We start from the raw sequence: 72,089 nt of genomic DNA, 5'->3' as shown, positions 1-72,089 counted from the left end.
ATTTTTAGGGTTTCGAAAATTGATTCGTAACACTAACACTGGTACCCATACGAACATAACCCGACCCGAGGAAATTAAGAACAAAAAGGTCGTATTTTTCGACACAAAGCATTTTTGCTACGTGAAAATTTTCACAAAGTTTTTTGGATCAATAAATTTTATATCTTCATAGAGAAACAATTTAGAGAAAAAAAATTAACAGGCAACATAGTTGCAACGAAAACTTCTTTAATAAAAAGAGAAAAAAAACAACATTAGACACAACCAATACTTCAGCAAAGTTGTCTGCGAACAATAGTTCAACTGTGGACGATAAGAAAATAGCTCAACTAAACAGAAGCAATTTTGTCAACAATATACCTGGTTATTAACTCATCTTACTTAATAAGATTCTTATGAGTAATTTTTTAACCCTTGTGATTAATTAGCACTAGTATGAGCCCTATGCTCATTAGGTGAAATGTGTTTACGGTTGAGTCTCTTTTTCCTTTCAAATCTAGGAAAAAATCTCTTTTGAAGTGAAAAATTATCATAAAACTTATTGTCGTCAAAATACGAGACATAGTTTGGGTTCTTACCAGAAGAGTTTTGACTAGAGGAAGTTGACAGTCTATTGACGATTTCCTTATAACCTTCAATTATCACCTTTAGGTTATTTTTCATATTATCATTAATGCTTCATTCTCCTGAAACTTTGTTTACATCAAAATTAACATTATCTCCCTTTTTGACAGAGGAAAACAACTGATCCCTTCTTAGACAATTTTTGTTGAGACATATGTTATGCTTCTGAGCATTTGAGGAACTCATAGAACTGACTTTCCTGGTAGAATACACAGGGTGAGTATTGAACCAATTGGTTTAGACATACGAATGTCAGATATACCTTTGAGGATTAAATCTGAGGTGTGTTGAAGTCGAACAATGGAATTGTTATTCAACCTAGAGTTTTTCTTTTGCTTAACAGGCCCTTTTGAATCACAAAAGAGACATACTTTCTGATCATGAGGGTGATTAGAAAGTTTCGTCTTAACATAATCGTTTGAAGATTTCTTCCTCCCATGTGATGTGCAACATCTTTGATTAGTGGAGTTTACAAGCACATCTTTTCCAATTGGAAGGGATTCCGGTTTTACTTCTGAAACTGGAACTCTCTCAGTTGCAATAGAAATAGATGGTATAGAGGACTTTTTGGAACATCCTTGAATCGAGAGTTTATTCAATCGATGTTCAATTTCCAAAGCATCCTTTTTGAGGCTTGCCTCAAGTAAGATACGTGAAGACTGAACTTCAACGTTTTTGGAATCACAGTCTCTTACTACACCGAGACTTAGAATTGTATCACAACTTCGACAACAATACTATGGTGATATGTATCACTCCCCCTTAGTCAATACTCCATCTCACATGGAAACCACTCCCTCTTACATAATGATCCGAAAACCATATGTATTTGTAGTGTGAACTACACATTTTTTCTCCCCCTTTTTGTCAATAAAATTGGCAAAGGTACAAGAACGGGATCCTAATGAAAATTTCCATAGAGACATTTCATGACCAAAAGAAAGCACATATCAACTTATTTAGATGCAATCATATAGCCGAAGCTAAATGCTTTCATCAAGGAGTTTATAAAGATACAAGATAACTCCTATAATATTCCACAGTCGCACTCCCCACAAAGATTTGGAAATTAAGCACAAGTTCAATTAAGAATTCCCCCATAAAATATCATTCCAGAAAGAACAACAAGAGCGACCCTAATTTCATGAGAAAAGAAGGATTTCTTTGGACATAATAAATCACATACGGATATGAATTTGAATCCAAATAATACTCAATTAAATTAACCACAAGAGAACCCATGATTAATTCAATCGGAATACACAACTAAATTACCACAAGAGTGTGATGAATTTAATTTGTCATGCTCAACATAAGAGAACTTACGGAGCCGCACAGTATATACATAAAAAATGGATCAGGGAAGATCGGCACTGCGGAATAGACAAGGATTCATTTTATTTTCCATCACCATTTACACAATGACATACAATAGATATAATCATAAAAAAAAGTTCATCCTATCTTCCATCAATAATGACATAATAGGCTTCAAACTTTTGTGATGTCAAAAGCTCATTCATTCTTTTATCAATACATGCATATCTGTAGATGGGGGAAAACGGTTTGCTGGTTTTTCAGGGAATTGAAGAGACGAGCGTGTTGTCGAGACTCCTCAACCGAGCAAACTGCTCAACCTCACACAGATGCACTGCAAAGGGAGTGCTTAGATTCGAGATATCAATCTGTAGGACTCCGGCCTAAACCAAGTCAATGGCCGTTCTAGAGTCAAATCGGTCGCAAAGAGGGAGATGGGTTGATCTGTAGGAGGGAAGCTGAGAATTGTATGAGATCAATGATGATCGAGGATTGTGGATGTGTTGAAGGTTTCTGCAATAATGGTGAACTGCTAGAGTTTTGAACAAAAACTGATGGATTGATGAATTTATGAAAGTAATTACTCGAGAAATTTTATGTAGACGAATGTTGTTTTCTTCAATCGTGGATTCAGAGACTTATTTATATTGTCAGAATAGTGAACACATTGATCCCAGTAAGTGTGACGGTTTCTGGAATGAAAGAGTGGGAAAGTGAGAGATCGTGGTAAAGTCAGTTCCAAGTCGTGTGGAGAATTGACTGATCGTGCACCCACTACTTTGATAACTCCTTCAACCGCTTGCACGACTTACTCACATTTCTCACTGTGGATAAATCCACGTGCCGTAGGCCGTCAGACCAAAACCCTAATTGATATCACCCCATGTGACGTGATTGATGTCTCATGATTTGTAAAGTCTGCAAGACAGATGTGTATTAATTAGTCGGTTGTTGACTGATAGACAATGAGTCTAGGTTCTGCTGAATTGATCATGATTGATGAATACTTAGTGATTCGTGGATCAAACATGTCTATTGAGACGTATAGTTCTTTAAATGATGTTGACATTGCACGTATTAGCAAAGATTCTAAATTCGACGACTAAGCATCGATTCGATGAATTACTGAATATTGATAGTTGGATCAATATTCAAGCAGCTGAGAAAGTATTGCTCAATTCGACAAATCACTGAATATTGATAGTCAGATCAATATTCGAGCGACTGAGCAAGTATTGCTCAATTTGACAGATTACGGATAAATTACTGAATATTGATAGTTGGATCAATATTCGAGCAACTGAGCAAGTATTGCTCAATTCGACGAATTACTGATAAATTGCTGAATATTGATATTTGGATCAATATTCGAGCAACTGAGCAAGTATTACTCAATTCGACGAATTATTTATTGGTAACGTGACTCAATAAAATATTAATTAAAATATTGGTAGACTACCAAATATTATATGATTAATCCAGATGTTGATTGATGAATCAACATAAATTCATTAGTGTTTGAATCTTGCTCAGAATGATGATTTGTGGAGCGTTTATTCGAAACCCTAATTTTTAATCAATTGTCAATTGATGAATCGCTAAAAATAGGTCATGAGTGACATAGGGACCGACCACATGGGATGATGGACGTCCATGTGTCTCCCATGTGCTCGATTGAGCGTGCACCAGGGTCCTTAATTGGCCAATTGGTGAAAGAATAATGATTAAATGCTGGTTTCATCATTTATTGAAATACTGCTCGATTGAGCATTAGGTGATAAAACCTAATTATTGAAAAGTAAGGGACCGACCAAGAGGGAATGAGACCGGCCCTTGGTGGTCGTGGGACTAGCTAATGGTCGTTTGTGCAAACTCCAGGTAGGTTGAAAATAGTTTGGACCCAGTATGAGCGATTGCGCAAATTAGGTCAAAATTATGAAAACGTGTGGGACCGGATTGTTGCAAGCCTTAGAGACGCCCTTGGTCGGTCAAGAGAGCACGCCCGTGTGACCACAATGACCGTATCTCAATCCTGAGAGTTTCAGTATTTTCTGGTGTGCGCTTGAGCAACATGTTGGATTTTCAGAAGAGTTTGATCTTGACTGAAATTCTTGATTTTGCTGGAATGAGCATGTATGCTCAATTGATCAATATTTTGTAAATATTAAAATAAGAGTATTTTAACATTTAATATTGTCGTGAGAGGTTAGCCGGTCGTGTGACCATGTTGGCTTTTGGTTTTTTCATTATTTGAGCAATATTTGAGAAAATATGAAGAAACCATGATTTTTGCTCAAATTGAGGAGTTTCATGAGATGAGGGAAATAATATTTATGAAAGAATAGGGATTGCAAGGTGTGGGACCGGCCACGGCTAGGGCATGGCCGTCCGGGCAAATTTTCCGGTCCCACGATACCTTTTCCTATTTTATAATATTTTTTTCATGAAACCGTGAAACTATGGAGAAACCGTGAGTTTTGTTGAAACGGAGGAGTTTCATGAGATTAAGAACTAATAATTATAGAAGACTAGGGATTGCAAGGTGTGGGACCGACCATGGTTTGGGCATGGTCGGACGGTTAGGTTGCCCGGTCCCGCAACACCTTTCCCTATTGTATATTATTATTTCTCATGAAACCATGAAAATATGAAGAAACCGTGAGTTTGTCTCAAACAAGGAAAGTTTCCAGAATGAAGGAGTTTTCATGAGTTCATGAAAATAACAAAATAAGAGAAAATAATGGGAGAGGCATGGTGTAGCGCCCCCAAAGCTATCAGCTGACTAATCCAAGTGATTAACTAAATAAAGAGGCACTAAGAGTCTAAATCATTTACTTAAACATTCAATTAAGAAATCTTCTACAAAACTTAACCCAAAACTAACCCCGCTCAGAAATATATATACAAGAACTCCTCTCAAATGATACATATATAATAGTCATTTGGTTTGCAAATAAAATTTACAATATAATAAACATAGCAATATTTAACTAATTAACGGAGTCAACTCCTCGAAGCTTTCGCTGCGCAACTGATAGACGCATTTATGTGTCTAATTTGTCCTCAATGTTTCGTATTGTTAGTACTTGTTTTCGTCCTTATTATGGTGTTTTGTGTGTTTGTAGGTATTTTTGGAAAATAATTATTGTTGGAAAATTCGGCTCGAAAAGTTGCACGGAGCACCCCTGATGAGTGCCAAATATTGTATATATTTATCCCTTTTTGTTGGCATTTAACTCATCCTTTGTGCATTAATTCTACATTTTATCCCATATTCTGTATTTTCATTGTTTTCAAGAATAAATATTTTTCTTACTTAATTTTATATTTTTAGGTAATAAATAAAGTCTGGATGACTTGCGGAGCGGAAAAGAGCTGAAGAGTGGTGAAAAGCCGGAAGAAATTACGCAAGGAAGCCGCAAAGAATGGTGCGCACAAGACCAAAAAGTTAGGAATGGGCTCAAGAAGGAAGAATTGTTCTTAAAGAAGATATTGACTTGGCATACCCAAGGCCCAAAACCCTTACCCAAACCCATTTTCTATATCCATACCCGCCTCCATCTTCAGCCGTCAGATTAGATTACATCTGAATCCGATGGTCGCTTCACTATAGTGCATCAAAATCTGAAGTTCTTGTCAAAAATCATAGTGCCTAAATTCTAAGCCTTCAGATTAGATTGCATTTGAATCCTACGGTCGCTTCTTTGACTATGCATCAAATCTCAATACTTCCTCTTAACACCACAGTACCTAACTCCATCTTGCGCCGTCGATTTCGTTGTATCTATGCATCCGACGGTAGCTACAAGCTCCACTCCATCTCGTCGTCAGATTGTTCTATCAACTCCACATCCCACGGCCTAGCTTCGAAGATCATCCAACTTGATATCCCCGATCAACACTCTAACACCAAACCCTATACTACCCAAACAAACAGCCCCTCCCCTTCTTTCCATCGACCTCATCCCTCTCTGCAACTCCACCACCTTCACCTGCCGCACCACCATCATCACCACCACCTTCTTCACCTGCTACAACCACCATGCAACCACCCTACCATCATCACAACCACCTATATTACCTAAACCACCTAATACCCCTCTCTCTAGCCCTCTATTTCACTGATTTCTCACCATTCTTTTCTCTGAAACCCTAGGTGAGAAATCAGTCAAATAGGTGAGTCTAGAGTAGCAGTTGGCGCATGGGAATGGAGCAGTAAGAGATTACAAGGCATGGGTCGACGTTAATTGGGATTGATTTCAGCGAATTAGGTGAGAATACCAAACCCTAATTTCAACTGTTTTGGGAATTTTTGAGGGAATTGTGTAAAACCCTAAATTGGGGGAATTGGGTATAAATAGAGGCTTTGGGGTGTTGTATTGGGCATATCTGGACTAGCCAGTGTATCCCCATGAGGGCTGGACTAGCCAGTTCCTCTTGGGTAGATTTTTCTTCCCTGTTTTGTATTTGTAGATTTAATTTTAATTTTCAATTTTAATTCCAAATTCAGTTTTAGTTTGTCTTGTTTCAATTCATGTTTTGCTATCCATGTTTTGCTATCCATGTTTTTTTCCATGTTCTGTGTATTGTTCAGTTTCTCCATTTGATGTAATGCTCTGTACTGTTTCTGTTATGTATGTTCTGAATCCCAAATGCTAGGACTAGATGAAATTATGAACCAGCTGAGATAGTCTTCATCATGTGCAGCTCATGTTCAGTGTTGCTAAGCCCTTAGACTAGTTGTGCTTTAATCAGACAATTAGCACTTTGGTAATTATTTTAGCTGTGATTAGAATATCCCTTAGGTTAATGGTGGATTCAACGTCCTAGTGATCATCCTCTTGTCTTCATTGTTTTCTTATTTCTACTTCACTGTTTTCTTCACATCACTGCCCTTGGCTTAGGCCTTGGTTTATTACACTGTCATTTTATTGTCTTTGCTTCACTGTTTATCTCCATTGTTGTTTGTTGTTTTGTGCCTTTCTTATCACTTGTTGTTCACTGTTAGTAGTGGAAGTTTAGGTTAGAATTCATGTAAATTGAGCTGATTGAGAAATGGAGGAAATTAGTGCTCAACTGTGCTTGTGATTGATTGTGCTGTCAAAAGACAGTCAATGCTAGGAGTAAACAGTTGAGCAAGCTTTTTATCTTTCCATTCCATTTATGTATGCCCTGGAACATAGGCAGGCTTGAACCTTCACCTAGCTCCATTAGGGACAGGGATTTAACATAGAATTACACTATCTGGCTAGGTCACAAGGTGGATTCATAACCTAGTTGTGTTGTTTCTCTGTTTTGTATCTGTAATTTTGCTCCCCTGCCATTTCCCTTGGCTTAGGCCTTGGTTTATCTTTTTGTCATTCTTTATGCCATTGTCACCTTCACCATCATCATTGTTGTTTGCTGTTTGCTTTTGCCATTGTAAATATCCATGTTTTACCTTGGCCTAGTGCCACTGCTACATTTAGTTTGCTCCACCTCCCCTACCATCTTCTTATTTCCCTGGCCTTGCTGCCAGTTCTGCTCAGTTGCCCTGCAACCCTGCCTGCTTACCTTCCTCCCCTGCTGCTGCTGCTTCTTCTCCAGCCCAGCCTTGTCTGCTGCTGCTGTGCACTGCTTCTGCTGCTGCTGAAGCCACCACTGCTGCTGCTCCAGGTCCAGTTCAATTCTGGGCTACAAGTCCAGTCATTACAAAAGCCCACTGTATCTGTTAAGGCCTAAGGCCCAGTTCAGTTCAGTTCATTTCAAAGACTACTGAAGCCCAGATTCATTACAAAGCCCAGTTCAGTCTTGGGTTAATCTAGAAGCCCATTGACACTCAAAGCCCAGTGCACTTCAAAGGCCAAGCCTAGTGCACTTCAAGACCAACTGAGCCCAAGCTCAGTTCACTTCATTGTCAAACAAGCCTATAATCCAAAGGTACCCTAAGCCCAAAGCCCAAAAGGCTTCATAGTTAACCAACAACAATTTAAGAGCCCAAAATAGCTAGAAAACTCCAAAACACTCCCAGTCTCTGTGGATCGACCCGTACTTGCACGAGATACAACTGACGAGCGTGCACTTGCGGTATTACTGTAGGCCCGTTTCATTTCGCTTCAATTTTCACACGCCTCCGGGCCCACCAAGTTTTTGGCGCCGTTGCCGGGGACTTGGTGTCGTGTAGTTGGAGTTTTTGCATTTAGTGTAATCATCTTAGTGTAAGAATTTTGCATTTAGTGTATTCCTTTCATCTTACTCTTTTTTTTTTTCTGTTGTTCAGTGCTCCCAGCTTGGGTTGTGCTTATCTTTTTTTTCTTTGCTTTTCTTCCTTGCTGTCTGCTGCTGCTGCTGCCAAGGCAAGTGCTGGTGAAGCTGCTGCTGTGCCTGAGAGCCTCTTGCTGCTGAGGCTGCCCCTGAGTTGCTGCTGAACTGCCCCTCCAGAGACCTGCTAGCCTGAACTGCTGCTGTGGAGCTGGTGCTGCACTATTGTTGCTAGAACTTGTGCTCCTGCTGGTGCTCCTGCTGGTGCCAGGCCAAGTCTGCTGCAACCCCTGCTGCCTGGTGCTAAATTGAGCCATCAAAGCCCAACTGGGCTGATTCCAAGCAGCTGAAAAAGAACAAAGCCCAACTGGGCTTTGCAACTGAAATATCCAACTGGGCTTCAACAAAATCTTAGGATGATCCAAAGCCCAACTGGGCTTTTGCAACCTAACTGAGCAGCTGGGCTGTGCTTAAGCAAGTAATCCTAAACCCATTAAGAGAACCCAACCTGTGGGCTTCCATTTTTAATTTGTGGGCTTGTAATAATTTTTTCCATTTTTCTGTTAGGTTTGTAATTAAATTTCTTGTGGGCTTGTTTGTTTAATTGCTTGTGGACTTGTGGTGTTAGACTGATTTGGGCCTGTAGTTTTAAATTAGAAAAACTGAACTTTTGAAAGCCCAACTGGGCCTCAGACCAAACAAGCAACAATTAGGCTATTTCAAAAGCTACATTGGGCTTCAGTTTGCATACACATTGTAGGCTTAGTTCACCTTCCCTTGACAAAGCAATTTCTCCCACCAATGTGGGCTTGCTCCTAATTTCAAAAACCAAAATTGCTCCCAAATTAAACCAAATTTTTATCATCTCCCTTGGGCCTTACTTTTTTGTGATTTGTGTGATTATTTCATAAAACAAAGACATGTCTGGATTTTGGTCTGCCTCTGGGAATAAATCTATTAGAGATGCTTACGGGCAAGATTCACCTTATGAGCCTCCCACAGACCATGATGTCAGTAGTTATAGGGATTATAATTATGGACCTTTTCAAGGTCATGAGCCTCAATATGCAAACCCGTATAACTATTCACCCATGTATCAACCTAGCCAACCTAATATGCATGTTTGTACCTTTTGTGGTGGTTTAGACCACCCTGATGAATATTGCTATGTTTTGCATGAATTTAGGAAATCTAGGGGATACCATGAAAATCCAAATTATGAAATGCCCACAAATTGTGAGGCTGGTAGTCATTGGGACCATAATCAACCTTTCAAAGGTTGTGAGCAATATTTTGTAAACCCTAATGACCATGCACACATGTACCATTCACCACAATTTGAACATGAAGAATTTTGTACTCCCATGAATTTAGACTCCACCGTAGAAGCTCTCAGACTCGGTGAGCAAAATTCTGATAGAACTATGTCACGCATTCAGGCGAAGTTAGATCAGATTTTGTTTCAACTACAAAAGGAGGAAATTCATGAGGAAATGCATGTTGTCCCTAATGAAGTGTCCAGTCCCATTCATCTAAATGATATTGAATATGAACCTGATTTAGAGGAACATGAATCGACTAAGGACACCACCACTTTTAATGAGGATCAATATGCATGTTACCATGATGATGATTATGATGATAATGATATGTTAGAAGAACATGTTTTTGCTGAAAATATTGTGGAACCTTTTGGTTCAATAACATATGGCTTCTCAGCCTCAACCTTCATGAATGTTGTTTCTTCTGATACTCATTGTAATTCATATGATTTTGATTCTAATATGGGGCTTGTACAATTCTTTTGTGAAGATGAACATGACATAGGAATAGTTGAATCTTCTGTAGACACTAATTTTATTATGCATAAGGACGAATTTGATGTGTCTGATTCCTTGCCTAAGTCACAAAATGTTATTTCTTCCGGTGATGATTTGAGTACTTCGAACAATCATGATACTGATTTAGGTCTTGATGTTTTGTTCGATGAATGTGAGCATGTTTTACCTGTTTCTGATTTAGGAAAAGTATGTGTTGGTACTATTGATCGTACCCATGAAAATAATTTAGATGTACCCACTTTCTTACCTAAATCTCCAATCGAGATTATTCCACCCAACCTAGATTTGGTTTGCAACAAAAATTTTAAACCAACTTTTCTGAAAATTCCCAATCTAGGATTGGAACTGTGTGCCTCCCAAGTCCTCTTGGACTATTTTGCTTCAAAATATAACACTTTTAAAGAGCCACAGTTGGAATGCATTTCTTTGCCCATCCCGAAAACAGTCCATTATGAGTTAGACCTTTTGAATCCTGAACCCCTAAAATTAAAAGATTTTGTACTTAAAAGTAAATCTGTTGAACAATTTAGGTTTAGGGGTGATTCATTCGGTTTTTCACTCTCACTCCCATTTAAGTCCAATTTTAGTGTTTTGAAACTTTCTATGTTTCAACACTTTGTCTTTTGGGTTGATCCTCAACTCTTTAGACTTTATGTATATAGTGAATTTTTTGTACATAATCCGGTAGGTAGTTTTTAGTTTCTTTTTCTTTATATCTTACTACCCCATGGCGATCGCGGCTGAAATACGTTGGATTCTAACCATGAATAATGGAGTTCGTTTATTTCTTTCGTCAAATCGGGTATTCTCCTTCCTTTCTCTCAAAACTCAACATGTTTTTCCGATATGTCCAAGTTATGAATATGTTTATCTTTAGAAACATTGAGGACAATGTTTACTTTAGGTTTAGGGGTGAAAAGTAGGTACCACGATATCATGCTATAATCGAAAAATTGAACTCTTCCTTTTTGGAAAAAAAAAAAAAAAAAAAATTAAAAAAACATAAAAATGGAGCTCATTTACCTTGAAATGTTGACTCTTGTGCAAATATGTATTTTTATTAGGAGTCTTAGTCTAGATATTTAGGCACCCTGATTCTAGCACAATTCACATAGTGATAAGAAACTTGCACGCGCACGATCTACCAATACATGTATAGCCTCATCCTTGAGGTGTTCTATCGGAAGTTTTAGTTGCCAATCACTTTAGAATACTGAACGAAACTTGACTAGCTTGTTCTTTGGTTGGTTGGGATAGAAGGTGGAGGTTACATTAAGAAAGACAACCATCGAATTTAACTGGGTGCATCAAAAGGGCTACCTCTTGCTAAGTGTCATGTAATTTTTATTCCTTTCTCTATGTATCAAAAGAGTTACCATGTTGTAAATTCCATTCACAAAAAAAAAAAAAGAGTTTATATTCAGAAAAAATATAAAAAAAAAAATCAAAAAAAATCAAAAAAAAAAAAATCAAGTATTTATCAATTCCATCCTCTCTTGTTCCAAAAATAAAAGAGTAGTCAATGTAAATAAGAGTCATGTAAAGAGTCATTTTGTTGTTTCATTGTAATAAGCAAGGAGGGTGTATGCCATTGATGTACAGCGCGAGTAATTGTGAAATACCTCCAACTCATTCACAATTCTCGTAAAGTCCGGACAGCTAGCTAGATTTCGACCTTGGTTCTTAGCCTGAGAAACTATCTCTTGGTGATTAGTAGTCATAACATCCGATCTTTCTTTACACATGTGTAGATACACTTTACACTCTTATCACATGTCTTTATTTGTTATCAGTGCTAGGATTGTGCCTTTGATAGCTAGATTGACATCTCCATTTTGCTGTGAGCTTCTACTGTCTTGCACATGTCACATTTGATGGAATCTGAGCTTATATTTTGGCCTAGAACTTTGTAGGTACGTTCTAAGCAAACCTTCACGAGACTTCACTCGTCCACTAGGGACACTTAGTGGTTCAAAAGGCTTAGTGCATACGCTAAATGCATTCGAGAGACCAGCGACAGTGGTATAGGTAGGATTTCCTTAGTTTTGTTTTACTTGAGGACAAGTAAAATTCAGGTTTGGGGGTATTTGATGAGTGCTAAAAAGTGCATATTTCTATATATTTTTCTTGGCATTTAACTCATCTTTTGTGCATTAATTCTACATTTTATCCCATATTCTGTATTTTCTTTGTTTTCAAGAATAAATATTTTTATTAATTAATTTTGCATTTTTAGGTACTAAATAAAGTTTGGATGGAATTACGGAGCGAAAAAAGCAGAAAAGTGGTGGAAGCCGAGAAGAATTACGCAAGGAAGCCGAGAAGAACGTTGTGCACAAAACCAAGAGGCTAGGAATGGTCTTGAAGAAGAAGAATTGTCCTTAAAGAAGATATGGGCTTGGCATACCCAAGGCCCAAAACCCTTACTCAAACTCATTTCCACTATCCAAGCCCGTCTCGGATTTCAGCCATCAGTTCGAAGCATTTCAGCATCCTACGGTCGCTCCATCATCGCACATCAAACTCCGAAGCCCCTGCTTTACATCGCAACGCCCATCTCCATCTTGGGTCGTCCGTTTTGCTACATCCCTTCATCCGACGGTCGCTCCACGCTTACCTCCGTATCGCCGCTGGATCCACCTACCATCTTCCCATCCATCGCTCCTTGTCGCAGATCATCAGACCTCGCTGAACCCGCCTAACACCCAAGTATCGAACACCCTATACCCCTAGACAAACACTCCCCTCCTTCTTTCCATCGACTCCATCTTCTCCATTCCTCTACAGACGCCATACCACCACCTTTTCCACCACCTGCTCCGCCACCAACTCTCTGCCACTACCACAACCACCACTAACTCCACTTACCACCAACCCTAAGTCCATCATCACCTCTATGTCTCTCAACTATCCTTTTCAATTTCACATCGCCTCAAACCCTAGCCGTTTGTGTGTGAAATTGGAGAGAATAGTTGGTAGGCATCAATGGACAAATTGAAGGCATGGGAAGACATAGAAGACACAATAGAAGAATGGGTCGACGTTATTGAGTGTTTTCAGAAAGTAGGTATGATTTAATTTTGATTTCTTTGAAACCCTAATTCTGATATTTTGGGGATTCTAGGGTTAGACGTGTGAAACTATAAATAGAAGGTGTTGGGTGTGAAATTGGGGCATACCTGGACTAGCCAGTGTGTCATTAGGTTTAGGCTTAGTCTTTCTTTGTTTTCCAATTTCAATTTTTGCTTCACTGTTTAGTTCTTAGGTTTTGTTTAAATTTTAATATCTTTAATTCAATATCAGTTCATGTGAATGTATTTTTCAAATTCTGTCAATGTTAATCACCATGTTTGTTATGTTCTAATCCATGTTATGTTTGTGTTAAGCTCTATGTATGTAATGTTTCTTCACATGATCATGTAATTTCCCTGTTTAAACCTTAGAGAAGACCATTGAACCATGATGGTTAGCCATTAGGATAGTTTTTGTTGAACTCAAAATAGCTTAGGCTAGTTAGATTCCTAAAAGCCCAACTGACTTGTGATTAGTGGTGCTGTAAGAAGACCACTAATGCTAGGGGTCAGTGGTGGCTCTAACGGGTTAATCAGCTACATTAGTTAGTAATCCACTGCCTAGTTGACCTGTGATTGCCTGTGCCTTAAACAGACAGCCAATACTAGGGGTTAGCTAAGGCTGTAAGGTTAGTTAACTAGCCATATGACAAAAACCTGACCTAGGCAAACTAGCTAGGTGAAAGAGAATTCTCATCCATCTCCATACACTTCATTCCCATCCACAATTTCTCTCCCATGTTCTGTTTTGGTTAAGTTTTTCTTATTCATTGCCACTGATTTTTCTTTGTTCCTTTGCCACTGTCACTCACTGCTTCTTTGGCTCATTGCCACTGTCACTAGCTCAGAATTAGCTAGGAAACTTCAACTCACACACACCTTGTCTCTGTGGATCGACCCGTACTTGCACATTTGCCACTTTCGACACCGTGCACTTGCGGTTATAATTTGTAGGACCTTTTAGAAGCCTACCAGTAACTTAGATTGCAAGCCTTGATTTGGAGACTATATAAAAGAGAACTCTAGCAACTGGGAAACCTAATCCTCACACCTCCTGTGTGTACTAGTTGTATAAGCTAGAATCGGTTCTCCTTTAATCTTAGGTTTTAACCTAGACTCTGTAGGTTAACGACGTGAAGACTTCATTGGGATTGTGAAGCCAGAACCAACTATTTTCTCTGTAGTTGCGTGATCTGATCTTGTTGTTTCTACCGTATTGAGTATAATTGTAAAATTGGCTCGAGATTAATTTCTCCGATAGGCAAGATAGAAAAGTAGTCACCAACATATTCGTCTCATCGTTTGTGATTCCACAATATCTTGTTTCGCTAGTCGATTAAGATTATTGTGAGGTGATTGATATTTCTAGGTTGTTCTTCGGGAATATAAGTCTGGTATATCAATTGGTTCCTGTTCACCTTGATTTATCAAAGACGGAACAAAACTCGTAGGTATTTCCGTGGGAGACATATTTATCTATTCCTGTAGACTTTTCTGTGTGATACAGATTTGTTTATTCAAGTCTTCGACTTTGGGTCGTAGCAACTCTTAGTTGTGGGTGAGATCAGCTAAGGGAATCAAGTGTGTAGTATCCTGCTGGGATCAGAGACGTAAGGAGCGCAACTGTACCTTGGATCAATGTGAGATTGATTGGGGTTCAACTACAGTCCAGACCGAAGTTAGTTTGCAGTAGGATAGTGTCTGTAGCGGCTTAATATAGTGTGGTGTTCAAATCTGGACTAGGTCCCAGGGTTTTTATGCATTTGCGGTTTCCTCGTTAACAAAACTTCCGATGCTTGTGTTATTTCTTCTCCGCATTATATTTTATCATATAATTGAAATGTCACAGATTGTGCGTTGAATCGATCAATAGGTAAGTCCAACCTTTGGTTGTTGATTGAAATTGATCGATCCTTGAACTTTGGTTTTTGGTACCGTTCAAGTTAATTTCTCTTGTATTCAATTAGACTCGCATATTGCTATTTTATTGAGTAAGTATTGAATCGAGAAATTGAGATATAACTCTTTGATATACTTTTCTCAAGATTGAGTCTGACTGTCTAGTTGATTCTCTTGAAAGTATATTGAAGTTAGTCCATACAGATTTCTAAGAGAAATATTTGGTGAGGTTGATGTACCCCCACTTTTTCACGTGAGAGACAGATTTATCTATTCGATAGACTTTTCTATGTGAGACAGATTGGTTTATCAAGTCTTCAACTTTGGGTCGTAGCAACTCTTAGTTGTGGGTGAGATCAGCTAAGGGAATCAAGTGCGCAGAATCCGGCATGGTTCTAGAGGCGTAAAGAACGCGACTGTACCTTGATTAGTGTGAGATTGGTTAGGGATCAACTACATTCCAGTCCGAAGTTAACTTGGAGTAAGCTAGTGTCTGTAGAGGCTTAATACATTGTGGTGTTGAAATCTAGACTAGGTCCCGGGGTTTTTCTGCATTTGCGGTTTCCTCGTTAACAAAACTTCTGGTGACTGTGTTATTTCTTTTCCGCATTATATTTTCCATATAATTGAAATGTCATGTACATGTTGTGCATAAGTTCAATCAATTGTGAATCAAACCTTTGGTTGTTGATTAAATTGATTGACACTTGGATATTGGTTTTTGATACCGTCCAAGTTATTTCTTATATTCAATCGGTCTCGCAAATTCCTATTTGTTTGATTGCAGATTGAATTGAGAAATATATATATAACTCTTGGATATATTTTTCTGAAGATTGAGTTTGACTGTCTAGTTGATTCTCTTGAAAGTATATTGGAGTTAGTCCATACTGATTGCCAAGAGAAATATTTGGTGTGGTTGTTAGACCCCCGCTTTTTCACATACACATGTTATAATATTGATACAAATTCTTAAGGACCAAACTATCTGAAAAGTATCATATAGTTTCTCATTTTCCAGATACTCCAAATAATGCATATCCTTATTATAACCTTGTGATCTAAATTATCTTCCATCATGTATATTAACATCTGATTCAAATTCTCCATAGGAGAATGATATATTAAGTTCATGTGAGATTTATTGAAAACCAATCTTGTTCTAAGACAAATCAAATAATAAATGGGAAATAGTTTCTCCCTCCTGACAACAAAAAGTGCATGCAGTTTCAATATTGTGAACGAACTTGCAGATACTTATTTTCACTGCAATCCGACCGTGAATAAATTTCCATATTAAAATTTGAATCTTCGGTATGATATTAGAAAAAGACCATAATTTCTTCCACAAAAATGCACTTAATTCTGAAAAAGATGAATCATTGTTCACCAAAAGTTGATAACAAGACTTAGTTGATAATTACGTGAAGAGGTTCATGACCAAGTCAAGGTGTCTTCTGAGTCTTCTTATGAACTTCAATAGATATAAGTTTTGTATTGAATTATCTCTGGAGGGAACACTTGTTTTAGTAGAGTTAAATTCCAAGATATTGAATTAGGGATCATCAAGTTAGACATCTTTTGTATACTGTTGGAAGAGACGATGGTTTGCTAATGAGATGTTTCATACATTAATATAACTGTGGATCATCCCAGACATGCATATTCTCGCCATTAGAGACTTGCCATAAAACTTTATTTTCTAGAATATGTCTAACCTCTAATAGGATACTCCATACAACCGTGCATCTTTGAGGATTTTCCACAATCCAGAATGAGTTATCCTGAATATATTTAGCACTTAGAAGTCTAACCCACATTGCATCCTTGTTTTCCAGAAATCTCCATGCAAGTTTGCAGACAAGAGCAATTCATCATATCCATATTTCTTATACCAAGACCTCACAATCCTTTCCAAGCTCTATTTTTTCCAGTTGATGAAGTGAAGTTTCCTTTCATATGTAGTGTGACCCCACTAGAAACATCTTTGAATCATTTCAATTTCTTGCGTAACCCCTTTAGGTAAAAAACAAGAACCCATGAAGTATATAAGAATTGAATATAATCTCCATCCAGAGATAACTTGCAGATGAACTTGTCTATGAGAAAATCGAAGCTAGAGATTCTGTAATCCGATTTTAACGGATAAATTTTCAGATATTTTATATCCAATCTATGACACCGTCCTTACGAAGGTATTTAAAGTTTAAGAACCCTATACCATGGGTATGATGTCATTTCCAAAGTGGTCTAATCAGCTTTAATAAAATACGACGGGAAACAATCTGGCATGACAGGGACGGAGCTACTGTCCCCACTAGATTTTGTGATACTACCTATATAGGTTTGGTAATCTGGGAATTTTAGTACACATGCCATATTGCTAGAAAATTTATGGGAAATAATCGGAAAATTGGTAAAAGATACTAAGATTTGGTATTCTTCCCTTAATTATTTTACGAACTATTGATGTAAGGAGTGATAAAGTCTTTGAGTGGGATATGATTGTGAGTCAATTGAGAAGTGACATTCATGCTTTGGAAATAATTTTTTTAAGAATACAGTCTTTCTGAGAAGTGGCATTCATTCTATGGAAATAATGTTCGAGTTGGAGAATTTCTTTATCATAGGTTAGGTGCAGTCATTCCGAAAGGAGTTGGAGCTCAGCTTGTTGCTAAGCTTCCGATCAATTTCTTACCGGATGATAGTCTTTCTGAGTTGTAAGTTTTTCTTATGGTCAATTTTTATTTAGAGTATAGTATTATTTTGTTGTCCAATCGAGAGCCAAAAACTAAAAAATTTCCGAAGAGAATGGATTGGGCTCATTTGATGCCTATTTACAACTGCAACATGGAAATGTCTGGTATTGCTATCATATTTGTGGAATAAATTTTTCAGCTATTTTTATTTTTCAGCTAACATTGAAAACAAACATTTTTGATATTATACCAGTTTCTGAATGTAGAAATTGACGTTTAGTCCCAAAGTTATAGGGATTTAGACTATCTAGTCCTTGCATCTCAAGCCTAGTACTAGGGGATCCAAATTTACCAAATTTTGTTCAATCCTTTCATGGACGATTCATTCCAAAACTAACTTTTTCCGTGGGCAAAAATACCCCTCAGCTAAATGTCACATCACTTCTTCGTAATTCAGTTTCCATGTTTTCATTTTCATTTCATGGAAACAACTCTCTTGAGCGAAGAAAAAAAATCATAAAACTGAATCTCGTTGTTTCAATGAAATTTCAACTTTCAAACCTTATTATGATAATCGAACAAACATCGAATTTTTCTTTGAAAAACCTAAATTGTCGTTATCAGTTCCATTTCTTGAAGATTAACTCAAAATCAGTAAATTTTAGCAAATCAATATGAATATTTCATTATTTGGAAGCGATTTGAAAGATGTGAATATATTCTTATCATTTAATTTGAGTTAATCTCACCCCCCCCCCCCCCCACACACCCCCCATAGGTATGATATAATTTCCAAAGTGGTCTAATCAGCTTTAATAAAATACGACGGAAAACAAACTGGCATGACAGGGACGGAGCTACTGTCCCCACTAGATTTTGTGATACTACCTATATAGGTTTGGTAATCTGGGAATTTTAGTACACATGCCATATTGCTATCAAATTTATGGAAAATGATTAGAAAATTGGTAAAAGATACTAAGATTTGGTATTCTTCCCTTAATTATTTTACGAACTATTGATGTAAGGAGTGATAAAGTCTTTGAGTGGGATATGATTGTGAGTCACTTCAGAAGTGACATTCATGCTTTGGAAATAATTTTTTTAAGAGTACAGTCTTTCTGAGAAGTGGCATTCATGCTCTGGAAATAATGTTCGAGTTGGAGAATTTCTTTTTCATAGGTTAGGTGCAGTCATTCCGAAAGGAGTTGGAGCTCAGCTTGTTGCTAAGCTTCCAACCAATTTTTTACCAGATGATAGTCTTTCTGAGTTGTAAGTTTTTCTTATGTTCAATTTTTATTTAGAGTATAGTATTTTTTTGTTGTTGTCCAATCGAGAGCCAAAAACTAATAAATTTCCGAAGAGAATGGATTGGGCTCATTTGATGCCTATTTACAACTGCAACATGGAAATGTCTGGTATTCCTGTCATATTTGCGGAATAGTTTTTTCAGCTATTTTTATTTTCCATCTAACATTGAAAACAAACATTTTTGATATTATACCAGTTTCTGAATGTAGAAATTGACGTTTAGTCCCAAAATTATAGGGATTTAGACTATCTAGTCCTGCCATCTCAAGCCTAGTACTAGGGGATCCAAATTTACAAAATTTTGTACGGGTCAATCCTTTCATGGACGATTCAGTCCAAAACTAACTTTTTTCCGTGGGCAAAAATACCCCTCAGCTAAATGTCACATCACTTCTTCGTAATTCAGTTTTCATGTTTTCATTTTCATTTCATGGAAACAACTCTCTTGAGCGAAGAAAAAAAATTATAAAACAGAATCTCGTTGTTTCAATGAAATTTCAATCTTCAAACCTTATTATGATAATCGAACAAACACCGGATTTGTCTTTGAAAAACTTTGTCGTTATCAGTTCCATTTCTTGAAGATTAACTCAAAATCAGTAAATTTTAGCAAATCAATATGAAGATTTCATTATTTGGAAGCAATTTGAAAGATGTGAATACATTCTTATCATTTAATTTGAGTTAATCCCCCCCCCCCTCCACATAGAAAAACAGAGAGAGAAAGTCTTTATACTGATCTGAAGATGAGAAATAATTTTTGTTTTGCCGGTTGGAAATTGGAGGTCATATAGAGATTGCCGAGCATGGATCGGATCTATTCCTAGGGTTGTTTCTTATCTATGAGGTATTGTACTCCTTCAATTCAAAGATGTAAGTAGTAGGAATAATAACCTAATTTTTATATAGATCGATCTCATTTTAATTTGATTTTTGGTTTTGATTTTTGTGCATCAGACTCGAAATCTGTTATGGTTTTCGTTAATTTGTATTAGCTGGTTAAATTTTTTTTAATTCATTTGGTGTTGTTTAATTAGAAACGTGTCTGTAGTAGCTTAGGAATTTATGGTATATTTTCTTATTAGAAACCATGAAAAATTTGTGTAAAATATTACTTTCCCATTCTTGTTTTTATTTTTCTTTTAGGTTATGAAATTGTGATACTCACAAATCACATTTTTCTATGTAACTTCTCTAAGTAGTTTTAATTACGTTATGCATTGAAATTGTGGAATCTGGTAGGAGATTAAAATGATACTACTGAATAATGAGAATGAGTCATCACTTATAAATGGAATTCTGATTTTGCTTACAGATACCCTAGCCCGGAGATCTGACACACATACAAACACATTTCCCTTATGACTTCACCCGATAAGAGATGGTTGTGGCGCAAGCACGAGGCCGTTGGTAACCATTCTGAGATTTCTATTTCAATTTTTACTCCTGTCATCGGTGGACCAATTTGCAGTAAGTACTCAAATTCGATTTCAGTTAGACTAATCTTTTCAACGATTTTTTCATTAAAACCATAGTATGGTTGTATTATAATTCATCTTAAGTTCTTCTTATGCAGACAACTTGTATTTGTTGTGTCTAAGCAAACACAAATGGAAGAAGGAATCCAAATTAATTAATTAACGCATCCTTTGGTATGTTTATTACTTTGTCCCACTAAAGACTTGTTTCACCGAAAGACCAGGTTCTCGTCTAACTAAAGTATAGACCCTTTTTTTATGTGTACCTACATATTTAACACAACCACAACTTAAATGATTGATGGTGAGTTACAATTAAGCATGCAAGTCTAATTCCGGTTCAAAATTTTCATTTATGTGCTCACTGCGTATTTATGTACCAGCTATTCGCCGTGTACATAGAAGTGCACTTTTTTTTATCCTTGTTATAAGAGGTGTTTATGCTTGTACACCACTTATATGACTTCTTGTACATTCCACATGGACTATTTTTAGTTTTACATATGAAAAACTTGGCCTTCCTCTTGATGAAATGGGTATCTTAAGACTTTTTGCAGATATGTTACCTTATGCTATTGAATGTATGCTTGCATTAATTAATTGGGATAAATAAGGGAAGATTCATTTATTCATTTCTCTCTCTTTTTCTTCCAGAAATGAACGAGAACAAGGGTCATGATTACTCATCTGGATGGCGGGAATTCTTTTTTGGTTTCCACAATTCGAAGCCGAGAAGCAAAACAAAATATTTAAAAGGTATTAATTAAGAAGCCCTTCTACTTGTTTCTTTTATTCTGCCTCCTGGTTTTTCCTATTTGTTTGTTGATAAGTACATAATTATATAAAAGCAATCCAGATTCCTGCACCCTTAGTATTATCGCGTTCCTATTTTACTCAAACTAGAAGCTCTCAATGTGTGCTGCGATGTGTACATAGTTGTACACATGCTGAAGATTGATGTGTACATAATTATACACCTGTTTATTGGGTGCAATTTCTAGGTGCTGATCGGAAATTCAAGAATAAGCTTTGGTTAATGTTTAATCCTTCTACTGGTAATTATTATCGTATACTTTTGTTTTGATTTCCAAATTTCAATTCGGTATGCAAATTTGATAATGGTAGACTGGAATTTATATCAACAGGTGAACACTATCGTTGGATTGCAATTCAAGATTTGTTATGGGGTCAGTACCAGCTTTGCTTTTGTTCTTTTTAATCATTCACTTTGTCTTAGCTCTGGGTAACTGAACTCGATAACTTTTTATACATATATGGTGCAAAGAAATATTTTTCCACTAAACTCTCTACTTGCGGCTCCCGTTGAGAAGTTTCATGTGAAATTACTTAGATTAACTGCTTGTTTAGGATATGCCCAATTTTATGTTTTTGTTTCTTTCTTTTTGTTGTAGACTTTTTATGTGCAGACGATTCAAGTTGTACATGTGTATAAACTTCTGCATTTTGTTCCGTCTCATGAATATACGACATATTTTGTGTATGCGGATGTTAGATTTTGTACATGTGTGCATAGTGTACACTATCGTCATGTATCATTGATATATGACATGATTTATGGGTATGGATGCTGGGTTTTCATGATTTTTGTAGATGTGTACATGGTGGCACACCACAATGTGTACATATTTGTACTCCTATAATATAAGTGTATGCTGTCGTACACATGTGACAAAAATTACATGTGTACATAGTATCCCATTTTAGGACTCTTAATCAAATTTTAGTGAACAATCTTTTTTTCATTTTTTGGATGTCGAAAGTGATGTTATGATTCACTGGATGTTGGTTACGAATTTTTTTTTAGTGATGTCTGATTGCTCCAATACTTTCAATTGTATCAATACTTCTCCAGCAAGCAGAAATTCAAGCATCTTTACACTATAACAACGTAAAGATTGTAGAATCAAGGCCAAGCGCAGCAGTAAGTTAAACTAAAATCCAAAGTCGTTGAGGAACTAGATCTGATTCACATAATATAAACACATGATTGCCAATGTATCAATCCATCCAAATAATCATATCTATTGTAGCTTTACGAATGTTGCTTCTATTTGACCACAGGAACTTCTATCAACAGATGCAACCCAAATTGACAACAACCTCTCGAATCTCGGTCAGATATACAACAGAAAAGATCATTCAACAAAATTATTGATAAGAATATATTCTTAAAAGTACGTAATAATTAACCGATGTATTTTCTTGTACACCAGTTATACGGGTGCATATAAAAGTGCACCTTTTTTGTGTGTGCTTGTTAGAGGTGTATATGCTTGTCCACATTGCTTTTGCTCTTAGAGCTTTAAATGGAGGAAGAGAGGGCAAGAAAGGACGCTGCTGCAAGGGCTGCATAAGAAAAAGGAGGTTGACAGGCTTCAAGTTCACATGATACAACTATGACTGAAAACGCTGGCATTATGTATGATGGAGCTAATACAGGCGATTTGATGGCAGGTCTCATGCTTGTTACTGGTTTTCTTGGGGTTGAATATGTGGTTAGAAACATGATGCAGTTTATGATTGTACATGAATTAGAAAATGTGGTTTTCTGCAGTGAAGGAAAGATGTGTTTGGTTTGATTAGAGTTTATGCCTGCTCGAGTCTAAAAGAAGATGGTGTTACTAAGATTTCAAGGGTGTTAGAACTGTTGATTTGATGAATATGAGATGGAGATAGTGGTGTTACTTTGTGTGATTTATAGTCTGCAGTGAGTAAGCTGATAACGAAATGAAGAAGCGATGTGTATTTTTGCTGGCCGAGCAATTGCAGGGTATGGATGAGCTGCAACTGGCTATGAAGTAACTGCAGGTGATGCTATGGGAAATTTGGAAGAATGAGTTTGCTTCTATGTTGCAGTACAAAGAATGATGTAGCTGAGTAACTGGTGCTATTGAGATGGTAGAACTCTGAAGTGGTGATCTGGTGAATAAATATGAAATGTCGATATAATTGCAAAGATGAAATCTGATACGTGTGATGTTGGTGGTACTGAGGAGCAGGAATTTATGTTGCTGTTGGATGGGTAGTGTTGTTGTAGAGAAGTACAGCTAAGATTAGAAAGCTACAGAAACGGATAAAAAATTTGAGTTAATGGTTGAGGTGCTATAGTTGTTTGCAGCAGCAGGGTTAAGAGTGGTGGAGCGTTGGATCTGGTGTTTGTAATGAGTTTGGGTCGTAAACAGGTTGTTTTTTTGTAGATGTGTACATGTTTGTACACCAATGTAAACTAAGTTTTTTTAAAAATGAGAATTATATAGTCATATGCGTACTCTTTTTGTAGCTCTCGGAAAGAGCTTTCCGAATATATAAAATTTGCGAATTTTGAACAAACGGTTCGAAAGATAAATTGATTTTTTTTCTATGTTATTTAAAACTGCTGACATCATGTCAATTTGGACTAAACTGCAAATATTTGGACTAAATTGTAAACCAAGCAGGTTATTTGTGTACTTTCCATAAAAATAGACTACTTTGTACCCAATTGAATGGGTTAGGACTAACTTGTATATTTGGATGAGATTTTGGACTAAACTGTATTTTTTCGTTTGAATTACGAAGGAATGTCTCGAGAGAACCAACCAAGAGGTCGGCCAATGCTATTTCATGTTTTACCAAAGATGTTAAAGCCTCTTTTTTTTCTTGAACGTTTTGGTGACCATTTAACTTGGTGACCCTTTATCGTAAACAGAATGACCCTTTATCAAGACACGGTAGGCGCGAAATTTTTGTCAACGCGTTTTTGACCGTGGTCTCCGACCTGTTAAGAGCTTTGCCTGTGTTTGGAAACAACTTCATCGGACAAAATACAGTGGCCAGAAAATGCACAACAACTGGATCAATTTTTAGAAGCTGTAAAAACTTGCGAATCAAGTGTCTGCGTCTATAAATAGTCATCTCAAGTGTTCTCTGTTACTACTTGCTAAGTCTGCGACGCCCTTGCTTGTTCTTTACTGTTCTTCTTCAACACTCTGTGAAAGTTTTTTTACCTTTTTCAGAAGTAGAAATTGAAGATTGATGAAAGAAAATATGGATTTCTTGAATCAGGAAAAGGTAGAATCATTTGAAAACATTAATGAATGTCAAGAGATTGTGGATGATTACATTAATTATGATCCAAAAACAGCAGGGAAAAGAAAGAGGGATACTGATGAAGAAGCTGTTGATTCTGATCAATGTGTGAATGACAACAAGATGAGGAGATTGTGCAACGTTGATGTTAAACAAGAGAATCAACAAGTTAAAATCGTTGATCAGGAGTTAAGTGATTTATCTGTTGAAGAGATTGAAAAGAATTTGGAGACCAAGCTTGGTATGATTTCGGAGAAATTAGATAAGTTGATGGAGGAGAATAAATCAATGGCAAAGGGTTGTAATGAAGATGACATGGTGATAATGCCTCTTCCACTTTCATCATCTATGGATTTTTTCAATTATAACAAGTTTGATTTTTTCAATTATAATCAAGATGAGTGGCTTAATCTTCCTGGTTTATCTAATACTACTACTACTGATGACGACGAGTTTGATTTATCTGTTGAAGAGATTGAAAGGAATTCGGAGCCCAAGTTTGGTATGATTTCAGAGAAACTAGATAAGTTGATAGAGGAGAATAAATTTATGGCAAAGGGTTGTAATGAAGATGATATGGTTATGATGAATGAATTCCCCCCTCTTCCACTTTTATCATCTATGGATTTTTTCAATTATAACAAGTTTGATCAAGAGGAGTGGCTTAATCTTCCTGCGCTAACTAACACTACTACTGATGATGCTGTCGTGTTAGCGTCTTTTCCTGCCGTGATCGACTTCCAGCCATTGCAGTATTACTATGCAGGTTTGATTTACTGATATGATCAAGTGCTGAAGAAGATTAGTGCTGACTGCCAAGTTGTTCTATTCTTTTGATTTTTGTTATCTATGTAGTGTAATGTAGATGCACTGAGTGTTGGATTCTGTAGTGTAGTCTTTTGCGTTCATAATTTCAGATATGTGCAGTGTAATTTTTTTGATTCTAGCGTGTCTTAGTAGTTCATATGACTATATTAGCCTTTTTAGTCTGATCACTCCTTTGATATCAATTCCCTCAAGTTCAACTGGTGTTTAGCTATTTCAGAAAGATACCGCAACAGTGGGAATATCCGGCAATTCCATCAGCAGTCTGATATGCATTGCACTAGATAACCATAACAAAAAGCATGACATACTATAAGACTTACAAACATAATTAGGAGCAGTCCTTGCACAAACTCACAATGACAATAACGCATGATCTGCCTTGTGAAAATCCTTCACTTTAACATAACTATACCAGAAAGGGTAAATAAAACCCTCAGGCCAACACATACATCTGTCGCGCCACCAAAGACGCCATTAGCTGATGGTCCAATTTCACCAACTTCCCACTTAAACCAGAATTTTTTTCATAAAGTTCAACATTAGGGCATGTTTAGCTGTTGAAACAAAACATAACCTGTTATTACGTTTTCTTGGTTTACATCCGACACCAGCATGGATTTGGTGTGCACTCTCTGGTTGTGTTAAAGGATCTCACTGATTGCAAACCAGGCGGTTGTGTTTGCTTCTCTTCTATTTATAGCAGTGAAATTGCACGCGGTACACGCCTGCTGACACGGTCCTCTAATTAGTGTTTTATATCACTAAAAGAGTCCAGACTACTTAGCAATTGTGTTAGTGTTTGTGTCACATGGCATGTGTTGTTAGATGTTACCAGAAAGTAAGAAGTATAATCTCAGCAATATATGCAACCTTAAGTAATTTGTATTCCGTCTGTGGGAATCGAACCCACGCGCTTACGGCAAAAAGCCATACGTCTACCAACTGAGCTAAGACGGCAAGAGATGAGTTGAGAATTAAAACTGTAGCTGGGTGACTTATAGATACACGTAGCCTGGCTCTACTCATATAGATCTTTGTTATCCAGAAGGTCACAGACTAAATGTCCTATTTCAGATATCTTTATGAGGGTACAAAATTAAACCTGTAACATTTTCACCTATTCATCCGCGTAAGTCATTTCTTCAAAAATGACACTGACTGCGTCTAATAAGGTGCTCTCGTTTTCTACTTGTAACTTTGTGTATCGTAGATTTGTGTACTGCAGGTCTTTTTTTGGCGACTGAGGTAAATGTAATCCTAATTTATGCATTGAGTTTGCAATTTGAAGTGTCTAGTACTACGTACATGGCTATCTGAACAGTAGTTCAATTTAAAGGTTGTTTTGACAGTTTGCAACCTCATTTCTTAGAGCTATAACAACAGAAATAATTCAAGTTCATTTTCTAGCCTTTCTAACAAATTCAATTTTATATTAACCCAACACAACAAAATAACTGATAAGAAGTAGAACCTTCTAAAGATTGGATTGCATATATAAATGAAAGCTTACCTCTTGGTTGATGGGGCTGAAGGTATATTGGCGACCAGAGAATAGGGATAGGTATTTCTGGCATATTAGGTGAAGGTTGTAAAGTAATATAGGTATAGAAAAGAATTCTGAAACAAAAATGAATCAACTGCCACATACTGTATCCTAAAACACAGACAAAGTGGATTCGGGACTCAGACTCATCTTTTCTGTAAGGAACTAAGTTCGGGTAACAAGCACATCCATACACTTTTAAAAAGGTATAATCTGGTTGCTTGTTAAACAAGATCACAAAAGGTGATGCATCTATTAATGAGATATACAGCAGTGAGGAATGGTTCTATCCAGAAGGATTTAGATAAAGATGCTTGAAAAGTAGTTCCCCACATATCACAATGAACCGATTGAAGAGGAGCAGAAGTAGTTCTATTTGAAGTTGAGAAAGGTAATTTTTTGTGCCCACCTAACTGACATGAGTGGCACAATCCATCCAGAGAAGAAGAAATTGATATTGAATTAATTCTTTGGACTGATGCTTGGAAAAACAGTATGGGAAAGATGCCCTGATCTTTTGTGCCACAAAGAAGAGGAAGCAACAACTGATGAAAAAGAAGTATGAGAAGTATTGTGTATCACAGAGCTAGGAATCCCTCTAGCAAGAAGCCTATCAGTCTTGGGATCCTTGATTTCATGACCCAAAGGAGATAACACAAAGTAACACAGAATATTTTTAGTGACCTTACCAAATGATAATAAATAGTGTGATATCTTAGGAACGAATAACACATCCTTAAGTTGGAAACTAGAAAAAGTAGTATGCAAAGTAGAATCACCAGTGAGTTTGATAGATAGAAACTGGGTCAGCTATCCAATTACCAGCATCAAAAATGTGTAGGCCAAAAGAAACTTGCTCTAGAGGCTTGTCACTTGATTTTGGAGTAGTGTATTTAAAGCAAGTTTGACAGATAGAAACTGCAGAATCACCTTAAGGTTGTTTGACAGTTTGCAATCTCATATCCTAGAGCTATAACAACACATAATAATCCTTTCTAACAAACTCAATTTAACCAACACAACAAAGTAACTGATAAGAACCCTCTAAAGATGGGATTGCATAAATAAATGAAAGCTTACCTCCTGAAGCTGTCAGCAGCAACAGCAGCCTTCAGAGTGACGTTGTCTTTGGTGTTAATAAGCTCTTTAACCTTTGTCAGGCATTTAATCAAACATTTAGGATACTGACAGAATCTGTTCCAAACTTGAATAATATGAAAATTATTGACTGTAAATCACCTCAAATAATCTATCAAGCAGTCTTATTATCAGAATCTTCAGCAATACAAAACCTCATCACACCCAGTCAGTGATGGATATATTATATATGTTGCAGGCTTAAAAGATGAATACAATATGGATGAGCAGCCACAGCAAACGAATGCTTCACGCAGAATGAGAATACAGAAACAAATTTATTATGATATCATCATCTAAGTCAATAATCAAACCCATCGAATGCCTCCATCTCTAATTCTAATTTGGGTTTCCTGAGGAAGATGAAATCAGATGAGAGTATTGTTGGTATCGAGTAAGGAGTTTCGAATCGAGTCTGGGGTTTGAACGGCGAAAGAAGAAGTACATTTCTTTCTTTGTGTTTTCTAGGCGAACAACGAACTAGTGAGCAGTGACCCGCAAGAAGAAGAAACAATGAAACGTAGTATTTGGTTTTACTTGTTTCATTTTGAACTTCTTCGACTTAAACTGCCTTGGAAGATCATATTTTCTCAATAAGACTGTAAGACCAAGCACTGCAGTACGGCTGCTAGCTTTAGCTGAACCAATATGGTAATTTTTTGAACAACCTTATTATAGGGACGCAAGGGGCGACACTAATGTCCCTTTAGTTGGTTAGGGGATGTCCTAAAGGGGATGTAAATTGACTAGATTATCCTTTTCACCTTAAATCAACCAAAATCAAATCAATTTTTTTAAAACTTAATGAATCAGAAAAAATCAAATCAGTTTTTTTTTTCATCTTCTCTTCTCCTCCATCAACTGTAACCTCCATTAAAACTGAAAATTTCATCGTCTTCGATTAATCGGCGATTTGAAAAATGTTTGGAAAAACCCAGTTAGGGTTTAGTTTATCGTGTTGGATTTAAGTTAATTTTGTATCAAAAATTAGGGTTTTGTATGAAAATTGAAATTGAAATTTCTAGTTGCATGTGAGTTACGGTTGGTAATAACTCAAATACGAACCGTAACTGTAGATTGGGTTGATGTTACGGTTGGTTTTAAGTCAAATACCAACTGTAAGTTCTTAGTTTTGAGAAATATGTTCAGTTACGGTTTGTATTTGCATCATATTAATCAACCGTAATTGAGTTACGGTTTGTTACTCAAACAACCATACCGACCGTAAATAATCGCGTGTCTTAAGAATTTATCAAATAATGATTTACAGTTCAAAAGTTAAGTTGACACACCAACAGTAGGGTAGTTACGGTTGGTTTCGATTCATTAGTTACCAACCGTAATTTAGTTACGGTTTTTGTCCAAATTTAATTACCAACCGTAACTGGTTTTACGATTGGATCTTCCCCAAATTTAACCAGTTACGGTTGGTATTCGATAACTTACGAACCGTAACTTAAGAGTTATGGTTGGTCATGAGCAAAATTGCAACCGTAAGTTCTTCTGAAAATTTAAAAGTTTTGATTTTGTTACGTACTTTGAATAATTTTGAGCGAGAAAAAGCTAATGGGAACTAATTTAGAAGTATACCGGGTCACTGGAATCACTCATTTTGGTTGAGTGAATCAAAATCTAGAGTTTCACAAATATCACAAAAAATTTTCTTTTTCTTCTCCTCTGAACTTTTTTTTAAAAAAAACTCTAAAAATCCGATTTTGTTTTGATTTTGAGTTAATATAAGTGAAATTAATCATTAACACTAAACTTGATTATCATCACTAAACTAGATTATCAATAATGAGGGTTAATTTGTCATTTCCAGTTTTTTTTGATAAGGAACACCTTGAATGATCATGTAATGACCCTTTTTGTCCTATTAGAATGCCGCCCCTCTAATAATCCATGACGCCCCTATAATAAGCTTGTTTTTGAATTTCTTTTATTTTTGTATATAAAAGAAATTCGTAGAAGATATTATACGCGATATGGAATATCCGACATTATTACTGCGGTTTGAATTAGGAGAATGAAATTCAAATTCTTGTGAGTCAAAAATATTTGATGAAAAATTACGGCCACTTTTGCAAGATTGCTAATAGGGATACCAGATTATGTGGGGTGTACCAAAACTATAATAAGACAAAACAGATTTTGCCTTGGCTTGGTACACCCAACCTACCTGGAACCCCCATTAGCAGCCGTGCACTTTTGTAACCGCATAGTTGGAGGAGTGGTGTACATGTGTACATGGTGATAACAGATTACTCCTATTCTAACCAGGGCTGAACATGGTTTCGGTTTTCCGCTGGAACCGGACCAAACCAGACCAATTAGGAAGAAACCAAACCGAACCATTTACTAATGGATTGGTTACGGTGTAGAAAGTGGAAAACCGATAGTGTTGGTTTTGGCTTGGTTTGACCTCTAAAACCGAACCAAAACCATTGGAAAACCGATTAATTTTTAAACTTAGTTTCTATCGTCGATTTACAAGTATTAGATTCTACCCATTGATTTAGAGGATAAATAGAAACCCTAAATCTAATATTTCATTATGATACTCTCCCTCTTTCTCTTTCTCCTTCTCTCAGCCGCCTCCCTTCTCCACCCCCAACTACAGCTGCTGCTACTCGACTTTTTTCTTCCCGTCTTCCTTCTTTTTTATTTGTCAATAACTAAATTAAGATATATTATATATCTTCTTTTGATCTCTAGAATTAGAGTAAGCTTTAACTATTCTTGATATTTTTTATTTTTTATTTTTTTTGTCTGTATATTTGTGTAAACCAATACTATCGGCAACTACGATTTTTTTATCTGTAAATTTGTGTATTTTTTTCTTTTGGTTTGACATAATTATTGGTTAACCAAAAACTATTGGGACAAACCGAAACCAACTGGAACCATTTGGAAACCGAACCAATGGTTAATGGATTGGTTTGGTTTAGATTTTTAGAAACCAATAGTATTGGTTTCGGTTTTGGTTTGGCTAAAAACCGAACCAAAACCGACCATGAACGGCCCTAATTCTAACCTAAGAAGCGTGAAAAAATACCAAATGACAGTTAAAACTTTCCAGCACGGTACGAATGTGGGGTTTTAGCGTTTTAGGGTTCTCAACTCTGAAAGTCTCTGATCAATTGTGAGGTAATCTTTTAATTGATTTTTGTTTTTTTTTTATTCGTTAAAATCAAAATTTGAAATTCCATGTTTTCATCTTTTAGAATCAAAAAGGGTTTTCATGTTTGAATCGGATTTTGAAAACTCAATTCAGTTGTAATCAAATTTCAATCCAGAAAATTTTGAACCCAATGGCTGTAAGGAGACCAGGTTTGATTGCTTTGTTTGATGTTGACGGCACACTTACAGCTCCAAGAAAGGAAGTGACTCCAAAGATGTTAGAGTTGGTGAGAAATCTAAGAACGGAAATTACAGTTAGTGTTGTTGGGGGATCTGATCTTTTTAAGATTACAGAACAACTTGGGAAATCAGTTGTAACGGATTATGATTACGTCTTCTCTGAGAATGGTCTTGTTTCTCACAAAGATGGGAAATTGATTGGCACTGAGAGCTTGAAATCATTCATTGCAAACGATCAACTCAAGGAATTTATCAATTTTACACTGCATTATATTGCTGATTTGGATATCCCAATCAAAAGGGGGACATTTATGGAATTCAGAAGCGGGATCATTAATGTATCACCAATTGGACGAAATTGTAGTCAATAAGAACGAGATGACTTTAAGAAGTATGACAAGATTCACAGCGTTCTACCTAAAATGGTTTCTGTCCTTCGAGACAAGTTTGCTCACCTCAACCTAACATTTTCCATTGGAGGACAGATCAGTTTTGATGTTTTTCCTCAAGGTTGGGACAAGACATACTGTTTGAGATACCTAGAGGAGTTTCAAGAAATTCACTTTTTCGGGGACAAAACTTACAAGGAGGGAAATGATCACCAGATTTATGAGTCAGAGCGAACAGTGGGTCACACAGTCACCAGCCCTGATGATACAGCAGAGCAGTGTACAACTCTCTTTCTCACCAAGCAAGATTGAGGGTATTCAAGGAGCAGCAGGGAAAGTGTTGTATTGTCTAAAATCTATGCCACTGCAATAAGCCCTTCACAAGAATGCATGCATGTCTGGGCAGCCATATTTCTCCAGCTTGGCATTGTATTTTTCTTCTTTTAATTATGGAAGTGTTCTTCTGTATTTCAAAGACTGGAGTTTCTTACTTCACCAGTATAAGTTATCCGAAAGTCTTGCAGTTGGATCTTATTGCATCTTTTACCCTTAATATTATTTCAGCAAACTGTCTGTTGTCTTTTCTGATTTTCTGTACGATTTGGAACTCTGGGACAGATTTTGTTCACAACCAGAAATGCTATTTTGCACTCTCTTCAAAAAAAAAAAAAAGAAAAAAGAAAAAAAGAAATTCCATGTTTTATATTTACAGTCATAAGCAGCATATCTTATGTTTATGTTTATTTCATGATGAGGTTATCCTACCGTGTTGGACTGTTGAAACACTACTCAAGTTTCTCCATGTTTCACCAAATCTGGAGTCACTCATCTTTCTTGATGGATTTTCTGACTATGAAGCTTACCCATCTTACGATTGGTCACTAGATTTGATTCCTCACTGTTTGTTGCAGCATCTCAAGTCCATTGAGTTTCGCCGGTGTTTCTGGAACCAAGCCGAGAAGGATCTGGTAAGATTGTTTCTGAAAAATGCAAAGGTTTTACAGACGGTAAGGATTACAATTTCGGCTCAGTCATCTTATTTCTCAAAGAAGTCAAATTATAAAAAGAAAGTTTTGAATGAGATAGCATTGTTTCCAAGAGGCTCAGTTGACTGTGTACTTCATGTCTCTTGAAACATTTAAAGAATTACATACCTGGTTTGCTGAAGCTTTGAGGGTTAACCAAGGAGCAACAACATATCCACCAGGTCTCTTCAAGATGGGCAGCAGAATTGTTTACTTCGGTTGGATCATTGCTGCAGTGTTAGTGACCTCATTCTCTACTGGCAGTGCTTATTTTCAGTCTTTTATGTTTCTTTTAGTTTTTTAGTCTTTTTTTTTATTGCGGCTGTAGTGGGTTGTCTTTTATTGGATTATGAATTTCATTTAAGAAACTGCTAGATTCCTGACAAGTTTGTTCCATGTAACTCCTTGATGCTAAAAACAGCTCGCCATTCAAGGAGGCAATGTCAGTACCATTTTCATGTGAGCATCTTTGTCAGATAGTTCATGCCATGATAATTTAGACATTTTACTCTAAGGTTCATACATTTTGCTACCCTTAAATATGAAACACTGCAGAACTTGATTGAGATCTAATACCATGAAATAGTAGCAGAATTATCAGTAAGTGTAGTCATCTCATTATTGTGAAAAACATTGACAGTAAACACAAATTCTTCGTAATGAAAATACCTTATTCTAATGAAATGGAATCTTTTTGACTGGTTAGTCTTACTCAACAAGCTCAGCTACAACTTCCCCTCCTGCATGGATTCCAAATTCTATTGTTACTGGAGTTTCACATTTGGTATCTGACATTACCAAAAGAGTCCAGAATTCTTATTAATACCTACCAATTGTGTTAGAATTGTGTCACATGGCATGTGTTTGTTAGAAGTTACCGGGTAGTAAGATGTACAATCTAAGCAATTGTTAGATGTTACCGGGTAGTAAGATGTGTACAGTCTAAGCAATATATGCAACCTTAAGTGATTCGTATTCCGTCTGTGGAGATCGAACCCACGAACTTATGGTAAAAAGCCATACGCTCTGCCAACTGAGCTAAGACGGCAAGAGATGAGTTCAAAACTAATACTTAGCTGGGTGACACCAAATCAATACACATAGACTTCTAAATATTGCAGATGGAAGACATACCTTATAAAATTTAGCTTCATAGGTTTCATAACCAACAACGATAGCGCTACGGATGCCACCTTCTACTGCAACACCAGTTGTAACATGAGATGCCACCTTCTACTGCAACACCAGTTGTAACATGAGCTAGGCAACGATCTCTCGCTATTTCTTGTTTTCTCTTCCCTTGTTTCAATCAGATCCTCCCCTGTATAAGACAACAACAAATTCACAACTAAAAAGTGTAATTGGACATAAATCTTAAAACCAAACAATATCCACATCAGCTACATTGATCACAGAATAGTTGTTGCTAAAATGTTCTGACTATTAAAAGACTCTTTTTACTGACTTGACATGTTTTGCTCACATCCTTGATCTAGTGTGTGCTATAGTTTTGACCTTGTTTTGTTCAGGATCTGGAAAAAAAATGGTTTTGTGTTACTTTTACACAATTGTCGACCAACAAAAAACATTTATTATGATATATACTTGAATCAATTATATACACAGTTAGTGGTTAAGTTTGCAGTTGTGTGGTTCAACATGGGTACTTTAATTCTATGGACCACTAAATAATGTGCATACGAGATCGTTTTGATTCAGCAGGTGGATCTTTTTCAAAGAACTTACTTTTCATCTAGTATATGTTATAAAGCAAGAGGTTTGCAGAGAGACAACTTACATCTTTTCCAGAATTCTCTTCTCTATAAACAATCCAAAGATCCCATCTTTGGAGGTTATGCATCTTTACAAAAACACCTGGAAAAGGAGAAACTTCGGTCAGAAGAGTACATGAAAATGTGGGGAAGAAAGCCTAACTCGATATAACAAACAGGCCAGACATAACTTACTTAAGCACACTCGATATGTTGTCTGAAAGGAGTTAAGGCACAAGTCACGATACTAAAGCGTGCGAGCAACCCAAAGCACGTCAAAAAAGACTTTGAAGAAAGAAGCAGGGATGAAGTTTGTGTAGCAATGTTACTGCGCTGTCACGGAAAAGACGTGTCTAGTAGATACATACGTATGAAGAATGTCTTTGCTTGACGAAACTGCAGAAGGCGAGAATAGAGGCTCGCTCCTTCACAGTGAATGAAGGAAATCAACTTGAAAAGTAAACCAAGGCAAGCAATAAATAAGTTAATAGGTAGACACGGAAGAAGGTTGCGCAGGTGTTACCCTATCAGGGTTTCTAAATAAATTTTGGGGATAAAAGTGAACACTGAATTCACTTTGCTAAACAATCAACAGAAATTGGACGATCCACGTGTACACGCTACATATACTCCTCTTTGTTTCCATCAAAAAAGAGCAGAGAGATATTACTCTTGACATTAACATTTATCCCTTAGAACATGTGTATGAGAGATGGTTTAAAAATAAGACAGTATATCCGCAGAAAAACACAATAAGACGCGGATGAAATAGTCAGTGATTGCAAGAAATATTAAAAGCACATTTTCAAAAGAAGATTCATATTCAAAATGATAATAAGCTCTTTAGTATTTGTCAGGCATTTTATCAAACAGCTAGAATACTGACTGATTCTGTAATAAACTTGATTAAAATGAAAATGAAGTGACTGGAAATCACCTGGCTCTAATAATCTATCAAACAGTCTTCTCATCACAATCTTCAGTAATACAAAACCCCATCATATCCAGTCAGTGATGGATATGTATATATTATATATGTTGCAGACTTGAAGAGAATAAAATATGGATGAGCAGCCACAGCAAACAAATGCTTCCCACAACATGAGAATTCAGAAACAAATTTATCATGATATCATCTAAGTTGAATAATCAACTGTCCGTTGGGACTGATTTGCCCCGGGAGTACGTGCTTCTCTTATCATCACTGACATGAGTTGCTAGTTCGTTATGTGAAAGTCGTTCCTCGAGGGACAATACGTGTTGGCGTATGAGTGGTGTTTGGTCTACAGTGCTGGTTGGCCCCCGTTTCACGCGGCGATAACTAACCCGACTACCTTTTCAGCTCTCTCTTCGGTTATCCGAGAGAAAGAATAATGTGGTCCTCTGTGCTTAGCTGTCGAAAAGTTATCGACTATTGTCCCAACAGTGAACTTGTGAAACCATCCTAGCATATGCGAAAGAAGTGACTCTCTCTTGTGGCTATGCAAGGCAACATGATCGTGAAAGGGGGGACTCCTCCATGTAGCCCTGCTTGCTCTGGACGAGGATAAAGTGGGCATGTTATTTTAACGGTCGCGAATGCGTAAACCCTACTAAAATGGTGTGACCACCCCTTGTTCCACCCGCGACACGGAAGGTTCCAAGGACTTACTACTGTCTCCGACAGGTTGCCCAGGCAGGTGTAGAAACTTAACCGTATCTTGGAGATAAGATCTTTACGAGAGATTATCTCTGCCCAACCTGGTACATGCTACTGGAAAATGGGCTTTGGATATTGGATATTGGATCATCTAAGTTGAATAATCAAACCCTTTGAATTCCTCCATCTGTAATTTGGGTTTCCTGAGAAAGATCAGATGAGTAGGGAGTTTCAACCGAGTCTGGCCAGGGTTTGATTCAATCGACGAAAGAAGAAGAAGAAATAATTTGGGTTTCCTCATAGGCCTTTCATATTTCAATCGACGAAAGAAATGAAATGTGCATGTGTAGGCAGGGCAGGCCCAACAAGTGAGAGCCGAAGAGCTAACCTCCGTCTAGTTGAAACCTGTTTTGAGGCATACTGAATTTTTTTGAGGCATACTAAATGATGATGCCATCCAGGTTATCTTTATAAGGGGTGTTTATCCATACCAAAATACTAGGTTACCCTTTGACTAAACTAAAACTAAATCAGTCAGCACTACTTCTTCTTCGTTCTTGCAGCCGAACCCCTTCCATAAACCGATTAATCGTTTGATTTTTCTTATTATGTTTGATCGATAAAATAGGATTTTTCAGATGAATTTAGGGTTTTCAGAAGTGGGTTCGACCCAAAATGTTGCGACAAAAATAGATAAACCTAGTTTTGTTCTTTATTTTTTGTTCTGTGGAAGAACAGTTCGGCCCCAAATTAGTTTTCCCTTTTGAGCCTTACTCAGACGATAGTAAGTTCGTCTCATTCGACTTCTCTTTATTTTCGGTCGAACTTGGTTTTTCAAGTTCAATGAAGTTTTGTAGTTTAATGAAGTTCGGCCCAAAAAACGAACCTTTAGCTTTCCAGGCTAATACTTTGGATCTACACTTAAAGCTGAATTTATGGCTTAGGTAAAAACTGAAGTTACACCACAATGTTCGGCTGGCATAATGTGAGCCGAACAATACACTGTAACTCGAGAAAAGAAAAAAAACAAAATAAAACAATAAGTCCGGCTATCCACTGAAAGAGATCGAACAAGCCGAACCATATGTATTTTTTAAAACTATATTGTTCGGCTTAAAATATATTGGCCAAACCGTTCTTCCCGCACAAAGTTCGGCTCTTATATTACAGCCGAACCAAGTATTCAAAATCGGAAGAAGTTTAGAAAAATTTCAGTTTTCTGGAGCTAAAAAAGAGAGATTAGACGTTGTATACGGGTATACTTGTGTATTATTAGCAGAAGGTTCTTCTTTAATGAATCATCCATTTCGAATCACAAAAATCCTCCAAATCTCAAGAACCCTAGTTTTTTTTTCACTTCTTCTTCCTCTCTTAAAAACCCCACTCTCTCACTCAAAAATCGGATTTTTTTCAACTAATATAACACTAATTAACAACTTAATTTAGTCAATCATTAACATCATTAATCAATCATTATTATTAAAATTAATCATAATCATTAACACCAATTAAATAAGGGTAGTTATGCCATTATCAAAAAGGATAGATAAGGGGTGATGATATTTTTTATTTAGTGACCCTATTTCGGCATTATTCAGCATGCCTCAAAAAAAATCAGTATGCCTCAAAATAGGTTTCTTCTAGTTCTACAGCCTGGGCTCCACCCAGCAAACAATCTTTTTTAAATTTTTTTTGCATTTTACCTCCATTAAGATCTCTATTAGCACCTTTGAGTTCAAATTAGCACTACAAGAGCTATTAACAACCATTGGACACAAGTTAAGATTTATTAGTCTTATCACCAATAGTTAGGAACAATTTCAAGCTCTCAGCAAGCCCGGCATATATATGATCTGAAATGGTTTTCGGCTTAATTTTGTTTGCATGTTTCATTAGTTCCGTTAACATTAGAACCACCAAGTTTATTATCTAGAAAGACACCAAATGTCGAGGTAATTCACCTCTGAAAGACTTCTAGTAGGATGTGCTTGTTAAAATCAAGAATACAAGGCACAGTTTGGATAATTTGGCCTATGTAAAGAGTGGTCAGGATCTGTTCTAGGAAAAGATAAATTCATGGTTGTGGTTGTCCAGACCAGATCCTACTAATCGCACGTGCAGCGTAGCTTCTAGATTTAGGAATGATAATACAAGAATACCCCATCGTGCTCCCTGTCGTTCTCTTTGCCTATCTCAGATCCAAAATCGCCGCTGCTGAAAAAAACTCATCGGACACCCTATCTTTTTCTCTGACTCTCTCATTTCCAAAATCTATTGCCGCTGCTAAAAACTCAATGATCAATCACATAGTTTTCTTACCCTTTATTTTTCGTATTGGGGCTTATTTTGTTCATCATGTTAATCTTGGTGATGTTCTCCATGATTTTTAATTTGATTTCGTTCCCAAGGAAGATTAATCAACAATTTTTGGTAATAAAAATCAGATTGCAGGTATGATTTTGTGAGTCTCTGAAGAATCAAATTCTAGTTCGTTGTTTGTATCAATAATTATTATTTTTACTTGCTTATTTCCCTCTCTTAGTGAAACAGTCGTTGGGAATGGTGGCGTAAGAGCAACCACAGTCGACGACCAAAACCAAATATTTGGTCAAGAAACCAATCACTATCGAACGGAGTAAAGATCAAATACCAGACTAAAACCAAAAGCCAAACTATATTTGGTCTTTAGTTTGATTTTGGTCGGGCGTAAGTATAGATTGCGTTAGAGGTGAGGCGAAGTTATAAATTACGTTTCAAAGGGAGCGAACATTTAAGTTACGTACGAAATTCAAGCGCAGATTAAAGTTGCGCCCGTATGGGGTGAAGGCGTAGACATCAGGCGTGAATTATAACTATGCCCATTCTGAGCGCTCTTTATAACTACGCCCCACATCAAGCGTAAGCATATCATTACGCTCTACCATATTTACTCCTGCACCATAACATCGCACCACAGACTAAACCCATTTGTTTTAGTTTTTTTTTTGGTTTTTACTCTTTAGTTATGGTCGCACCACTGCAGTTGCTCTAAGGGATTAGGTTTGCTTATAATGTTGTTGAACTTGGGTTTGTTTTGTACTTCCAGCTTTGGACTTGGGTTTCTTAAAAGCAATAATTAGTTAAAGAATTCAAATTTGTGTATTGGATTTTACTATTTTTGTTCTTCTTTTTCTTCCAAATAAGAAGAACCGTGATCGGAATCATCAAAACCTCTTTTTCTTCAATCCAATTTCCTTCTTACCGATTTTGGTCTTATCTTTCACAGCAATCGTCATTTGGTCAAGGAATTTCATCGATCTCTCAAAATTCACTGGGTAAAATCATAAAAGCCATATAGGTTTAGATCTTCAATTTTTTTTTAGTTTCTTGGAGTTCTTTTTTGTTTGCTGTCATTAAGAATTTGAGGAGTTCATTGTTAACTAAGGGAAACTTCGTGTTGATGGGGTTATTTTCAATTGCATATTTACACAACATTAGATGTACCATCGATGTCATTTGTGGAGAGACATACAATTATCTAGGGTTTAATTAGCAGTTTATGATTTCGTGATTGTAGCAGCATTTTAGGTTGGTTTCTTTTATGGCTTGAATTCAATAGTGCATGTCTTTTAATATCAAGTTTCGGTAGTTTGTTATTCAAACTGTTTTCTTTTAATATATTGTTAATGTTTCTGAGTTCTTACTGATTTGGTTGCAATCCAAACCATTTCAGAATGGTTCAAAAAGTAACAAAGTTTCTTAGCTCCATTGGACATCACTTTGCACCGATCAGTCCTATCATGTCCCCTTTGTTAGTTTTGATCGCCCAATTTATATATTTTCGATACATGATTTTCACGGAATTTATTTGCTTCATTTTGTAATTTCCAGCGTGTTCCGTCATTTCCCGATTTGGTGTTACACTCTTACAAGGTTGTTAATGGAGTTAGTATGGTTATTTTTATGTAAGCACTTGAACCCGATGTCGTTCATTCAGTGCAAAGAAGGGAAACCACAATATATAGTAAGTCGCTCTTTATCCCTTCCCCATCCGATTAGAATTTTTTAAACCAGTTTTGCCGAAAAATCCATTGTTTTCGTCCTACGTCCATGGTACCAATTAACCTTGATGGTTTAGTTACTTTAGTATTTTTTTTGTATGAGGTTACATTTGCATTTCCTATTTTGTGCAAGGTCTCGAAGACTTCTTACAATGTTTATTTGTATTTCGTGGAAATGACATTATTCATCGCACTTGATTGTACTGTTAACCCAACTGCGAGTAGTCATCTGTGATTCAATACATCGTCCTTATTCTTACTTCATGATTTGCAGCTCATCTTAGGGTCAGCCAGCCATGGTCTTTGTCCCTTTGTTCCTTCTTTGGAGGTTACATCGCGCCGCTCAGTCATGTAACTGTACTATGTAACTCTTATATTCTCTTTCACACGCCAAACTCAGTTGGCTTATTTTTGTTATTTTCTCATTTTCTAAATAAAAATGTGAGTTTTATCCTCTGCCAGATATAGTCATCCTCTCCATATAATTGATTGGCGGATTTCAATGTCCCTTTCACTAGATTTACACTTAAGCTTACATTTTCCAATAGGTATTTCCTCCGGACTATCTCTGTTCTTAATTTTAGCTAGATTTGTTAATGTATCACTCAATTTAATTTAAGACCTTTGAGTACATGAGATAATTTTTACCTTACTGGCTTACTATAGAATCACATTTCCCATAGTGATTTAAAAAAAATTATAGGGTTTTTAGGATGACATAATCTATTAATCAGCTATAGTTCTTTTGAAACCGTACCAACTGTATATTACTTTGATTTGTTGATTACACCATTTGTCTGCTGCATGTATATCCACAGATCTGCATGTTTCAGTTTTACACGATGTACTTATTTGTTCTCTTAGGTTCTGACCTATTAAAATATCACCACCATTTTAAGATCTTTTTTACTCCGAGTCTCTTTCTTTCACTATGATACATAATAGATCATTGGCATAGGGATACAACAATACTATAAAGAATAGTTGTATCCAAATTTTATGAATAATTCAGAAAAGGACAAAATGACATCAAATACATGATATTTTGTTAGTCATCATCTTAGTTTTTCTACACTTAGTAGGTTCGTATTCAAGCAGTGGCAATGAAGAGAATTCGATTCAACAATGAGTCATCAAGGATGACAATATGTTACCGAGGATTTGCAAGTGTAGTGGGTGTTTCACTAGCAAAGGACGAAGGTCTCTTTGGAATGATTGAGAAATCTTTACATCGTTGTAGAAGGACCATGGTGAAAAAATTAACAAAGGATGGTGAAAACACTTAAGCTGTCAACCCAACTTGGCAATGCACGTTGAATGAAATAAGTTGAGGTCCAAGCAGCAGATGGCACTGATCCAACGTGTTTGAAACTATTCCAAATAGCATAAAACTCAAGTAATCCATTTACATATAATGGTTGTTTTCTGAAACTCTTGGATGGTGTAACGTCTTTATGGTCCTGTGTCGTTTAGTTTTTGAGTAACACAAATCTTTAATTTACTTTTGATGGTTTTGCAGGTATTTGCTGAACATTACAACAAACATGACAAAAGAATTCCATTATGGGAATTGACGCATCGATGAATGCTAATTATTTGGTTGTGTTTACCTAAGTTTGTTAATGAATTCGACAGTGCAACTCCTAGCTCTATATAGTTGATCATTTGTCCATGAAAAATTTATTTTCATTTCTTAAATCAGCAGTAAAGTGAATCTTATAACAGTTGTTAAGTTCCTTTGGTTATATGTCTTATTTTATTTGTACCTACATGCTGCAACAAAGTACGCATGTATATGTATCCTAGTGGTGATGGTAAGAAATTTTTACTGAGCCTAGCATCATTGTTCCTATAATTATTGCAGACTTTGTTTGAAGTACACTGGGTATCACTTTCTTAATAAATTTAAGGAAAGCATACTATTCCGCCCCACAAAGAAATAGAAAATGTGGTGCTCTCTAACAGAAGGGTGAGTGAAAGTCAAATCCTACAATGGAAGAGCTTATATCGTAGTGTTATTTCGGAAAATTGCATTACCGTGGAAGAGCTTACATCGTAGTGTCATTTCCGAAAATTGCGTTACCGTGGAAGAGCTTATACCGTAGTGTCATTTCGGAAAATGCATTACCGTAAAATTATAACGCCCGTGCCGTTACGGCACGGGCACGGGTTAAGGCCTAGTATACTTATATATAGTTCATTTCTCCTAATGGGCCTTGCAACCTGAGTATAAGGTTGCTCTTGAATTTGTCACCAACACATCTAAGGAGGGTTCCCAGTTTTGCCTTGTTTTTGTGGAGATCAGGGGAAGGAAATCTCGGTACGAGCTTGATATGAGGACAATCGATGAGTTATCCCACAACGAAAATAACAACAAATAGAAATCATGGAAACGTTAAGAGATTCTATCACAAAATGTGGCTCAGAAGAACAATAAAGAATATCATGGCTATGACCAGGCAGTACAAAACTGTAATGATCATTGCATATGTAATATTATTAGATGAAAAAACTGTAATGATCTGCAGTCCGACATTTTAATTTAGAAAGCTTGTATTTGGAGTAAGAAATTAAGGTGGAAAATCATTTCAGGAGGTAACTACGATTTATTTATAGAAAATCAACAAGACTTATCAAACAAATAGGTGGCTACGATTTCTTTCTTCACCCTACCCTATCAAGCGTACTTAAAAGCCTCTACAATTAGCAACATGTTCTATTAAAAATGACTATTTCAAAGCAGGAAAACACTTACAGATTTGCTTTGTTTTAGCCTACACAAAGGCACCCAAATACGAAGAAACTAATTTTATCCATATAAACTTTAAAGAAGAAAATAACCCAAACCTATGTACAAGTCATCCATCCCTGTACGTGGAACATATGCCAGGATAGTAAAAAATTTTTCCAGAAACTTGTCATTTCTCTGATGCATCTTCGCTGTTTGTTCCTTCTGTTGCAGTCTCTGGTAATGTACCCAGGTCTGTTACTGCCTCTCTTACTTCGGGAATCAGATTGTCATTTGAATCAGCAGACTTGATCTCAACTGAGTCGGGATCATCATACGTGGTTGAGTTCTCCTCAGTGCCCTCTGTACCTGTGGTGGTCTCAGGCTCGTCCTTATTGTCTCCGTTGATACTTTTCTCATCTGTTACTGAAGTCGCAGAATTACTAGTTCCCTCTGTCCCAGCGGTTGTCTCAGGCTCGTCCTTCTGAGCTACATTGATATCCTTCTCCTCTGTTCCTGTGGTGGTCTCCGCCTTGTCCTTCTGATCTCCATTGATAGTCTTCTCATCTGTGACTGAAGTCACAGAATTACTAGTTCCCTCTATTCCTGCAGGGGTTCCAGGCCCATCCTTCTGAGCCCCATTGATATCTTTCTCCTCGGTTCCTGCGGTGGTCTCAGGCTTGTCCTTCTGATCTCCATCGATATTCTTCTCATCTGTAACTGAAGTTACAGAGTTACCAGCATCCTCTCTAGTTATTTCCGACTTCATAGTTTGTCCATCTGCAGATTCCACGTTAGTTGCATTTGCATTCTCAGTTGTAGTTAAGAGTGTGGAATTTGAATCTGATTCCACCTTGTCGGTCGAATTTGAAACTGATTCCACCTTGTCAGTCGAATTTGAAACCAATTCCACCTTGTCGCTAGCCATGCTAGAATTCTCAGTCTGATCTGATATAGTCGTCTGGAGGTCTCCAGAGCTAGAAGGAATCGCTGCCACTATTTCACCCTGGGTTACATCTGTTTCATTTTGCGTTAACGAGCTCGAGTTTCGTCCATGTATTGGTACTGAACTGTTGACTTGTTGTTGATCAATAAACTCTACATTTGCAGTCGAGTTAGATTTCGAATCCTCTACTGATTCAGATAACATGATCCCAGAATATTTTTCCTCACCATTTGTTACATTTAAACTTCGGTTATCTTCCACGTTTTCTAGATCTTCTGTCTTTAGGTTGTTATCTTTTTGACCTGCATCGACAACCTCCGTGCTATTAGATTGGTTTTGCAATCCTAATTCACCTGAATCTGTCTTTTCTACGTTCTCTTCCTCATTTGATTTCTCCGAAACTCCATTCTCAGTATCCGAGTTCAAAAGTTGGGTGTCCCGGTGAACAGCACTGGAAGCATCATCCCCCTTATATTGCTCTTCACGTGCCTCTTGGGTATTCATATCGTGATCTTGATGGTCAATCTGATCCTCGTTTGCGGTCTCCTGTTCTCGTGCCTCTTGTGTATTTCTGCTGTGATCCACATCTGCAATTTGGTCTTCCTTCTCTCTCTCTTCTCTCTCAGCTATCTCTTTCTCTTCTTCATCCTCATCAATCTTAGCGTCCTCTTCGGATACCTCTCTATCATGTTCTTCTGCTCCATCGTCAGTATCTTCTTTAGCTTCTTCTTCAACTTCATCATGTTTGTTTTCTTCCCCATCTTCTTCTACATCTTCATGTTTGGTATCTTCTTCTTCTTCAACCTCTTCATGTTTAGTTTCATCATCTTCTACATCCTCATGCTTGGTTTCGTCTTCCTCCTCTTCAGTTCCTTCATCCTCGTTCTGCTGTCCATTCAGGATAACTGCCTCTTCTACTCGAGGAATGAGATCCTTCCTCCCAAGTCTTATCAATTCATGATCACTCTCCAACTTTTCTGAAACTTGTGCACTGCTCTCATCAAATGCTTTTTTCTTATCATGAGAGTGCTTTACTTGGTAAAGCAACCAGATACAAACAGCAAGCAATACACCTATTTGTAGAGCATGTTTTACCTTAAACCCCCCTTTGGACCTTTGATTCCTACTTGGAGACTGCTTGAACATGATTGAATATGTAACCACAAATAAAATCTCTTTCCCTCCTCAACAGCAACCACAAGCAGAAAAAACCAAAAAAACTAGTCCTTCACCCACACCCTATATCCTCATCTGAGCACACCTAAACCAGAAGATAAGTAGATTACTATCAACCAGAAGTACAGAAGAAATCAAGAAGGGAAAAAAGGTTCAGTTAGAATCAGGATAACAAGGACAACCAAAGACAAAATCATATATCACGCTTGTCAACCGTCAAGTCGTTTGGGTTCATTGTCGATCAACCTAACACAGACATTCATCCAAAAGATTTCTCAAACACCAATTGTGCTTTGTTTGAGAACCAAGTCAATCGGTGTCAAAAAAATAAAATAAAAAAGTTCATCACAGATCTTGGTATCAACCAACAGATAGTTACCATTACAATGTTATGCACATCTACTAGTCAAACATTTATACCCATTCGCCACATAATAACCCTAAACTCAAAACCCTTTATCAAATACAAACAAATCCAACCCAAATCTAACCTAAAAGTCACAAAATGTGAAACAATTCATGAATATCTGGCAAACAGAATAGAAGAAGAAAAGTTATGAAACGCAGAAATGAACCCATAATTTCTTATGCACCATACACAGAGGGAGAAAGAAAGTACCTTAACAAATCAACCAGAGTGTGAGCAATTGACAAATAGAAAGTCTTTAATACTTGAATCTGTAACTTTTTTTTTCCCAGTGAGATTTAGAGAGAATGGTTGTTAGATTCTGACCAATGCACTAAGGGTCTTCCTCAGCAATCTGTTTAGCAATGAAAAAGAATTAGAGCGGTGTATCAGAGAAAAAACAAAAATTCATCTACATCAATCCATTCAGGAGTATTTTGAGAAATTTCAGATATGAAAAAACAAAAAAGGAAATCTTTCTATAATTGAAACTCACTTCACATTTTGGAAGTAAGAGTATAACCCTTCAACAACCAAAACCCAGTCCTAAACTAACTGAATCTACATCAGGATAAGACTAAATATCTAAAATTCAGAAGAAGAAAACCCTAAATTTTGCCTCAATTTAGAAAACCCTCATTTACATAACTAAGTATGAAATAGCAAAAAAAAAAAAAAAACCTAGATGAAATAGATTGAGTTTACATCATCAGCATTATCATCATCGTCTTCAATTACAAGAATTTGATGTTTTCCTGAGGAGTGTTTGATGGTTGAATCAGGGACCTGGTTCTTGAGATAAAGAGAGAGAGTGGAGTGTTTTTAGTTGTTTGACTATTAAACCAAGAAGGGTAAGTCCAAGACGTGCTTATCTATATTCGGTCAGTTACAGGTTATGTTTCCTAGTCGTCTCTAGGGTGTTTCAGCTGTTTTACATGGGCATGCCCTTTTATTTATCATGAGACCCCATTTAGGCTTAGTTTGGTAATGTGGTGGCTTTTGTAAAACGATGTGCTGTGTACAAAAAGCAATTAAGTGTTTGTTAAACTATATACCAAAAACTAAAACTGATTAAAAAAATGGTTAAATTGTGTTTGATAAAATATAGGTTCATTTATTGTAGTTGTAACAAATGACAAAAACAGACATGATCTTTTATAATTTTATTCTATTTTATAGGATTTAAACATAATTAAATATTTATATATAATTTTAGTAACTATTTTTTTATAATAGATTAAATTTGTGATAAAAATAATCATGCTAAAATCAAACACTTATTTATTTATTTATTTTTAATTGAAATGTGTATATGAAATATAACTTGAAAGTGAAAATAATAATAGTTAAAGAATGTGATATAATTTAATTTGAAATAGCAATCTGTAAAAAATAGTATATGGAGAATACGAAATTGATTATTAAATATTTGAGGGCAATTTTGGTCATTTATAGAAAATAATAGGGATATAAAAGAAAAATTATGTATCAAAATTAGGTGGGACCACAATTTATGCTTTTAGAGCTTTTAAAAGCTCCTCTCCTCCGGCTTTTAAAATTTGAGGAATTTTGGAAGTGCTTTGGGTTAAAAGCACTTTGAGAATATTTTACCAAACACTAACATGAGAAATAATTACTATAATTATATTTTGAAAGTGCTTTTACAAAAATAAAAGCATTACCAAACCCATCCTTAAAGTGCACTACTCTCTAACTCCTTGTTCGTTCTAGTTCTGGCCAAGGATCTGAGTCTAATTTGGTTTTTGATATGAGCCGAGTTTGATGTCAAACTTTTTAATGCCTGACACAAGATTCGATTATGTGTATTTTGTTGTCTAAGGCCTATTCCTATGCATATGTCAAAAAAAAACCTGTTTAACATACCAGGTGCCATGCCAAACGAATTGCGTCGTCATAGGAAAACCACTGAGCGCTGGAATTTCTAGCGAGTGATATTGACTAAAACGCCAGCGATAAAGACAATGTCGCCATCGCTGCCATGAATATCGCACGATATTATCTCTAGCGCCAACGGCTAGTACTTTATCGCTTATAAATAGGTAAATTTCAAATTCAAAACTTACTCCAAATTTTTTCACAAAATTGGTCAATTAACCCAATAACGACAATTCCTGGGTGATAAAGACATTTAAAATTTGATACTGTGTAAATGCACAAAAATGTAAAAATAGCCAGGATGTAAACAGTTTCACCCTACACATTTTCAAATACTTTTTCATATTTTTAATTTACATCAGGATGCATTCAGTTTCATCCTCGCTATTTTTTAAGTTTAAGCCAGGATGAATCCAGTTTCATCCTTTCTATTTTTTTGGTGTCCATTTCACCCATACTAATTTTTACTCGTCCATTAGAACCATGTTTTAAAAATATTTGGACAAATGACTCATTTTCGGAATTTTTTACAAATTTTTTTTTCTCTCTTTCTCAATTCTATTTTTTTTTTATATTTTTTCGCAAATGGCACAATTTCAAACCCAACTTGATTCGGCAATGCAACTTGATTTTTCGAGAGTAGTGCTTAAAGGTACCGTTAAGAAGATATGTGATAGTTATAAAGAAATAAGTAAGAAGCAAATAAGTCTTCAAATTTTGGATATTAACCAAGTCAAAACCGCAACTAAGAAAAGGCAAAGAAAAGTTCAAGAAAAGGAAAATCAAGGTAACACAAATTTGAAGCCAACGAAGAAGATAAACAAAGGAAACTCCGTTCATGAGTGCATTTATTGGAAGTTAAGTGAAATGAAAAAGATTAAAAAGATGAAGAACATTGTTCCAAATTTTTATTTTTAAATTTATATTTCAAATTATTATTGTCTAGTTTTATTTTATGTCTTGTAAAATGACTATCAATGATTAATGCGAAGTTGAATTTGAAAATTTGACGAGTATTATTGAAAATTAAGCTTAATTCTATTCTTAATCCAATCTTACATTTAATTGTTTAGACAAATATTAAAACTTGATATTTTTTTTAATACTTAAATACTTTGAATTATTTTAATAGTTAACTTAAGTGGATAAATTGCATCCCATCTACCATTATTATGTCTGGAAGCATTCTAATTTTGTTGCATAACCCAAAAGTAAATAATAATTTAAGAGTGTGTCTTAATTTTCATGAAACTAAATCTCCTCTACATGTGTTAAATAAAGTTTACACCTTTGGGGTCTTTACCATTATTGCAAATGTTTTATTATCCTACCAGCTGGGATTGATTACGTCAACAAAATATCAGCACTGCATAACTATCACGGCCCATGCAGATACCAGTGATACATTTCTCAACACCAATGTTTTTGAACCTTACCAACACATACCCAACCTGAATCTTTCACAATTTCGTTCTCACTTTACCAACATAAACTATAATCTTCCTCTCAGAATTTCCTTTTTTAAGGTTCAGTCTTCTATACAAACTCTTATTATTTTATCTCTGGGTATATCCATGACTTGTCTTTATTCTCCCCTGATCCCCATTATATCCTGGCATTATTATCTCCAAATACAAATATATATTATCCCAATATCTAATCTTAAATCTACATATACGAATTTGTATCTTAAGATCAATATATAGTTTGTTGTTTATATGGAGGATTCAAACTCCTCAAGTGATACTCATTCTGCTATCTCTATTCAAAAGCCCTCTTCTTAAATGGCTGAGAAACTTACTTTACTCAAAAATCTTCATGCCTCCCTCTCTGAACCAGTGTTTATAGATAAAACAGTTGTTCTTGCTGAAAATGATACTGATTGGAAGTGGTGTATGGTGGGTAATGTATGTAGTGAGACTTTAGTGCCCACCTATTCTATTAGATACTATATCTGTTCTCAATGGCCTCTAGATCAATCTCCTACTGTCACCAACTTCAGTAAATTGAGAAACAAACTTCTTATTAGATTCTTATCCGAGAGGGTAAATGAAAAACTCCCTTGGTTTGCTTGCGGCTTTCTCATAGTGTTGCGAGTGGTTCCACCTATTGGTTGTCCTGAAAACTTTCAAGTTTCCTTTGAAGATGAAATGATGTGGCTTATCCTATGCAATGTTCCTAAAGAATGTATTGAATCTGAATATTTGAAAAAGCTTACAATTAATCTTGGAGAACTGCTTGATGCTAAAGATCCATATGGTAATCATCCTCTCAAGAAGAATGTCAAGATCGATGTGAGAATCCCTATCAATCGAGCTCTCCCAATTGGTATTCCCCTTCTTACTAGAGATAGAAAAGAACCTTTCACATCGAATGCATGTACTTCAAAGTCTCAAGGAACTTTTGTCATTCTTGTCGTGTCATTGATCATAGAGACACTATCTGTCCCAATTGGCTAGCAAAACAAAATATTATCAGGGAAGCTAGCTCCTCTGCCTCAAAATATGTTTACCCACCAGTTTCTAGGCTCATGATTCCAAACACTCAAGCATAGGATCTTCCTATACCTTCCCCAAACAACCCAACTTTCGATTCCTTAATGACTCAAGTTTAGGTAGCTTAAGATACACAAAGTCAAGTTTTGGAACCTAATAGTTATGTGGATAAAGGAAAAGTAGCTGCTATTACCCATAGCTCAAATGCTACCAACCAGGAACCTCCCAAAAGCATGATCAAAAAAATGGGCCCATTTGGCAGTAGATCCACTACTCTCAAGATTCATGAAGGAGAAACCAACCAAACCAAACAACTCATTCCTTTGGTTAATGGTCTACCAGTTATTTTAAAGAAAGTCACTAGTCAAGCTGAAGGTTATTCTGCTATGAGTCCTATTCCTGAGTCCAACAACTCAAGACCGATCCGCACCAATAAATCGACTAGGAGATTCAAGACGGCTGCAACTCTTACTCAGAAGACCGTTATATCCAAAGAACAAGCTCTATCTTTGGCAGCTGAACATGATGCTCTCTCTACTCTGAAAATAAAGATCAACCCTCGTGCTGACCTCCGAAAGAGGACTAGATCATCCTATTCTTCTCTGGTTGATTCAATTACCAACTCTCCCAAAATCGATAACTTGAAACCATATTATTCTACTCTTTGCCCTCCTATCACCAATTTGGGTGACATCTCTACCTTCAACTTATCTCAATGTACCTTCAATACCCATCCCTCTCCTGATGATTTTGGAAAGTTCATTGTACCTACTGATGATGCTCCAACTGGTAATGGTGTCTGCAACAATTCCTCTCATGAGGCTATTGATCTGAACGTGGTTGCTACTTAAGGAACTAACACTGCTGGTGGAAATATCAATTCTCTATCTAATGGTAGCCAGGACTCTGCTAATCAGGTTTCCTCTTCTCCCACCCCTATTGTCTCATCTTCCTCTCTTGTTGCTCCTTTTCCTTTTCCTGTTAATAATGTGAACATAATATGCTGGAATGTGCGTGGTCTTGGAAAAAAATCGGCTAATAAGGAACTTAGCATCCTTCTTAGGAATGTAAACCCTGACATTGTTTTCTTGTCTGAAACCAAAATGCAAAACGATTTTGCTGCTAGAAAATTGAGGAATATGGGCTTCCCATGTACTGCGAATGTGCCCTGTGTTGGAAGAAGTGGTGGTCTTGTTTTAGCCTGGAAGAAGGAAATTGACCTTACTATTGTTTACACTATTAATAGGTGCATATATGTTACTACTAAGGATATCACACACTCTAAAACTTGTCACATTTATTTCATATATGGTGAACCCAATAGTTCCTTAAGGCTAGCCTTCTGGGAAAATCAATGCCTCCTGTCACCTATACCACTAGATGAACCAGCTTTCTTTATATGTTATTTTAATGTTCTCTTGGGCCCTGAGGATACAAATAGTGGTTTAGAGGTTGATGACACTGATTTCTTTAACCTTAGGAATTTCTGTAATATTTTTGACTTGCATGATCCTGGTTTCTCCTGTCCTAGATTTACTTGGTCTAATATGCAACAAGGTCCTTATCTCATTCTTGAAAGACTAGATAGGTGCTTCATTAATCAATATGCTGAGTTTTTATGTCGTCAATTCTGTGTTAATAATATTCCTAGGGACTCTTCTGACCATTGCCCCATGCATGCATATTGTCTTTAATTTTGAAGTTAATTTTATGCCTAAACCTTTTCACTTCATGGCCATGTGGATGGAAGACCCTAATTGTAGAGATATAATATCTAATGCTTGGTCTATAAATGTGGTTGGTTCGCCTGCCTATAAACTTGAAGCTAAGCTTCTAAATACTAAAAAATGCCTTAGGGGCGAACTGGAATAAGATCTCTTTTGGTAACATCCAAACCAACATCAAAACTACTAAAGAAGAACTGGAAGATCTCCAAACTTCCAATCCTACTGACTCTCCTTCTACCTCTAGGATAAGGGCTAGACTTGAATACGTGTACAACCTTGAGGAACTCTACTAGAAAGATAAATCTAGGGAGATCTGGCTCTTACAAGGAGATCGAAACTCTCCCTATTTCCGTAGAGTAAAATGACTGCTATTAGTTGGATAAAAGATTCTCTTGGTACTGTTTTAACTGATATAAATAGCATAGGAACTTCTTCTGTGGATTACTTTAAAAATCTTTACTCTTCCCAACCTCAGCAATTCCAAGATGAAATTCTTGAGAATTTCCTGTCAAAATCTCTCCTGAGAATAACTCCTTATTAAACCTCCCTATCACTGCTGAGGAAATAAAACATTTTGTCTTTCAAATGGGGGAAAAAAGCTCCTGGCCTTGATGGCTTCACAGGATTGTCTTATCAGAAAAACTGAGATATTGTTGGAGAAGCTGCCATAGATATAACCCAAACTTGTTTTAGAACTGGTCACCTAGCAAAAGTTTTTAATACCACCGACATTGTTCTGATTCCTAAGGTCCCTCTATCTGAATTAGTCTCCCAATACAGACCAATTGGCATATGTAACTTCATCTAGAAAATCCTATCCAAAAACTTGGATAATAGACTCAAACCTCTCATGGATAATATTATATCACAGAATCAAAGTTCCTTTGTCCCCAAAAGAAGCATATCTGACAGTATCCTAATGGTCAATGAGGCTGTCTATGTTGTCAATCATCATAAGAAGAAAGAGGGCATTGCTGCAATTAAACTTGATATGTCCAAAGCCTATGGTAAATTAGACTGGTCTTTTCTTGGTAAAGTCTTACAAAAATGGGTTTGTATGCTCACTGTGTTAATCTTATTCATCAATGTGTTCCATTGTCTCTTATTCTGTTTTATTGAATGGTAGTCCAACTGGACTTATCAAACCTGAGAGAGGTCTGAGACAGGGGGGTCCGCTCTCTCCTTACCTTTATATTATCTGTTCTGAAGCTTTATCTGTTTACATTGATAATCTAACCAGTGAAGGCTTAGTTGAAGGAATTATAGTTTGTAGGAATGCCCCTTGCATGACACACCTCTTGTTTGCTAATGATTCCCTCTTGTTTTCTAAAGCTACTGAGAAAGATTTTAGAACTATAAAAGACTACCTTCAAAAGTATTGCTTAGCCTCTGGATAACAAATCAACTTTGATAAGTCTGGTATCCTGTTCAGTAAAAAAGTTACCTACCCCTCTTATGAATCATTTATCTAATATTCTGGATATCCATAACAGAGATTTAGGGAAAAAGTACCTTGGCACCCCTATATGTTTTCAGGCCTCTAAGATCCAGACCCATATGAGTATCCTCCAAGTTGTAGATGCTAGGATTACTTCTTGGCTCTATAGACTGCTTTCTCAAGCTGCTAGAACTACTTTGGTTAAACATGTTGGTCAGGCCACTCCTCTATACCAAATGGGTGCCTTCCTTATTCCAAAGTACCTTTGCAAAAAGATTGATTCTCATCTTTGTCAATTCTGGTGGGGAGAGACTTTTGACCCAAAAGATAGAAAACTGCATCTTCTGGGTTGGGATTCCTTGTGCTCCCCTAAGTATGGAGTTGGCCTTGGACTTAGGAAATCGGAACTTAACAATTTGGATATGCTAGCTAGAAATGCTTGGAAAATCATTGAAAATCCTGACTGCCTTTTGGGTACTGTGCTGAACGCTCGTTATTTTCCTAGAACTGATTTTCTTAATGCTGCTTGCCCTAGTGATTGCTCCTGGACTTGGAGATGCCTTCATACCATTAAAGAGATGACTAAACCCTTTATTTTTTGGATTGTTGGGGATGGTAAATTCATGGATCCCTGGTGTGATAAATGGATTCCTACTTTAGGTTCAGCTACCCCTAATCCTTTAGTCCCTCTTGACCCTTGTGTTAAAGTATCCTATTTTATTGATGATGCTACTAGATATTGGAATTTAAACAAACTAAATACTCACTTTGATGATGCTTCTGTACAGAAGATCATCACTCTTCCGTTAAGCCAGTTATACACTCCTGATAGGAGGGCTTGGAAGCTTTAGAAGAATGGTAGATTTTCTTCTAAATCTACCTACTTGGGACTAAGAGGGTCTGGACCCTCTCCTAGTAATAAACTTTGGAAGTGCATTTGGAAAATTAATATACCTCAGCGTATTCAAATTTTTTCTTGGAAAGCTGCTAGAAATGTTTTGCCTGCTAAAATTGTTCTTCAAACTAGGATGTATATACACTCTGTCACTTGTAATAGATGTTTCGATCCTTGTAAATCTATTATGCATGCTCTTGTTATGTGTCCCTTTGCTAGTCATGTTTGGAGTCTATCTGCCTTTTATGCTAATACTTCTGCATTTTATTATAGTTCTATGATAGATTGGATAAACTTCTAGTTGGTTGACCCTATTACTAGAATTCCCACTGATAGACACTGCATGTTTGTTGATGTCCTGTGGTCTTTATTGACTAGTAGAAACAATTTAGTGTTTAGAAACCTTAAAGAAAATCATGTTGCAGTCATCCGTAGAGCTAAAGTTATGCTCCTCACTGTGAAAACTAGAATTCAACACCCATCTTGTCATATCATTTCCTTTAGTGACCACTGGATGCCCCCTACTTTTGGATGGATCAAATGTAACACTGATGGAGCTTATGATGAAACAACTAAGGACTATGGTGCAGGCTATGTGATGAGGGACTACTCCAGCAAGGCTTCTTTATGTGCTTCTATTGTCTTTGATGTGGATTCTGCTGAAGAGGCTGAAGCTAGAGCTATCTGGGTTGTTTTGAAGAAAGATGTGGAATTAAAACTGAAGCATATCATTGTGGAAAGTGACGTTCAAGACCTGGTCTCCCAATTCTCTGCTGGAAGGTTTGATGGGACTCCTAGAACTGATGCAATCTTTAAAGACATTCAATTTTTTGCTTCTTCTCTTATTGATTGTATTTTATCTTTCCAACCAAGAAATTTTAATTTTGTTGCCCATGAACTAGCTAAATGGGAAAAAAACAACAAGTTGTCTATGTACTGTTCCGTCCCTCCTGTCTGGGTCGGGCTTTTTGTTGAGGAAGACCATTAGCCTTTTTGAAGGCCCTTGCTTAAAAAAAAAACTTAAGTGGACAAATAAGAAACTAAAACATAAAAATAAGACAATATTTGGGCAATTATCTTAAAATTTCGAAACAACTTTCAAATTCAAAGTCTTTTTCGTAGATGCGACGATATTCCGCACGACACCTTGGTTGAAGATCCATCATGGTTTCACCTCTCCTCAGGTTTCAACCTTCTAGTTGAAGTAAAACAACATACCTAATAACTTCCTTATTGATTATACTGAAGTGGTGACTCAATCCTGTAACATCATGATTGTTTTTTTTTTCTTCGAAAATAACCAGATATATTAAAAAGAAGTAACTAATCTGTAGATTCAGACTCATTTGGAATCAACTCGTGATGAGTTGTCCGTCCAATGACTGAATCTGTATGATTAGTTTCTTCATCAAAGGAAACATAGTTGGAGTTCATATTACAAATATCTTGAACTTTGACAGAGTCAAAATCTATTGTTTGAATTAAAAACAAAGGTACTTCAGTTAAGATTGTAAGTTGTTGAGATGATTTTATTCCTTCTTTAGCTAGATGGTCTGCTAATTTGTTTTCCCTTCTATCCACAAAATGAAAACCTTCAAAAGATATCAGCTTGTCTGCTAGCTTCTTAACTTCATCCAGAATTGCTATGCATTGCCACTTGATTGAGTTATGTGTGCCTTGTAAATACTTGATGGTGTTTTGGTTGTCTTGTTCTATTGCCAGATTTTTTATATTGTTGATGGTGGCCCATTGTGTGGTTTGTAGTAGAGATACAACTTCCGCTTCTTCTGCAGATTCAGTCCCGCAGCTTCCCAATCCTGCTGCCCTGAAGGTATCTGTCCAGCTTCGCAAGATAAAACCACAACCATCATTAGTATTAGCTGATTTCCATGAAGCATCACAATTCAGTTTATAAGAGTTTCTTGCTTGGAATATCCAATATGGTTGAAATTGAGGTCTGTTGTTGTATTGCACTAAAGCAGGAGAAAGCAAAGAATGATTTCAGTATTCATAATGTCTCATAATGTCAAGAGCTAGTTTTTCCGGGGTTCTGCATTTGTTTTCAAAAACTCTGAGGCACCGTTGTTTCCAAATGAACCAGCATTTAGTGGCTTCCAAAGCCATGGATATGGAGTTCAAGTCTCCTTTAATCCATTCATTGTACATGTCTAAGAAAGAACCAATGTTAGTTGTATGGTTAGAAAGTACTCCCTGAGAATGCATTGGTTGAAGCTGCCAAACAGATTTTGCATAATCACATTCAAAAAAGAGATGAAGTGTTAATTCTTCTATGTGTTGGCAGAACATACATTTCCTTTCTTCATCTTGAAGCATGAGTTTTTGTTTTGTGGGAAAAGTGTCTTGGAAACACTTCCATATAAAAGTTTTGATTCTCTGTGAAGTGTTCATGATCCACAATTGCTTCCAAAATTTTCTTGTTTCCTTTGATGTTGTGTCAGATACATATTGAATTCTCCATTAGTTGTGAGGAGCCATCTAATTTTGTCTTTCTTCAGATTCCCATCTTCAGTTAAAAAAATCCTAATATTCAAAATTTCTATAACAAGAGCTGTGTCAAACATAGTGTTTAACAGTGTGATATTCCACTTCTTTGTGTCTCTGTCAATTAACTGAGACACAAGTGTTAAATTAGGGAAACCATTAGGGATTGAGAATGCAAGAGTCTCTTCCCTATTTGGTATCCATTTATCATCCCATATACTTATGGATGTACCATCCCCCACTTCCCAAATGTTGTATCTTTTGATATGTGTTATTCCTTGCAGTATGCATTTCCACACCCAAGAAGCCCGTGATTTATTCTTAGAGTGGAGTGCTCCTGTTTTTTTGAAGTATTTACCTTTTAGGATTTGGGACCATAAGTCATCAGGATGATTTAACAAACGCCAAGCAATTCTGCTAATCATTGCTTGGTTCATCTTATCAGCTTCTTTGAAGCCTAACCCTCACTGATTTATAGGTTTGCAAAGAAAGTCAAAAGATTTAATATAGATACCTTTAGAATTAGAGTGTTTGCCCCACCAGAAATCTCGATGGATGTCATTTATACGCTTTGTGATTTTTTTTGGTAGCACAAAACAACCCATGCTAAACACAGGCATGCTAGACATGACAGATTTGTTCAGCACAATTTTTCTAGGTTGAGATAAGATTTTCGCTAGCCAAGTCTTGATTCTTTGTTCCATTTTTTCAATGATACTAACATCACGATTGTTGAGGTTCATTGTTTATTCTTCAAATTTCCCAAAAATCCTTTGTCAAAATGGTTGGGGATTGAATTCATTTTTGAATAAAATCTCAATTACATCAACATAATTCCTGCAAATACATTCATCGTCCACAATAGTAAATTTTGGTACTCGCCTCCTAATTTGAACTCGCACATTGGCACGGTTAATTACTCTTTTATTTTCGGCAGCATGTTGATTTACTACGAACTCAGCCATGTTCGCATTATCAGCCATGCTCTTTGAGGAATTAGAAGATCAGAAAAGAATTGGAGATTGAGAAATTCTAGAGAGATTTAGAAATTCTGGTGTAAGTTGAAATGAGTTTGAAATTGGGTATTTGTAGACGGAGAAAATTATAGCCGTTGGATGAGAAACTGATAAGCGATGATCAAGCCAGCGAGAGACATAATGACCATCGTTGGCGTTCGAATGACCAACTAGCGCTGCTATGACTATCGAGCGATCAAATCTCTATCGCTCGCTGGAAACTCCATCGCGTATGCCTATATGTTATTTCTGGCATATAGGCATATACATTTGGCAGTTTGGCATACCCATAGTCGGTGAATATATACCAAAATATAATGTTTGACATGTGCATAGGAATAGGCCTAAGTTGTCCTCCAACATCAAAGGTGAGTCTTTTGAAAACTTTATTTGGGGATTCGTGAAATTTTGGTCAAACAATTATTTTGATAGTTTGGGAACACGTGTCTTGGTCTATGTATAATTTTTGTCAATAGATCATTCTCTTATGCTACCGGGTTATTTAAGAAGGCAAATGTTAACCTCTGCATGTATGCAAAAGTTAAAGAGCAGTTAATTCCCACATTCTGCTTTGGTGTTTGAGAACTTTATGGCTAATTAACACTTTATTATGTAAATCTACTAGGCCTTAACCCGTGCCGTAATGGCACGGGCGTTGTAATTTCATGGTAATGCATTTTCCGAAATGACACTACGATATAATCTCTTCCACGGTAATGCAGTTTTCCGAAATGACACTATGATACAAGCTCTTCCACGGTAATGCTATTTTCCGAAATGAAACTACGATATAAGCTCTTCCATTGTAGGATTTGGCTTTCACTCACCCTTCTGTTAGAGAGCACTACATTTTCTATTTCTCTGTGGGGAGGAATCGTATGCTTTCCTTAAATTTATTAATAAAGTGATACCCAGTGTACTTCAAACAAAGTCTGCAATAATAATAGGAACAATGATGCTAGGCTCAGTAAAAATTTCCTACCATCACCATTAGATATACATGCGTACTTTGTTGTAGCATGTAGGTACAAATAAAATAAGACATATAACCAAAGGAACTTAACAATTGTTATAAGATTCACTTTACTTCTGATTTAAGAAATGAAAATAAATTTTTCATGGACAAATGATCAACTCTATAGACCTAGGAGTTGTGCGGTTGAATTCATTGACAAACTTAGGTAAACACAATCAAATAATTAGCATTCAGTACCGATGCGTCCATTCCCATGATGGAATTCTTTTGTCAAGTTTGTTGCAATGTTCATCAAACACCTGCAAAACCACCAAAAGTAAATTAAAGATTTGTGTTACTCAAAAACTAAACGACACAGGGCCATAAAGACGTTACCCCATCCAAGAGTTTCATAAAACCACCATTATATGTAAATGGATTACCTGAGTTTTATGTTATTTGGAATAGTTTCAAACACGTTAGATCAGTGCCATCTGCTGCTTGGATCTCAACTTGTTTCATTCAACGTGCATTGCCAAGTTGTGTTGACATCTTAAGTGTTTTCACCATTCTTTGTTAGTTTTTTCACCATGGTCCTTCTACAACGATGTAAAGATTTTTCATTCATTCCAAAGAGACCTTTGGCCTTTGCTAGTAAAACACCCAATATACTTGCAAATCCTCGGTAACATATTGTCATCCTTGATGACTCATTGTTGAATCGAATTCTCTTCATTGACACTGCTTGAATACGAACCTACTAAGTTATGATGGCTAACAAAATATTATATATTTGATGTCACTTTGTCCTTTTCTGAATTATTCATAAAATTTGAATACAACTATTCTTTATAGTAATGTTGTAGCCCTAGTGTAGTATGTCAGTGATCTATTATGTATAATAATGAAAGAAAGGGACTCGGAGAAAAAAGATCTTAAAACGGTGGTGATATTTTAACAGGTCAGAACCTAAGAGAACAAATAAGTATATCGTGTGAAACTGAAACATGCAGATCTGTGGATATACATGCAGCAAACAAATGGTGTAATCAACAAATCAAAGTAATATACAGTTGGTACGGTTTCAGAAGAACTGTAGCTGATTAATAAATTATGTCATCCGAAAAACTCTATATTTTTTTTAAATCACTATGGAAAATGTGATTCTATAGTAAATCAGTAAGGTAAAAATTATCTCATGTACTCAAAGGTCTTAAATTAAATTGAGTGATACATTAACAAATCTAGCTAAGATTAATAAAAGAGATAGTCCGGAGGAAATACCTACTGGAAAATGTAAGCCTAAGTGTAAATCTAGTGAAAGGGACATTGAAATCCGCCAATCAATTATATGGAGAGGATGACTATATCTGGCAGAGGATAAAACTCACAATTTTATTTAGCAAATGAGAAAATAACAAAAATAAGCCAACTGAGTTTGGCGTGTGAAAGAGAATGTAAGACTTACATAGTACAGTTACATGACTGAGTGGCGCGATGTAACCTCCAAAGAATGAACAAAAGGACAAAGACCATGGCTGGCTGACCCTAAGATGAGCTGCAAATCATGAAGTAAGAATAAGGACGATGTATTGAATCACAGATGACTACTCGCAATTGGGTTAACAGTACAATCAAGTGCGATGAATAATGTCATTTCCCCGAAATACAAATAAACATTGTAAGAAGTCTTCCAGACCTTGCACAAAATAGGAAATGCAAATGTAACCTCAAACAAACAAAATACTAAAGTAACTAAACTATCAAGGTTAATTGTTAGCATGGACTTAGGACGAAAACAATGGATTTTCCGGCAAAACTGGCTGAACAAATTCGAATTGGATGAGGAAGGGATAAAGAGCGACTTACTATATATATCGTGGTTTCCCTTCTTTGCACTGAATGAACGACATCGGGTTCAAGTGCTTACATAAAAATAACCATAATAACTCCATTAACAACCCTGTAAGGGTGTAACACCAAATCGGAAAATGACGGAACACGCTGGAAATTACAAAATGAAGCAAATAAATTCCGTGGAAATCATGTATCGGAAATATGTAAATTGGGCGATCAAAACTTACAAAGGGGACATGATAGGACTGATCGATGCAAAGTGATGTCCAATGGAGCTAAGAAACTTTGTTACTTTTTGAACCATTCTGAAATGGTTTGGATTGCAACCAAATCAGTAAGAACTCAGAAACATTAACAACATATTAAAAAAAAAGAGTTTGAAGAACAAAATACCGAAACTTGATATTAAAAGACATGCACTATTGAATTCAAGCCATAAATGAAACGAACCTAAAATGCTGCTACGATCACGAAATCATAAACTGCTAATTAAATCCTAGATAACTGTATGTCTCTCCACAAATGACATCGATGGTAAATCTAATGTTGTGTAAATATGCAATTGAAAATCACCCCATCAACACGAAGTTGCCCTTAGTTAACAATGAACCACTCAAATTCTTAATGACAGCAAGCAAAAAAGAACTCCAAGAAACCAACAAAAATTTGAAGATCCAAACCTGTATGACTTTTATGATTTTACCCAGTGAATTTTGAGAGATCGATGAAATTCCTTGACCAAATGACGATTGTTGTGAAAGATAAGACCAAAGTCGGTAAGAAGGAAATTGGATGGAAGAAAAAAAGGTTTTGATGATTCTGATCACGGTTCTTCTTATTTGGAAGAAAAAGAAGAACAAAAATAGTAAATCCAATACACAAATTTGAATTCTTTAACTAATTATTGTTTTTAAGAAACCCAGGTTCAAAGCTGGAAGTACAAAACAAATAATATTATTATTACCTTCAACAACATTATAAGCAAACCTAATCCCTTACGCCACCATTCCCCACAACTGTTTCACTAAGATAGGGAGAGAAGCAAGTAAAAATAATAATTATTGATACCAACAACGAACTAAAATTTGATTATTCGGGGACTCACAAAATCATACCTGCAATCTGATTTTTATTTCCTAAAATTGTTGATTCATCTTCCCTGGGAACGAAATCAAATTAAAAATCATGGAGAACATCACCAAGATTAACATGATGAACAAAATAAGCCCCAAAATGAAAAATCAAAGGTAAGAAAACTATGTGATTGATCATCGGGTTTTTAGTAGCGGCAATAGATTTTGGAAATGAGAGAGTCAGAGAGAAAGATAGGGTGTCCGATGGTTTTTTTCAGCAACGACGATTTTGGATCTGAGATAGGCAAAGAGAACGACAGGGCGCACGATGGGGTATTTCTGTATTCTCATTCCTAAATCTAGAATCTACGCTACACGTGCGATTAGTAGGGTCTGGTCTGGACAACCACGACTATGGATTTATCTTTGCCCAGGACAGATCCTGACCACTCTTTACATATGCCAAGTTATCCAAAATGTGCCTTGTATTCTTGATAATGTTCCATTATTACCTTTGCATAAACACCTTTTGTTTTTTTTATTTCTCTCTCTATATATTTTTTGAAACCGAAATTCTGTTTCTTTCCAAAATCTCTGTCTATATCTCTTTTAATAAAACCGGTAGTACAATTTATAGTTATACTCCTTGATTTTCGGCTGTTAATTTAATTTTGAAATTTTAAACCCTATATACTCTAAAGTTCTCTCATTCTCCGTTAAAAGAAGAAAAATTATTCAACATCCTTACTATGTTTTTAACCCATTGTATTAAACCATCAAAATCTGAGAAAGAAGGATTAAAGCATAGCTTCCAAATAAGAAGGGAATACAAAAGACATGACGTCCAATTATATGTCGGATATGAATTCTACTGCTAGTTTTTACAATGGTTGATTAAAATGGTTTCTTTTGGATTTTGGAAGAAGAAAAATTAAATTGAAAAATTGGTTAAAATTTAAATCATTTACATAGAGAGATTTTATCAGCAAAAAAAATAAAAGCATAAAGAGTTTCAAAATCTGGAATAGAAAAACGATTTAGAAAAAAAAAAAACGAATGTGACCATTAGATTTGTTTCTGAGTCTGAAATTCTAAATTGAACCAGGAACATAATAATATAAGGGTAGGAATGGAAATTTTTTATTTATGAAACTAGAAACTTGTTTTGTTAGTATTCCAATATAAACTCTAGAAATTCTATGTAAAATGTAATTAATAAGTAGGTCATATCCTATGCTTGGGTGCATAGAATAACAAGACCCATTTAAGAATTATTGATCAAATAAAAAATTTAAAAGAAACTTCAATTTTACCCGTATCTTTCACATGACGAATGCTTAAGAAGCGTTGTTGAATGAAATGAAGCTTCATCTCAAGCAAGTGTTGCTCGTTCAGGGCATGTTTTCCCAGAACAGAAATTGCACTATCATGGTGCATCACACTAGTGAGATGCTAGCCAAAGATGGTGAAATTGGTACATGATCATTCTCTCCCCGTGTCAGGCATTAAAAAGTTTGGCATCAGGGAATTAGAGTGTTGGTTGAAGGTGCACCTAATGGAAAATGCACCATTAGGAAATGAAGCTTAGCCGATAAAGCATATATGATAAGAAAGTATCAATATTGTTGTGTAGCCTTGCTGACGGAGTATGTGATGCATAAGCATCATTGCTGTTGTTCCACGATGCATTCGGATGGAAAAACACTATCTTGTGCATCATTTTCAAAGGACCCTTATGGATTATATGGACTATGCTATGATTGACTTTGGCATTTCAACACTAGTTGGCTTTAGTTGGTAGTCCCAACAAGGATGAACTATGGTCTACATGTGATGCATTCGAGCTACAAAGTATGGTATATAGGCATCCGTAATGAGTGGGGACATTTTTGGTCCAGCGCTTTGTCGCTCGTATCATCTAATTTTCATATGATTGCAACATACTTGATGAGGTAGATGCGTTTTGTTCCTTGGATGCTCATATTGCTTATTAAGCTATCCAATGCAGGTATGCACTAATTGTGGAATGGGAATGTCCAGGAAATGAAGCTAACCGGTATGTAAGTTAGGGGAGCTTGCATACATAATCACATCACCGAAACGATGCAAGGAAAGTATGGCATAAGCCTGATTTTGCACCCTTTCCACAAAAAGATCAGTGCATGTTGTCAGCTAAATGCCGAAGCAAAGTAAGGAAGCTTAAAATCGGCTTGCAATGGGCTCCAAGTCCAAGGAAAACCTTATGGCTAGACAAGACTCGAAATTGAGAGATGCATGCAAAATGCATCAACATTATCCTTTATGGCCCTGCACCCTTCATACAACAAGGGTAAGTTAGGACCATGAGGATTTATATGACCTATGTTTAAGATATCATGCTTAAAATAATTCTTGGAAAGGAAAATGATTGTGAATTTGCATGGTGAGAAGTTAATATTTACGGCCTGGAGAGTTTTTGCATGACGAGGATAACTTAAGGGTCTTAATTTTCCGATCAGTCACACTCAACCTAGTATATAATGCTTATCTACTCAATCACAGATTTGGAGATTTCACCAATATTGATATTCTGGTGAGATGTATCGATTAGGCATCTCTATAAGTTTCAAAGAGTATAAAACCTAACCTTTTCTTTGTCAATTTGATTTTACATTGAAAAGGAAATCAATAAGCGCCATGTTAGAGGCAGGGCCACACTAGTCTTCACGAAGGACTATAAATAAACGCATAGGCTTGTGAAGGACTAAGTTAGGGGACTCAAATGTATAAGCTCTTGCGAGGGCTAAGAGATATAGGGGTACTTCAGTCTCAACTAAACTCTACTTTGAAAGTTGATTGTAGTCTAGTACTACTAGTGTCTTAGTACATCGTGCGTTCAAACTAGAAATCTCTGAGTTTTTCTGAAATTGTGGTTTTCGTCGTTAACAAAATGTTAGTGTCTTGCTTTATTTCTTCCAGCATTATATTGATTATTTATTATAATTGAAGTATAAGCTAGTCGTACATTCAACCTCCCTATACTTTAAAAATCTTGAGTAAAGATTATCCAGGAATAATTGTCTGTTTTTTTTTTCTTCCAATAGAAGGTCACACAAGGAATTATCTATTAAGCTAAAACATAAACTTTAATGGTGTACTTGATACCTTTTCTTTTCAAACCATTAAATGAAAATTAAAAATGAAGAATTAAAATTAAAATTAAATAAACTGAAAACTTTGTCTAGTTAATCTAGAATTGGATAATAAATAATATTTATGAGTTGGATTCGACTAAAACTCAAAACCAATAAGAATCGAGAAAGGTGGGTAGTATTTGTAAAAAGGGTTATAAAAATGAACGCCTAATTCTCTACGGCAATAAATATCATTGATAATTACATAAGTTGAATAGTTGTCTTGTTATAAACGTCGCGTGGTATTGTGACATTTACCGTAATAATATTTATTTTAATTATAATGATTTCTTTAAGGTTTTTGGTTTCCCAATTATACGCCTGCAAGGTAAGGATGGTAAGGATACATTCGAATGCGGATATGAATTAATTTGAATTAGAATTTAAAATTTTGTTCATTCGAATTTGATCCAATCTCTGGATGAATGTCATATTTTCACTCAAAATGCGTATCCAAAAATATATCCCGATACTAAATAATATTTAATACAAAATGGATTTTTTTTAAAAAAATAGTAAAATATTTATTTTCTTGAAAAAAAATTAGTGTGAGATAAAAAAAATAAAAAAGATAAAAATAGAAATGTCATAAATAGTAATCTTTGTATTTTGCTTCAAAAAAAAAAGTCATATTGGTATTTCCATTAAATTTAGAAATAACAAAGGTCACACGAAATTGAGTGTAGATTGTGCATTGTTGCACATTATTTACAATACAAATTCAATGATCCGATTCTTTAGATGTAACTTTCGTTATTTTAGTAGCCTCTATCCAAATACTTATGATTCAAATTCAAAATTTTTGGATAAATCTAAGATTGGGTTACTGATTTTGATTTTTTTTTTTTGACATATTTCAGTATCCACTGTCTCTTAGTGCAAAGGGAAAATATAGATGAATATCGGGTTGCTCAATTTTTTCGGTATTTCTAGTTGATTAGCATCAAGGTTTGTAGAATCGTACATCATGCCATAACTCATTGATTATTTTTAAGAATGGAATTTTATAATGAATCTTGAATCATAGATTCATTATTATGCTCATACGAATACATAGTTTTGAAAGAACAAGAAAAATTATACAATTACAAAAACCGCTGATGCAAAAACAATATTCAATAAATCTCCCAGGTAGCATGCATGAAATATCATCAGAGCAGGTTCTGAGGGAGTGCGGGAGGCGTGACGCACATGTCCCAAGTTTGTTTAGGCCTTCTTATATTACCCAATAGGGTCTTTTCTCTAATGCATGTTAGGATTAATGAAGCCCATCTAAGACCTTCTCTCTTTTGAGAGAAAAAAAGGAAGAGCTAGAAAAACTTGAAACCTCGGCATGCAAATATAGTGTATAGGACCGAGAACATAACCACCAGACTATCAATTTTTCAGCGATATCGAATGAAAATACCATATATTATGCATATAAATGTTTAACTAAAAAACTTTAAATCTCCGACTTAACATACGTTTCAACACTTGAAAATGAAAAAACGACTTCTTTGGGTTTTTCTCATCATATTTTTGCATTTTTAGTCGACATCGAAAAAAATAATTAAATACTAATGTACTATATTATTGGAGGAAAAAGAAATTTCGACTATATAAATACAACGGTTATTTTTCAAAATTTGACAGATATGTCTATAAATACAAACTTTATTTTTCAAAATTTGATAAAAATGTCTATAAATACAATTTTTTTTTTTATCAAATCATCTTCCTACAACTAGTTTTTTTCACTAAATCTCTAAAATTTTCTTCTCAACTTTGAAATGTTGTTCTTTTTTTTCCTTCTTTTCTGGTTCATCTCTTTTGTTCGTAGAAAATAATGTCGCAACCCCAAAAGGAGAAATCAAAATCCAGAAAGATATTCACTGTTATAGAAGACAATCATAGTATTACTACGTTTTATGCGCTACAGAAGGAAGGGAGCTATCCGGATATGCAGATATTTTATGAAAAACTTTTTAAAAACTTTGTCGAAGCTTATGGCGGAAATCCATATAATCACACTATAAAAAGTATTTGTAGTAAGTTTAGCATAATCAAGACATAAGTGATAAATTTTCTGAATGTATTGCAAGAGTAAATGCAATTTATCCGGTCTTGGACTTTAATAACATGGTATTTTTTATCTAAACATGTTCAAAACACTTGTTATATATTGTTTGTAAATAATTTTATTTCTGTATATTTATTAGTTCGTTTACATTGATGTAGGATATAATGGAAAAAATATTTCACCATACAAAAGAAAACCTTTACTCGCGATGAAGCGTTTTTGATTCTTAAAGATATTGGTAATGTTAAAGTGGACGAAGAGAAAGATATGGAACATGATGCGTGTCCTCTATCAAGTCAAAATCCTAGTAATATCCCAAATAAGTTTTCAAGTCAATCCCCAACTTCTCAAAATCCATCTCCAAGAATTTTTTTCGCAATTCCATTTACAAATCAATTTCCAAAATATTTTTGTATTGCTTAGGGTATCCCTTTTCAACAAGGATATCCTCCAAGTACCAACCAAACTACAATATCTAGATCGTCGTTTGGTGGATTCATCAATGATAATACTAACTTTGATAAATGAAAGTTTAAATATGCTCTTAAAAAGACTAGAGCCACTCTGAATAGCGAGAGTGACCTGAGGTTGACGACTCACATGTATATACTGGTCAATACTCTTTCACATGGCTATGTGCAAAATCAGAACCGTGAAGGAGTTTGAATTGCAGATCCTTTCTATAGTCGTAATGGAATCGTTCTTTAGCCTTACTTTCCCATCGCTCTTTCTCAAGTGCTTGGTACCACATCTCCTGTAAACAACATGTTAGAGCATTGCTCGGTTGAACTCACTAGCGTTGGTATGTCAAGATATTTGTCAAATTTAGTTCCCAAAACGCATTCTTGATTTAGTATACTAAAGATAGTTTCGGACTAGAATAGGTCTAAGAAGAAGAATCGAAGCTATCCTTCAAGGATGAAGAGTGAAGACTACAAGAAGACATCAACAAGGACTTCATCAACAAAGGTATGTGGTGATTTATTTCATTTGGATTCTTGTTCAATTCTAACTTTCTAATCTATCGAAACAAATGCTCACTCTATGGAACAATTCCTATGATGGTTAATGTACATTTATGTATATATACCCGAGGTTATTTGAGCCACGACTTTTTTTTACAATAACCTTTATCCCTGGAAAGGTTCTCATGTTATAGTGAATGATCTTACGAATTCAACGAGCCAAGAATCACTCAATTCCGAGCTATAACGATGAAGTTATGAGTGGTTTATTAAAGTAACAGTTATAAGTGTTGCTGAAACTGTTACAGTTCGTTAGTAGAAAACAATCCACGAACTGTTTGTAACGGTTCACGGAATTGAGCCCAATGACGTGACTAGAAGCCATTTTTGGTCATGTTTGTGATGTTTCCTTATCTAGGCAAGATAGCTATTACTCCAAACATATATGATTAATATATTAAAGTGTTTGTGATTCCTTCCTAAGTTAAAATGTGATTTATTCACATAAATACAATATTTGCTAATTAATTATTTATTTAATTATTTTGGAAAGAGTTGTAACTTAGGAAAGACTCCCAAAATTAGGAGAGTCTTGAAAAAGGAAAATAGATTTGCGTAGCTTCCAAGTTACCTTTCACTATAAATAAAGGGTTCATGAGTGCTACACGTTTTTTATCCCCTTTGGAAAATTGGTGTAAGCTCATAAGGTTGTTTTCCATGTCTTATGTTCTTCGTGAACAAGAGTGAGATAAAAGTCTTTGTATTGGGATCAGCTGAGTTGGATTTAATCTTCGTGATTGATCATACAACTTGTAATCTAGGTTTTTCACCTCTTGTCTATTCTAAGGTCTTCTCTTCTAATATAAGACCATTCAAGAGTTGTTGATCATAAACCCTAGGTTTTGATAGACTTAAGTTTCCGATCGTATACCAACACTTGTTAGTCAAAATCGGAATCTAGAAAGAAAAACTTTGATTAAGGCATCTCGTAAAAATCCTTAAGAAATTTTAAACAAGATATCTCTAGATTTATTCTAGTTGTTCTTGTGGTAGAATAATTAGGTTTCTCTTCCATTTTTGAAGAGTATAATAATCCCTAATCTACAAGTTTGTTTTGATATTACTTTTACCTAGTAATTGTTTTTCTCAAAACAAACACAAGATTTCCAAAACCTTGATTTACATATAAAGGGAAATCGATACGGTGTTTTGTGAAAACAAAAGATCGAAAAATATCAATCGTGTTGTTGTATATTTTGAAGAGAACTTTGTTCTGCCAGAAGATTTTTGGGAATAACTTCTAATGTTCTGCTAGAAGTTATATGAGAAGAATTTCTAAAGAGAATCGGTGTTCTGCTAGGAGTTCTATTAATGCTAAAGCATGTATTACATCTAGTCCGAATAGGTAGTAGGAAATTGGTGTAACAACTTATAATCAGTGTGTTTATTCTGGACTAGGTCCCAGGGTTTTTCTGCATTTGCGGTTTCCTCGTTAACGAAATTTCTGGTGTTTGTGTTAATACTTTTCCCCAATTTATTTTATTTATATAATTGAAATAATACAGGTTGTACGTTAATCAATCATAGTTTTTAAATCCGACCTTGTTTGTTGGATAAGACTTGATTGATCATGAACAATTGATTTTGTTATTTTGACATTGTTAGACCAGTCTGGACTAACCCTACTTCAAGTGGACGTTGTGTTGAAATATTCCTTTAGTGATTGTTTCTTAAAGAGGTTTATACACGGTGGATATTGAATAGGTTGTGATTAACAGAAAATATTTTGGTTCAAGAGCTTCACACTAAAATCAGGTTTACGGACTTGTTTCTGTTTAACTCTGATTGTGTTGAAATAGAGATATAGCTATTTGATATACTTTCCTATAGATCGAGTCTGACTGTCTAGTTAATTCTCTTGAAAGTATACTGAAGTAAGTCCTCCCAGATTTCCAAAAGAATTGTTGGGGTGTAGTTGTTATAACCCCGCATTTTCAATTGGTATCAGAGCAGGCAAACACATTAAAGACCTTAGAAGTCTGTGTTTGTAGCGATCTGATATGGACAGAAGTGCTATCTCTCTAAACGTACCGCCATCCTTCGATGTCACGAACTATTTATGGTGGAAAATTGCTATGCGTGCTTTTATAAAAGCACGATATTTTCAATCATGGGTTCATATTGTTAATGGATATAATCCTCCATTAGTTACAGTATACGGTGTAACTGTTGCAAAGGATATTGGTGATTATGATGATCTTGAGATTCTTAGAAAAATTCTGAAGGATTAAATGCTATCATCCATGCCATAACTCCAGATCTCCAGTATCATGTGACTACTTGCATAAAGTCTAATGCTTGGGATATCTTAGAAACCGTATTCGAAGGGAATGCCACAGAGAAGGAAGCAAGGCTTCAGAATCTAGCTTTTGACTGGGAAAACCTTCGCATGTCTGATGATGAAACCTTTTATGAGTTTAAACAAAGACTTTCTCAAATAGTTAGTTAAATCCTCATATTCATTAGGAAGAACTATTCCGAAGAAAGTTATTGTATGCAAAATTCTCAGGTCTCTACCATCAAGATATGAGTCTAAGAAACATGCCATTGAAGAAGCAAACGATCTTTCTACACTCTTCAGAAATACTCTTGTTGGAAAGTTAAATATATTTGATAATGAACACCGGTCTGGAAAAGAAGTGATTTCTTTTAAAGATGCAAACAATTCTGAATCCTCTAAGGATAAATCTGGTTCGCCAGATGCTAAGGATATTACTCCAAGACAATTTATAAAAATCTTGAGAGACAAGAAAAATAGTTTTTCTAAAAGTGCAACATTTCCTAATGATGATGTACAATGCTTTAACTGTCGTGGTTTCAGGCACTTTTCTTCAGTATGTCCTAGCTGGAGCCGTGGACAATCGTCATATGTAGCAGCTTTGCCTACTCTTGATGATGAACCCGAATATTATGATCACCAAGAGTATGCAGGCGAGTTTGCATTAGCTTCTGGAAAAATTCTTTCGGATACTGATTCTGATTCTGACGAAGAAGTGTTCCATGTAGATCCAGTCGCTAATAATCTTCTTAAGGAATGTCATCAAAAACATGCGGAAGCTGAAAGCACCATTTTCAGTGAGAAAGTTAAATATGACAGACTTCGTATTCGGAATAAAGACTTGCAAGACCAACTTGATTATATTGGTGCAAGAGATTATCTCAAAGAAATACGAATGCTTAAAGAATAAATTGTCGGAAGTCGAGATCGGGAAATTACTCTTCAAGCAAAGCTAGATAACTTGGAGAACATTTAGAGGAACTTGTCATTTGATTCGGAACGAGAAAATATCAAAGTTCAATGTGAATCATCTAAGAATGATCTAGTTATTGCGCTCGAAAAGGTCAAAAGGTTGGAAGAAGAAAACTCAAGTTTAAAAGAGAGTTTGTCTAGAAATAACATCTCAGAAAAATTAACCTCGATACTGGGAGCATGTAGAATTCATCATGATACACAAGGATTGGGTTATGAAGGAATAGACACTCCTGGTATTTACAAAGAGGTAAAATTTTTCAGAGTTAACGATTCTTCTAAACCAAAACCTTCCATGGTTGACAAAAGTAAAGTATCTCTACCAACTGCCAATGATGAAAAGAGGAAGTTCTGTCAATCTCCAAATCAAGCACATATACATTCAGGTAACACTAAGCATAACTTTTTCCATTATACTAAACATTGATTTTATTGTGGAAAACCAGGTCACTTGCAAAGGAATTGCAGATATCTTAAACGAGATAAAACCAGATTTGATTCTGTTTAGATGACAAGATCTGTTGTTCCAAACTGGAGAAAAACTGAGTCTCATAATATCAGTTCTTCGAGTATTCCCTCCAATAAATTTCATAATTACATTGTGGAGAAAAAGAAATACGTTGATCCAAAAGCTACTCAGAAATGGTTACCAAAGAAGATCAACAAAACAACGAGTACTATTAAGAAGGATCTCCCAGATAAGAGTTTGACAAGGGATAACATCTTAAAAAGGTAGGAACAGTTATTGAAAGTTTCAAGGAAGTTGTTAAATTCCTAGAGTCCATGCATGATTTTTTCCGATACCTGTGGTGAGCAAGATTTTGTTCACCTCAACACAACCTGATTATGTTGGAAGTGCATTCTCACCAAGAAGCCCTTGTAAATGAGGTGAGGATTACAAAAGAATTGGGGAGCACATACAATGCTGGGTATTTTTTTTATGTGGAAGCTTTTTTGCTTTAGCTAGATTCATCTTTGCTCGTGACGAAAGCCATGTTGATTATTTCAATAACTTGAAAATCGCTTTGATGAAAAATAATTTGTGAATAACAACTATATAACATCCTCTAAGAAAGTTTCAACGATTGAAATGAGAGTTTAGAAAAAGTAACTATGTTTGGATATAAAAATAGTGTGTGTATTCACATTTGTGTAAAGTCCAAACCA

At 35.9% G+C, this 72,089-nt stretch overlaps 1 protein-coding gene, 2 long non-coding RNA genes, 1 other non-coding gene and 1 pseudogene across 7 annotated transcripts; 1 reads left to right on the top strand and 4 right to left on the bottom strand.

The window, feature by feature from the left end:
* Positions 1 to 31,131: 31,131 nt before the first annotated feature.
* LOC113303834 lies at positions 31,132 to 32,368 on the top strand (annotated as a pseudogene).
* A 166-nt stretch (positions 32,369 to 32,534) lies between these two features.
* LOC113303835 lies at positions 32,535 to 35,804 on the bottom strand. Its single transcript, XR_003337785.1, has 6 exons — positions 35,561 to 35,804; positions 34,819 to 35,073; positions 34,650 to 34,726; positions 33,986 to 34,172; positions 32,981 to 33,591; positions 32,535 to 32,806 (listed from the first exon to the last, which is right to left on the bottom strand). It is a non-coding gene; the product is annotated as an uncharacterized LOC113303835 (long non-coding RNA).
* TRNAK-UUU lies at positions 33,827 to 33,899 on the bottom strand. Its single transcript has one exon. It is a non-coding gene; the product is annotated as a tRNA-Lys (tRNA).
* Positions 35,805 to 42,888: 7,084 nt separating the features above from the next.
* On the bottom strand, positions 42,889 to 46,424 carry LOC113303833 (dentin sialophosphoprotein-like). 3 transcript variants are annotated; one of them, XM_026552920.1, is made up of 3 exons: positions 46,264 to 46,424; positions 45,772 to 45,913; positions 42,889 to 45,237 (listed from the first exon to the last, which is right to left on the bottom strand). In XM_026552920.1, the coding sequence occupies exon 3, from the start codon at positions 45,120 to 45,122 to the stop codon at positions 43,221 to 43,223; it is 1,902 nt and encodes a 633-aa protein (XP_026408705.1). In that variant the 5' UTR covers positions 45,123 to 45,237; positions 45,772 to 45,913; positions 46,264 to 46,424; the 3' UTR covers positions 42,889 to 43,220. The 3 variants fall into 3 exon arrangements, with proteins under 3 accessions (XP_026408705.1, XP_026408707.1, XP_026408706.1); XM_026552922.1 differs by having other exon boundaries at positions 42,889 to 45,227; XM_026552921.1 differs by having other exon boundaries at positions 46,240 to 46,410.
* Positions 46,425 to 58,558: 12,134 nt separating this feature from the next.
* On the bottom strand, positions 58,559 to 61,698 carry LOC113301381. 2 transcript variants are annotated; one of them, XR_003336257.1, is made up of 7 exons: positions 61,455 to 61,698; positions 61,304 to 61,363; positions 60,567 to 60,644; positions 60,352 to 60,486; positions 59,951 to 60,040; positions 58,926 to 59,223; positions 58,559 to 58,802 (listed from the first exon to the last, which is right to left on the bottom strand). It is a non-coding gene; the product is annotated as an uncharacterized LOC113301381 (long non-coding RNA). The 2 variants fall into 2 exon arrangements; XR_003336256.1 differs by having other exon boundaries at positions 60,567 to 61,698.
* Positions 61,699 to 72,089: the final 10,391 nt, after the last annotated feature.

Source organism: Papaver somniferum, chromosome 8 (genome assembly GCF_003573695.1).
Source record: "Papaver somniferum cultivar HN1 chromosome 8, ASM357369v1, whole genome shotgun sequence".
Classification (NCBI taxonomy): Eukaryota; Viridiplantae; Streptophyta; class Magnoliopsida; order Ranunculales; family Papaveraceae; genus Papaver; species Papaver somniferum.
This window is presented reverse-complemented; position numbering and strand designations above follow the sequence as displayed.

What these genes read in the sequence shown, in the direction of transcription:
- LOC113303833 (XM_026552920.1), bottom strand. Translation starts at nt 45,122, where the DNA reads ATGTTCAAGCAGTCTCCAAGTAGGAATCAAAGGTCCAAAGGGGGGTTT.